This window comes from Falco rusticolus, chromosome 4 (genome assembly GCF_015220075.1).
Source record: "Falco rusticolus isolate bFalRus1 chromosome 4, bFalRus1.pri, whole genome shotgun sequence".
Classification (NCBI taxonomy): Eukaryota; Metazoa; Chordata; class Aves; order Falconiformes; family Falconidae; genus Falco; species Falco rusticolus.
The window spans coordinates 56,675,184-56,739,028 of record NC_051190.1 but is presented as its reverse complement, the minus strand read 5'-3'; the positions used below and the strand labels follow the sequence as shown (position 1 = coordinate 56,739,028).

General features: G+C 39.9%; 1 protein-coding gene across 5 annotated transcripts; it reads right to left on the bottom strand.

The window, feature by feature from the left end:
* Positions 1–12,312: 12,312 nt before the first annotated feature.
* On the bottom strand, positions 12,313–59,018 carry LOC119147506 (sodium channel protein type 5 subunit alpha-like). Of its 5 annotated transcripts, XM_037386630.1 has the most exons (29): positions 58,874–59,018; positions 58,002–58,081; positions 50,169–50,452; positions 49,045–49,163; positions 47,317–47,424; positions 45,611–45,739; positions 44,762–44,853; positions 43,595–43,816; positions 41,114–41,171; positions 40,313–40,454; positions 39,620–39,817; positions 38,131–38,310; positions 37,146–37,547; positions 36,288–36,417; positions 34,085–34,323; positions 33,541–33,741; positions 32,401–32,754; positions 30,265–30,702; positions 29,177–29,323; positions 27,960–28,080; positions 25,275–25,429; positions 24,415–24,588; positions 24,062–24,169; positions 22,091–22,369; positions 21,425–21,478; positions 19,459–19,596; positions 18,761–18,865; positions 18,097–18,367; positions 12,313–16,706 (listed from the first exon to the last, which is right to left on the bottom strand). In XM_037386630.1, exons 3-29 carry the CDS (start codon positions 50,421–50,423, stop codon positions 15,511–15,513), a joined length of 6,015 nt encoding a protein of 2,004 aa, XP_037242527.1. In that variant the 5' UTR covers positions 50,424–50,452; positions 58,002–58,081; positions 58,874–59,018; the 3' UTR covers positions 12,313–15,510. The 5 variants fall into 5 exon arrangements, with proteins under 5 accessions (XP_037242527.1, XP_037242526.1, XP_037242529.1 ...); XM_037386629.1 differs by lacking the exon at positions 58,002–58,081; XM_037386632.1 differs by lacking the exon at positions 58,002–58,081 and having other exon boundaries at positions 36,288–36,414.
* Positions 59,019–63,845: the final 4,827 nt, after the last annotated feature.

The following is a 63,845-nucleotide window of genomic DNA, read 5'->3' as shown; positions in this document are numbered from 1 at the left end:
AGGTTTTTCCCTGCTGGTGTTCAGTGGAGTGCTTTTGATTTCCACAGACCCCAGCTTTCTATAAAGCCTTTTACTACCTGGGTTAAGTGCTGCGAGAAGCTCCTTTAGCAGGAGGTGTCATGAGGTTGTTGCACACAACTCAATTTAGCCAATACTTCCCTCTACCGGGAAAGAAAAATAATGTGATTTGTTGTAATTCCCTTTGGAAGGAAATGAGATACCAGGACAAGAACAGTTTTCCTATCTAAGGATAAAAGGAGATTCAGGGCATGCGGGATGAAGAAAGGGCCTCTCATTCAGACCACCAACACACTGCTCATTTATTAACCAGGCAACAGGGGTTTGGCCATCCCGTACTGACCCCCCTTCAGTAAGGATCCCCCACCACAAGCTCCCTTCTGGCTTCCCAGCCCCACAGTGAGCGAATGGAGCAAACCTGCAGTGCTGGACCCCTCCACATTCCCACCTCTGTGGCATGGAAAGCAGAAGGTCAGCTCATGGTTTGCACCAGCACTGAACCCACTGCTGGGACGCATCAGAGATGGTGCTAAAACCTCATCACGTAACATTGTCTGTGATCTGGGCTTGTCCTTCATCTGCAGTAAGAGCCCTGATGTCTTCTCATCCCCCACTTCAATTTCAATAAGCAAAGAGACCCTGACATAAACCCAGCTGCTGTGTCAGGATACATCTGTATCAGTCTTCAGCTTCCATCTTTTAATTAAGTGTATCATCCTCATGGAGCATCTTTCATCAAGCATCCATGGGGAAATCCTGTAACGCCTGGCTAAATTGCTACATTTGTTCAATCAGACTCAAAAGATATAATCCTAAAGTGAGCTAATCTAATTTAATGGGGGGAAAAAAAATTACAGGCAGGCAGTGTCTCTGTCAACGAATGTGTCCAAGTGTGAAGAAAGCATTCAGTGCTCTGATAGACACATCAATTTTACTTTAATGATGTGAGCTGTTACTTTGTTTCCCTGAAATGGCTCCCCCCACCCCAAATTAAGCCACTTTTATGTCACACCAGAAGACAGCTGCATTTTAATTTAGAAGAGGATGAAGGTTATGCTGTGCTGGGCTGAATTATGTCCCATTACCACACTCTTGCCGCTTGTGAACAGCACAAATATTTGGTGATTTGGCAGTTCAGAGAGCAGAGCAACACTGCTTTGCTAAAGTGGGGAAAGTGTTTACACAGGGTTTAGCAATTAGCACTGTCAGGAAGGCAGAGCCTGGGTTTCTCGCAAAGCTTCTGTTCCTCCCATGTTCCCTGTGTCGTAATGAATCGTAGGCTGGATGAATTTCTTATACCCAGAAGGTTGAGAAAAACTTCACCTCGCATTAACTTTCCTTTGCTAACTTCTTCCAAAAAATTACCCAGCCCCCCTCGCTTCCCAGGTTAGGTAAAGGCTCCTACAAAGGAATGGTCATACATTGAGCCTTTGCAAAGTGACTGAGAAATATATTCATATTCCCTTCTTTTTGGGTCAAAAGCACCAACTTATGACACCAAAGTTGCTTTATCCCTGCAGCCTCTCTAGCAGAGGACACTGCCATCTCTTTAGCAGCTTTGAGGAATGGCAAGGCTTAGCACATGGAGGGAACCAAGAGAGCTCCTAGGCTCAGCTGGAATTTGGACGCCCCAGGGAAACGTTTCAGTGGGTGGTGAAATCTAAATGTTGCCAAGCTCTGTGAGAGTTTTGGCTGTGGTTTCCATATGGAAGGGCTTCAAAGCAGACCAAAGAAAGGTTAACCATCTCTAGAAAAAATTTCCCCGTAGAATCTAAAGCATCTGGAAATGTTTTAGCCTTATAGACACTGCAAGATCAACCATACCTGATACAAAATCACATTTGCCACATGTTTTCCTTTCCTTGCACAGGCATTTTAAGCAAATCCTTGCCTTGCTTCTGCTTCCAGAGCCACCCCTTGCACATTATACAGAGGATCTCCAAGGTATCTTTCCAGGCTGAAACTAGTACTGGCTTGTCTTTTGCATTTCATTGTGTTAAAGACATCCAAAAAGAAAAAAATCTCCAACAGACTCAGAGAAAGTTGGTTAGTTGGTTTTGCTCCAACACTACCTGCACGCCTGCAGCTGGAAGCATGCCTTCAGGTGCACCTGAAGGCATGAGCAAAGAGAAGAGCAGAGAAGATCATCCACACAAGGACTGGAGGGAAATTCAAAGTGATGAAGTAATTTTCTGCATTTAGTACCCTGATCCCTCTTCTTTCTTCCACTGAAGTCCAACATGCTCTCCCTCCTCCATTTTAGACTAATTAAGGTCAAGCTTCCTTCCAGTACATTTACTTAATATTTTACATGAATCATGAACCATGAACCATTTCCCTTTGAATCTTTTAATTAATTCTAACGCCTATTAGTTTGTATTTAGACACTGCCACTTCAGTTTCTGTGAAGTGCTTGGGGTAGGAAGACCCAGTGTAGCCAGGCAAAGACGACCACAATGTCTTTCAGCACAGGAATAATCGTGTGGACCTCCTCTGGACTGCTCTAGACCTATTGATGTTTGCATGTGTCAGGTCTCAGGCAAATTGTGGTTACAAGTGGTTAAGTGGCTTGGAATTTCTGATAAAAGCTTGACAAATCTGGGAGAAATTAAACTGAGTTATCATCCTGCTCCTTCTTTCCTTGTAGGGTTTCCTGTAAGGTTTCTGCATCATCTTTACCCCTCTGTGTCCTCACTGATCTTTTCACCCTTGTACTTACTAAGCTGCCAGTCCCGGGGGTGTAGGCTGCAGGGGTTTGACTGCCCATGTTGTTTTGCTTGCAAAAGTCTCCAGCCCACCAGACGATTTCTTTCTGGTCACTTTTCCCTAGCATACCTGCTTCTCCATCCATTTCCAACCCAAGTCTACTGCAACAGCACAGAGATCTGATAACAGAGTCTTGCCTTCTGTAAAGAGGAAGGTTTGACTGAATTCAGGAACTCTCATTAGCATTTTTCAGCATCTTCAAGCTGAGCAGCTTAAGGAGCCCCGGGTGGACATGGGGCCTGCCCTCTAAAGCTCTTTCCAACTGAAACTCTTATCCTGAAACTGTAGCTACACAGGCAACTTGTCTGAGCCCTGTTGCCTTCAGGGATTGTTCGCATGAGTGCTGACACTCATCCTCCTGGCGGGATGAAGGCAATAGGAAGATGGGTGGCCAGCAAAAGCCTGCATGGAAGGTTATAAGTAGAAAAGGATTCAATGACAAAGAGGTGCTCACAAACTGGTGGGTTGTTGGAGTGACTCATTCCTTACTTGGGGAATCCAAAAGCCACCCACAAATCCAAAGGAGACACTTATGTGCAGATCTCCACCATCCCCAACCAGAAATAATTACCAAATACATCCACCAGCCACCTCTTTTGCCCAAGTGAAGAGTCAAGCAACTAGCCTCCCCCCCCCCCCGGGCTTTCTCCTCTTCTTTGCCTGTTTGCAAGCACAGTTTGCAAACTTCTCATCCCTCTCCTTCCCATTCCTACTTCGAAATTAAAACTTCCACCAGGTCCCACCACCAATTTCCACCTCATCTTCCTTTCCCCAGCAAGCAGTTTTTAGACCAAACTAGACCTGAGACAAAGTTAGAGCCTGTACAAGAGGCCCCTCCAGCATAAACCACCTGGAAATCTAATGTAATAAGCCAGCCTGCCACTCACAATGATAAAGGGCAGGAGGAGGACAGCATTCAACCGGGATTTGACTGCTAATGCAGCAGCCCAGATTACCTGCCGGGATAAACTACAGCAAAGTCCCCGGGTCTTCCAAGCAACCAAACGTTTGCTCTGTTAAAAAATCAAGGAATTCTTTGAATCCTTCTGGTTTGCCTCTGGAGAGGATTTTAAACAAAGCTATAATTGCTCAAGGCTCTCAGCTTTTCATACTTCATCCTTAATGCAATACCCTACCTCTGAACAAATGGAGCCTTTAAGAACTGTACTGCCCTTGACTGGAAACCTACCATTAAAGGTCATCAATGCACACATGGAACAACTACATTTTGCTTTCCAAGGTGACCCCCTCCTAGTGCAGGGTCAGACCCTTGCTGGATATTGAATGCTCTCCTCAGCATCAAGCAAAGTCCAATTTTTTTTCCCCCTCCACAGGGTCTGAGTGCTCTCTGAGAGGGTGTTTTTTGTTTTTAACTTTTATTTATTATTTCATCTGGGATAGGACTGGGGTTTCTGCCATATATTTCGAAAGGAATCGCTGTCCTCAACACAAAACACAGCCACCTAGAGACAATACCCCAAAATCCTAACAATTTACTTTGGTGACCGAAAGAGCTGCATGTGTTCAGGAGTGGCCTGTCTTGTGGGCACCTGGGAGCCTGACAGAAAGGACAGATGCTGGAGAAGCACTTCCCACCGCCTGCCACTTTTTGTATTTTGCTTTTTCTAACACATTTTCACTTCTTGGCTTTTTCTGTACTCTTGTTCAAAAGAGAAGGACAAAACACAAAAGCTGGTTTAAACAGATGGTTTGAAGTAAAGGAAAAGTTGAAGCGTAAATATATGTAAGAGGCAGGTACCCACTTCTGAACCGAGTGACAGTTTGCCCCATTTTTTCTTACAAGTGGGGTCACTATTTTACTATTTTTGTAAAATACGCTGACACCAGTAACTCGCTCATATCAGTCCCTCCCCAGGAACATCCCACCACTCTACAGCCTCACTTCACACCTCAAGTTTATTATCCAACACAAAGACAAGTGCAGCTATGAAACCCAGCTTGTACAATAGATAAGCAAACAAAAGCAGTTATTTCTTAAAAAAAAAACCAGCACACACAAACACCCAACAAAAAAACCCACCAAGCAAGATGAACTCTTCAAGTCCACACGCTTGGAAAACTTGGCTACAACAATATGCCTAGTAAGGGCTTGTCTGAGAAATGCAGCACAAATATGCCTCAGCCCTGTTATCTCATTAGATACAGGAGACCAGTTTAGGGCTTTAACACACTAAAAGAAACTGAGACTGAAACAAAGGAGGCTACTCACTAGACTAAGCAGACTTGGGCTCACTGCAGAGTCTTAGATTTCTCCCCAAACTGACTTTCCAGTAAACCCATCAGAGGTTGGTGCTTTACAGCTATGAGGTCTGTGCATTTTTTTCCAGTCTAGTGTGAGTTATAGTGGGATTCGTGTGCTTCCATTAAGGTGTCTGAAAGTTAGACCCAAGTCCAAGTCTAAATAAGTCATATCATGTCTCCCTGCCAAAGGATCAGTGGAAAGATATATGTGATTACCCATCCCTAGGCGGACAAGATCAATCAGCCTCTGGAGATGCCTTTCTCCCCTGCATTGACTGTGTCATGAGCCTAAAGTTGATGTTGTCCTGTATTACTGATAAATTATCTTGCGTTTACCTCACCACGTAAACCAAATACATAAATATGCAGGTCTTCTACAGGGCTCTTCCTGCCTGAGCTGACTTGTGAGCAGTAAGACACAGAAGCGCCCAGTCCCAGTCCTCCCACTTGCTTTCTATACCTTGAAGCAAGCAAGTCAGCCAGAAATCTCAGCATTATTTTTATTGAATTGGGGTTTATTTTGGGTGAATATATACACACACATATATATATGGGACTTTGGTGGTTTGTTTAAGGTTTTTATTTTTGGTTGGTTGTTTTCCCCCCACGTCCCTTCACTTCAACAAACCTATAACACCAACCAGTTCTCCTGGAAGCGTGAAGATCTTGCCATAAACATAACCAGAAGACCCCACCTATAAAATAGCCACTACCTGAAAAGTGCCTACTTCCTAAAATTTTTCTGACATTTTTCTCTATGTAAGAGCCGCCATACTTCAGCTTTTTCTCAGCTTGAGAGAAAGATGGAAACTGTATTGTCCTGAGTAAAGAGAAGTGCCTGCAGGTGCACTCTAGAAAGAGACCATGGGATCAAGGGTAGTGCCCAGTAAACTGCTCTGTAATGAGTTTATTTTTCTGAAGAGGTGTTGTTTGGAGGAGATGTTGAGATTGATGTCAGCTAATAGGCTGCTAAGGCTTGTGGAAATAAATGAAAAACCGATTTTTAAAGAAGTTTGCAGAATTTAAGTAGTAGAGGGTACAATGGTATTTCCTGAAAGGCTAGGTAATACACATAAGATTGGCTCAAAGCAGTTTAATCAAAATGGGAAAAAAATTCTGGATCATTTCCAATTTAAAATTTTCATATTAGTTTGTCTCATGACTGACCCAAACCCACAAAACCAAACCCCCATAACTTTGGTTTAGTTCATGATGATTTTAGCAGACAAGGTCCTCAGCTGTTATAAATGGGCTCAACACCATCAATCAAATTATTCCATCTGAGGCCCTTACACAGGAATTGCTTGAAGAAATGAGAAGTGTGTAAAAATTTCCCAGACAAATTAAAAATGAATTAACAGCTGAAATTAACTTACTTCTGGGTGATGGTGGGAATCACTACAATTTTTCTTGCTGCTGTGCTGTGGCCTCAATGGAAGAGGGAGCCAGTTGCCATACGAACTTGAAAATTTGCCAGCTGTTTTTTTCCCTGAAAAAAAAGTCACTCAAAAATACATCCAGAAACTTCAGGGAAGAACAGGGAGGCGGGGGAGGGAAATAGTTCTTTAAAGAAAGTATTCAAATTGAGTAACTTCTTTGTCCTGTAGATAAATAAGGTAGGATAAGTTAAAATTTTATTTTGTACCTGCTACACATAACATAGATGGAAATAGGTGCTACATGTTTAAGTCCATGTGGTTTAGATCAAGCATCCTGCTCCCTGCCTGGAGAATCTGACAAATGCTCTTGCAGAAGATTGGCCTGTGTATAAACCCAAGTGCATGATGCAGTATGGTCAAATCTAGTTGTTGTGGTTTAACCCCAGCTGTTGACTAGGTACCACACAACCACTCATTTACTCCCTCTCCCCTCACCTAGAGGGATGGGAAGGAGAATCAAAAAGGAATACAAAACTTGAGGGTTGAGATAAGAACAATTTAATAGGTAGAGCAAAAGCCATGCAAGCAAAGCAAGACAAGGAATCAATTCACTACTTCCCACGGGCAGGCAGGTGTTCAGCCATCTCCAGGAAAGCAGGGCTCCATCACGCATCACCACAATGCCAAGTGTGTGGTCCCCCCCCCCGCCCCCTTCTTCTTCCCTCAGCTTATATATACTCAGCATGATGTCATACAGTATGGAATATTACTTTGACTAGTTTGGGTCAGTTTACCTAGCTGTGTCACCTCCCAGTTTTCCATCCAGTCCTCTTGCTGGCAGGGACCAAGAAACTGAAGAATCCTTGACTTAGTATAAATATTAGCAACAACTAAAAACATCAGTATCAACATTGCTCTCATACCAAACCCAAAACACATCACTTCACTAGCTACTAGGAAGAAGATTAACTCTAGGCCAGCTGATACTGGTAAGAAGAGCCATGTGAAGGGAATAGAGACATCCTCAGCCCCACCAGCCTCCCCTGGCTTCTCACCATCAGGGGGGGCAGCAGTGCTTGCTGATGCATTTTGCAGCAGGGCCCAAAAGATCTCTTTTTGGTGGTCATAGTTTCAGTCATCTCAATTTGTAGCATGGCCACATCTTGTCCTGCACAGGGCTTTTTCATGGGATTTCGTTTTACTTGTGTAGCCATCTTTAGCTCAGGAGAAAGCCACGTGTTTTTCAGGAGCCTAATAGCAGTCACTCTTGCTCATAACTGCCAAACACAGTTGTGTGAAAGAGAGTTTTGGCATCCTCCACTTTAATTAAATATATTGATCCTAAAAATCAATGTCAACAAGCACAGCATGCAATATGTGATACCTGATCCAGTGAAACATTAACAGTCAATGGGTTATAACATCTATAGGGAACAACAGACCCCACATCACTGTGCTCTGTTAATACCAGAGTGGGAGCACAGCTGGGGTTGAACAAGCACACTTTGGTGAGGTTGCCCTGCAGTCAGGGGTATCAATGGAAACACTGTCATGGCATTACACATGTCTTAGCACCATTTCCTGAATCCAACCATCCAACAAGGCCACTTCTTTACCATTCCAGAGATATCTGTGGCACAGGATTGCTCCTGTGCCGAGACCTGCGATGCAGCATCACATCAGGCACCCAGTTCTCATTTCACAGAATCAAGCTGTGATTCACACTGTGAGGAGAAATTTGGAAATATGACTTGAACCTCATAGAGATAAAATATCTGCCAAAAACATGAGCCTGAGGTGTGAACTGCATCATGCACACTTGAGGTGAACAGAGGCCTGGCTGCCCCAGGGGCTCTCACAGCCAGCAGTGGGCTCAGCCTTGGAGAAGTACCAAACCAGAACAAGGGAACAGATCTAGCTGGTATCTTCCCCATTTTTTTGAGGGGTAGGGGTGGCAATGTAGAAGCTGCCTGAGAAGATGTTTGGGAATCACCAGCAGATTTGATCTAAAACTTAACTATGCAAACGCTCCCTACATCAGGAAAGATGTTTCCTTTCAAGATTAACTGTTGATTTGAGGGGAGAAAATATGAAGCAAACCAAACATTTGCAGGTTACTAATACTATTAAGAGATACACTGAACAATTGACTGAAATTTCTCCTTTAAATATTAAAACATATGCTCTTTTGAGAAGCAAGCCCAGCTGCTTCTCCTCACCATACTGCCAGACACCCATTTTCTGGGCTGGCTCAGACTCAACCTGGTCCCTCATAGCACAGGGTCACCTCTTCCCACCAGGGAGCTGGACACCAGAATAAAACATCAAGGCACTCCCTAGCTTACCAGGGCAGGTGGGTCACCTCCTTGAGAACCTCCCACCCACAGAAGCTCACACCTTAACCAGAGTCATCCAGTCCAAATCTACCTCCAGTTGCTAAGCCTCAAACCACTACCACTGCTGCTGCTTCTCGTCCTCCCCAAAAAGCACCCAGCTCTCCCCTACCTTACCTTAACAGAGACAAGACACCTTTCTCCCAGACATTCACCTCTACCCTCAGCTATCTTCTCCTTTCTTTTTTTTTTTTTCTTCCCTCCACCCTCCATCTTTTATAGCTTGCAGCTGGCTCCTGATGGCTGCATGGATTAACTCTTTCCTAGCCACGTGTCATAAAGCTCCTGACAGTTGGTTCCTGCTCTTCAGCTCCCAGAAGAGGGAAAATTGGCTGCATATTCTCAGGGCTGTAACAGCCATGACAGGCAGTAGCTATTGTATTGATGGGTCAGGTAAAGGAAGACACTGAAAAGAGCCAAAAAATTATTTGATTGATGAGAAAAATGCTTGTGCGAGAGGCTTTAAGAGGTCATTCCGCTCACATTAAAATAATAAATAGAGAGGTGATAGTGAAGAAATGCCTTCACCGAATGAAAATAACAGGTACTAAAGAATGTTTTAATGTAGCATTAAAGGTATATCAAGAACTAGTAGTTTGGAGCTGAAGTCAAGCTAATTTAAATGAAAAAGTAAGCTTGTGCTTTAAGTGTAAGGCTAATGAACTGTGAAACAAATTGCCAGGTGGGCAGACATTCTCTGTGATGTCTTCAGGTCAAGAGCTGTAACCCCAGCTGTAACCCATTTAGTCAAATGCAGCCCAACGCTCACCTGCAGGATATTTGTCAGCGTTTAAACCTGTGCTTCCAGTGCCTTTCAGTGGCAACATGACATAACCATAACATATCAACCTATGTTAAGGTCACTCAATTTGTGCTTATGCTATCCAAAAGCAGACCCTCTGGATCTACTTTTTATATCAGCTTGCACAAGCCTTAGTTCAGCACCTGTCCAACAAGCTTCTGCACCTATTTGCCTGCAATTGTATTCACATTTGTCCTGTACACGACTTGTGAACATACTAGCCTCTGCTGCTATATCCTCCTGCAAAAGTTATTTTGCACTTGTTGCAGGAAAATCTCTTTCCACCTTCTGGTGTTGCTGTGCCAACACATATAAGGTCTCAGTTAGGGGCCATCATCTCAATTGACTGGATGGGATAAGCCAACACAATTTGGATGATTTGGTCTTGTTCTGCTGGAGCAACTTGTGCTTTGAGAGCACTAGGGTACAGATGACAAATTTTCTAGGTGCATTTTCCAGCTTTTCTCTGTGCCAGAGGCCTGGCCCATAGCCACGGGATCATGTAAAGTTCCCATTGGGAAAACTCACCACAGGGAAACTGCATGCCTTTAGTACACTGAGAGGAAGGGTGGCTGATGAAGGTTGTATTAAAAATAAGCATTGCTCAATACTCTGGTTTAACCCTCACTGACATTTATTCCCCTCTCCAGAACAGTCACAGCTCTCCTCCTGATTTTCATTTTGTGGGATTAAATAAACTAGGATTCCAGGCTTCTTTATAAAGCCTTTCTAATCCCCTGTCTATTGTAGAAGCCCTTTAATTCTTATTTGATTTGTATGATTCTTGAGCATCATTTACCAGCACATGCATGGGTGCAGATGCAACCTCACCCATGCCTTCCCGCTGTATTATTGCATCCTGCACTCCATGGACTGTGTCTCAGCTGATGGATCTTCACTTGCATTTGTCCATCTCATGATTGCACCACACTATGCATCACAAACATTCTGTTTCTGTAATTTATCCAGCTCTTCATAGTGCTCTGTTGTTTCCCTCACCTGGTAGCAAATGTTCCCATTTGGCCCCCAGTAGAGGACTTTATGCTCTGTCCTATTACATTATTGTTTATCAGAATACCAGTGGATAAGATTTACCACATTCTTCTTTCTTAGTAAATAGATTTCAAACCTATTTCATTCAATTTTTCACTTTGCTTCAAGTCTTTCATTATTTCCCCTTTAAAATGTGTCCCACGGCCCTGCAACACGCTCAGTTCAGATTAGCAAGTCTCTGATTGCTTGAGTTGCTTGTTACATCTTTTTCAAATTAAGTATTACATTTGGGTTGGATTTTGTGGATTTTTTTTCACTCCTGCTACCTGTCCTGATTTGACAGATTCTCTCAAAATCCTTACTGACAAATCTGCAGTTTCATGTGCCCATTCTCAATGGTTAAAGCCAAAAAGGCTTTAATTCCCTTCTAGGTTCTTCCATGGTTGCACTCACATTTCCATTCAAACACTTCTTGTTAGCCAAGGAAAATACAATCCCATATTGAACAGCATCTTCACTGAAAATAAAGGAGACTGTTTACCTAACCTTTATCATACATGTATAGATAACCTTTAACCCTAAAGCTGTCCAAAACCTCATCCGTGCCCCATTTTAAGCCCATTCCACATCTTATTTATTTGTTATTATTCTTTCTTGTATATATGAGTTATTTATTTCAGCTTCCCATTCATGATCTGATTCTCTTTTACACTGGAAATTCTTACTCATTTAACTTTCTGACCTTTAAAATGTGACTTTCTTTTAGCATAATTCTTCCTCCCACGCCCTCTAAGCTCCCTGCTTGCTGATAATACTCCTTTATAAGCCAGTTATTTATCTCTTTAGGTTTCAATCTCTATAGTTGAGATAGAGGCTACAACTGTGGTTTGTTTTTTGTTTGTTTTTTTTTCACTTCGAACATGTCATTTTGAGCTAAAACCACTAGGAGGAAGCATTCAACAAGTTTCACCGTCCTGTTGTAGATCCCGGTCTTAATTGTATTCAATTCAGAGAGTTTTGGGTAGGAGCCAAGGGGTCACAGATCCCCTTGAAAGTGCCAAGGCACATAATCTCTTGAAGAACTGTGGAACTATTCACCTTGGGGTTGGACTGGGTCCTCTGCTCCTGCTGCAAAGCAACTTCATGACTCCATCCTCTAAAGAATAGAAGCCACTTCTAATTTTCAGGGTAATTTTTTCCCTTTTTTGTTTGTCTTTCTTTTAAACACAGTGCTCCCTCTCCCATATTTTCCCATGTGCCTTATTTACTAAGATTTATGATTTATCCTCTCAACTGTTATTTCTAGGCTGAACAAACGAAACTTGAATCTTCTTTCGTAACATAGATTGTTACATATATTTCCATAACATAGATTGTTATATATCTTTCCATAACATAGATTGTTATACACTAGTTATACTGTTTCTCTGCACTTGATCCAGTTTTAGTTCACAAATGTTGAACTGCAAAGGGATGGGAGGAAAAAAATTCTCTTTTATTTCAAGTGCAAGAAGTTTCATGCCATGCGGTATCATTGATTTGCCCCAAACCTGAGAAATACTGAAACAAATCAGCCACATTGTCCCATGATTAATGACAGTCTCTAATGGTAAAGTCAGTCTAGCTTGGCTACAGATCCTCAATTTTGCTGAAGAATGTAGCTTTTTTTTGTTTAGTTCCCAGTAGTCCTTTCTTTAAAAAAAAAAAAACAAACTCTTTTGACTGGGGTACAAATATTCATGGTCTTTCCATTACTTTACTTTGATTACCTGTGAAAAATGTGTGTGCTTTAGGTAGTGAAGTCAAGCCCACTACAGAGAGTTACAGTCGTTCTGGTATTCTCATGCCCTTCATTGGCGTATTTGTTGTCCTACATCACTATCAAAGGAACAGACAGAACCATCATGTTATTGAGCTGGTGTTTCTCATGGACTGTCAAAGGGAAAAGCTCTCAGACCTCATGTTTTCATTGCCTCTGTTAATAACCTTTTTAAAAATTTTAAAAAAAGCAGCTAAAAGGGAGCAAGCATGTGAAAAAGTCTTCAGTATGACCAAAAAGGACAGCAATCCAACTGGAATCAAGACAGTATGCCATATGGCCATCACAAGAAACCGGGATTTTAGTATGGACATCACTAGGATCCAAAATTGAGAGAGTTCAGAGGAGAAGCAGAAGGATTAAAGAACATGGCAAGAGACTTGCCTTCCTCAAAACGATATCACCTTTACTCAGAAGTGTTTCTGCAGAAAGGTAAAATTCACCCTAGAGGGGTACTTGTCATTTCTTGCACTAATAAACAATTTGCTTAGGGTACCAAAAGATCTTTTGCATCCGATTTCCTACACTGGTGGAGCTGTGACTCAGCTCCAGCGTGGCCTTCCCAGACAGCTGGAATTCAGTGAGGCTTGTATGCAGCTGACTGTCCAGAAACTAGTCTTACTATCAAAAATGCCCCTTCCTGGCATACACACCGGCCAAGACAAGTTGCACTACCTTTGGGTACCGATGTGTTTAAATGCATAAACTCATGAGTGGATGCGATGTCAGGACTGTTCTGTGCACACCCAAATCGATGGTAATGGTGTATGTGGCTCATTCCTGCTTTCTCCGTGGACCCCACATGCCATGGGAAGCAGATATTGAACAGGCTGGAGCTGGGAAACACCATCTCACAAGTACCATGTGGTCCGCTCCTGAACTGTGGTGGGTCACAAACTGGGCAAGTGGCTTAACAATCATTTTAGACAACTAAACCCATTTAATTTTTAAAATTATTTTGTAATTGTTAATTTTATTTTTTTTATTATGAAGGGATAGAGGCCCCTGGGTTCCAATGGCACAGAGCTGTTGACTTCTCTGGTATAATGCAGATTCACTGTACCTACCTTAAAATCTGAGGGACTATTAGTCAAAACTAAAGATGTTATGATGCCAGGAATGGCTAGGAGAAGCTAAGGGAATACTATGGAGAAAATAAAAAAGTACTATAAATATTATTTATTTGCAATCAGTGTTCAGAGAGTATTAACTGAAAACAGTCTCATTGTTAGGTGTAATTTACCATTCATAGTAAAAGAGAATTTCTGTCCAAAATGCTCACAATCTGAAGAGGTGATAAAGACAGGAGAAGAAGAAAGTGACACAAGACAGGACATATAATTGCCACCGTAGAGAAGGGGTGTTGAAGAGAGTAGGCAACTTGCTGCAGGTTGCAAGCAAAGTGTACACCAGGTCCCACTCAGTCGCAAAACCCAGTGTCCTTTCTGGCTGAAATCAGTGTGGAGGGAAAAGCTCACCCAAGCCTTGCCAGAACCTGCCAAATCCAAGAGCGAGTACACAGCCACAACCTTGCAACTAAGAAAAATAAAAAGCATCTTATGCTAGCTTGTGTGTAATGTGTTTGAAGTTTAAATGAGAAATTAAAATGTCAAGGTTAATTTATGACTATGCCTAGTGCATGACAAAGGATAACACAACAGCCATTGGACAGTGAAGTGCATCAGCTGGAAGTATCTCCAAAGTACATGCACAAAAGACAAAAGACGGTGCAGTTTGGGCATGTGGTTTTTTGAGAAGCCCAAGCTACTAAGGACATGAAGATAAAGAACTTTACAAGGAAAATGCAGTGAGGATCACGACAGACCATGTGCACACACAGTTTCAAGAGAATTAGAATTTATGATTACATCCTTAGTCTTATGTTAACCCCACAGCGAAATGCTTCAACACAGATTTCCTAATTGTCTACATTAGTCGTATTTTGATTTCTTTTCTTTGCAAGCAAGAGAAAACTGGTCCTCCCATCAGAGAAGTACAAGCATAAGGGGGAAAGGCTCCTACCACCAATGGGACACATCTACCTTATGTCAAGGCTTCACTCCATGGCCACGGATGATGCTCACCACCATGACCAAAGGCAGTCCAGATGGGGCCCATGGGGTGCTCCCCAGCCTGGGTTTGTGATGTCTAAGGGAGTGGTTGAAGTGATGGCGACAGTTTCCCCCCACTAGAAATGCTTAATTTTGTCCCTCTTCTCTACCACACTGGCAGCATGAACTCGAGCATGAAATTTGAGCATTCTGTAAAGTTTGAGGAAAGTATGTAACAAGCACAATTTGTTACGGAGTGACTGATAGACACACAGCACGGCTGCCTTCACCTTGCTGCCAGAGGAAACAGGTTAAAAAAACATAATCCTCACAGACAAAATACAAAGCAAGGTTTTACTCAGCTGAGTACAACTTCTGTAATACGAAGAGTTGTATTTATTTCATTAAGCTGCAGTATCACAACTACAATAGCATACATGCCATGACCTATTCTGTAAATCGATCATACTGAAAGAAGTCCACTACACTGTGGCATATCTGTGGATCATGCAGTGGCTATGTTTGTGGTGCATCAGTCCCCAAACATTAAAAACAAAATAAAAATCAGCAGCCATTTGTTTAACAGTTTTATATTAAGAGTATCAAGTAGGAATGGACTAAGGGTAAATTTTAGCTCCTTTCCCTTCAGCAATGTAACACGACATCCCTTTTTCTGTTCTCCAGGAGATCTGGTGGTGCTTGGGTTTTTCTTTGCTTCTTGCACGGGGGGTGATGTCAGCAGACATTACCCATCAGTGCTGCAAATATGCCGCAGCACTCAGGTACTGTGGGACCTGCTTTGCAGTGGGGTGCCCTTGATCAAACAGATCCAAAACCTTTCTCTGCTCATGTAAATATTAGACAAAGCTGTACATAGAGCCAAAGGCTACAATTTAGCAGCTACCAGAGTTACCTGATCACGATCAACAGACTGTTTAATAGGGAGGCTGCCGCAGCTGACATGTATTTACAATATCAGCTTCTGTGAACATTTAAAAATATTCTTAACAACATTGTCACTGATGAACTACTTAATGTTTGGAGATTGTTGATTACCTGTAATTTCTCCATTCTCAACCATGAGATTGCCACTACTGGCTCTTGTGACACTGTCATATGATGGAGGAAAGGATGCTGAGGACATTTCAGACTTGTCAGGACTCCTACCATAGTTTTCACCCATCATAGATGCAATAAGTCCTTCTTTTTCTGGAGCAGCACTTCCAAGAGTGTCAGTACTGCAAGTTCTGTGATGATACAGGTAAGAAGCTTGCTTTATGGAGCGCAGGAGCAAATGACTCCTGTAGGCACGCTGGATGACAGTGGCAGATGCTTCCTCTTGTCTGTGTCTGAGTGTAGTAGAGATCGGCTCGTAGGATTTTTTTGACGGATTGGCAGCCATGAACTTCTCCTCCATTTGCACTTTTAGAGTATCCAGCTCCCCAGAATCTCCTAACACTCTTTTGGTAAAAGCAAACAAAATATCCAAGCAGTGGATCCTGTCTCCACTGACCATAGGCAGGTCCATTGCTATGAGTTCAACTTTGTTTGGTTTTGGTACACGTAAAGGTTCAGCCAGAGCATCTGCAAAGTCTGAAAGGGCAGAGAAAGTTATAAACTGAGTTGCCTCAGGATCAAACTTCTCCCAGATTTCATAAAAGATGTCAAAGTCATCTTCCCCTAAGGGCTCTGCACTTTCTTCAGTAGCAGCATTGAAGTTCTCCAGAATAACAGCTATATACATATTTACAACTATGAGAAATGATATAATGATATAACTTACAAAATAAATAATACCTATGGCAGGTTTACCACATTCACCTATAGTACCGTGTACGTCTGGATCACAGAACGGTGGCCCAGTGTTTAAAATAGGACTGAGAAGACCATCCCAGCCAGCTGATGTGGTGATTTGGAAGAGACAGAGCATGCTATTAGGAAAGGTTTGGAAGTTGAAAATATCATCAATGCCATCTTCCATCTTCACATAGGCAAAGTTAGCCATGCCAAAAATGGCATAAATGAACATGACCAGAAAAAGCAAGAGGCCAATGTTGAACAAAGCAGGTAGGGACATCATTAAGGCAAAAAGCAGGGTACGAATTCCTTTGGCAGCCCGGATGAGTCTCAGTATTCGCCCAATCCGAGCCAAGCGAATGACCCTGAAGAGTGTAGGCGGTAAGAAATGTTCAAGTGCTTTACCAATGCCAGAAAGCAGTAAGGCTAAAATGGAAAGGATAACAAGTGGTTAGAATATCACATTTCTGCTTAACTAGTAAGTAGGATGAAATGATAATAGCTGTACAGTTGAAAAATATCTCATAAATGTGTGCTAAGACCCTAGAAGAACAACCTTTAATAGATGTTAGAGTTGAAAAAAATAGCTGTAGAAATCAGCAGTTATGAACTGCGTTCCTCAGCCCCCAGAAGACAGCACCGCTGCACTGAGGATGGCAAGCACCTTTCCATGCGCAACTTGAAATATCCCCACCAGCTGACACTCGTTGACTGATGGTTTTCTTTGACACTGGTTGCATGACTGCTTCAGCAGGTGTAGGTTATGTGTTTACTTTCTAAATTTGACTTCAAATACTGACATCACAAAGCCAAACTAAGAATACAAGATACAATAACAATGTCTTAGTCAACATTTAGGTAATATAGTCAAGATACATCTGAGCAAACCCAATGAAAACAGAAGTTGTGCATGCCACCCTACAATGGCTTTATAGTTCATTCAGAGGCATAGCTAAACATGGATGTTATTTTATCTTTAGCTTACATGAAAAAAATGACAGACCTAGTAGCACTCAAAAAGCTTTGGCTTTTCTAGGTTTAGGTGTTTTGGATACATTTTTTTGGACTTTCATTCCAGGAATTTAATTTCTCAAGGAAGAACTATATTCTTACTGGAATCTTACCCAAAACATAATACTAAAGAAATACAATATTTTTCTTCCCCTAAATGCCATCTGCTATTTTGGCGGTACTGGCCCTAGGAATAGTTAAATTGGCAGAAAGTTTAAATTGGCAGAAAAGCTCTTTACTCCATTCTTCAATCGCAACCCCTCCAAATAAAAGCTAATATACCTGTGTTCTTTTCTATCCTGTTACACAGTGTGAACCGTTATTTTCAGCCAGCTATGCCTCAGTTTCCAGAAACTGAATTCTGTAGTCTGTAATCTAATTCCAGACTTCATATTCTCTATATATTTCAATTTTCTGTTACAAACACAGGTGACAAAACCCAGCAGTTTTTATCTGATCGAAGATTTCTTAGTTGGCACTAAACCTGTAACAATGGAAACTGTCACAAAAAGTGGTGCTGGTATGATGGGTTATTCATTCTGCCTTTCAGACTAGGAAAAAACAATCTGAAGAACCATTATGAAAGGTTTCACATAAGGCAACTGCCTTTTATTTTCTTATGCTTTTATTAAAAGAATATACTTATTTCATATTAATATACTCACGATGGGCTTTTTAGTACTTTTTCCTCAAGGCTTTACAGTATTATGAGTTCCATTTCAACATCCATTTGCAGTTGATACATTTTAGCTATTTTTTTTTCTGAAAAGAATAATAATTGGTTTGTCAAACCAATTGTACTTACCAATAAGTGACATTATCACAACAACTAAATCAAATATGTTCCAGGCATTTGAGAAATAGTACTGCCTCAGAGCCACCAGTTTCAGCACACATTCTGCAGTAAAGATGGCAACAAAGAGTATATTTATTTTGTTAAGGATCTGAGTCTTCGTTTCACTTTGTTCATAGGTTTCCACCATCATGGTGATCATGTTAAGGCAGATGAGAATCATGACGACAACATCAAAGGCTTGGCGTGTTACAATGTCAAAAAGGAACCCTTGGTATCTGTTCTAGAGGGAAAAATTACATCTGGCATTAGTTGGGAGTATTCATCCATATGTATTTCCAACAGTCCCAATTTTTGAGTTACAAAGTCAGTCAGCTATAGTAAACTCAGAGAAATTTAAGAAAGGCAGAATATAAAAATGACACTTAAAATCCCTTCCTGCTCTGAAGTTTAATCAGTTCCAAGGTGAATATAAAACCCAATAACATTTATGCAGATAACTTAATAAATATTTAAGCTGCAAAAACTTTCAGTGCAACTTTGGGGTATGGAATTGACTTTAGACCACTGAGTATCAATGTAAAGACAATACAAATAATTTATAGGCAATATATATATACATGTGCTTTTCAGTGAATTTTGCAAAGCATTTTCATTTTGAAGAATTCAGTCTTACCAGTGGTCTTGGAATGGGTTTTTGAGGTTTCTTGGATCCCAACTTTTTCATTGCATTGTAATATTTTTTCTGTTCTTCCGTCATAAAGATATCTTCCCCACCTAAGTATACAAAGAAATTTCACTATTATTTGGTGGGAAAGCTGCGCTATTGTAGTTACAAAGTCTAAAATGCTGGAAACTAACATTTCTTCCTTTGTCACATCTTGCTGGTACTAGCCCTTTTCATAATGTGTAACCGTATCCAAAAAATCACAGTGGCACAAACCTTCCATTCACAGAGAAGTCCTGGGGTGAAACCTAGCTAGCTCAGAAAGCACGAAGACAAAAGACTTACTGAAAACCTGGACAGTCCTGGATTCCCACATCCAGGTCTTTTTGAATATCCAAAATACACCAGACCACTTTCTAAATAGTGAGTCTCCAGTCCTGTTCAGTTCTCAAAAGGGAGCAAAATTTTAAGGGGCTGCTGGGAACATGTCATCGCCTTCAAAACGCTGGGAAAGAGCTAGGTGTTCAGGTCACAGGGGAAAAGAAAGGAGAAAGAAACTACTCACCCTGGGTGTTACTTCTGCTAACTTAATTACTGATGTTCTTGTAAATGCCAAGGGAAGTTTCAGACTATGCATAGCAAGGACCTCCACAGAGAGGATTGCTGTATATATAGTAGGTGCCTGGGAGCACAACCAATATACTTATCTTTTTCTTTTGTTGGTTGAAGTTGTCAATAATAACACCAACAAAGAGATTCAGGGTAAAGAAAGATCCAAAGATGATGAAGATCACAAAATAGAGATACATAAATAGATTGTGCTCCATTTGCGGCTGCTCATTTTTCTACAGGAATGAGAAGCAACATAAACAATGACCATTAACAACGTGGACCCAATTCAGAATAATCTTCATATTGCAGATCCTCTCACAAATTGAATCCAGGAGGAAATAAGATTTACAGTTCTATTGCTAATTCAGACAAAATTGGTATAGGTTAAAATTACCAATACTGCATAACACAAAATATTATATGTACACAATGCTTTTGGAAAGGGAATGAAATGGTGGAAGAAAGTAACGTTCATACTGTGACTACTAGATGCAACAGAATCCTAGGACCTCACAGTGACATTACTGCTCAGATGCTGACTCCTATCCCTTTTGAAATTAAACCTGAACCTTACAAAATTATACACCAAGCACACCACCTGAGAGATAACCAGCCAGAAAATATGGCTCAAAATAATAGGACTACAAAGTGTTTGTATTATGAAAACTTGTAAATTGTATTATTTTTACAATGTTTGTTTGTGTAGTTTCTGGCTAAATAATTGCAGAACAGAATAATTTAATTCGTGCTGATATTGAATATATTTGGACTGAAAAACCTGTAGAGAGAAACTTAGTCTGTAACGGTGAATGAGGTTTATTTTTACTTTAAATTTCTTTTTTTTTTCTTCCCCCACAAAAGCTGATTGTTGTGGGTTTTTTCTTTTCAAACCTCACTTAAAATCCTACCATTTGCAATTTATTGAGCCCTTACTAACGTCAATAGAAACAGTAACTGAAGTGGACATTCTTGACATGATTTTCACAAGTATTTCAGAAGCATCAGTTCAGCTCCTTCCAATAAGAATAGGAGCCGTAAATTGCTCAGCACTTGAAAAATCAAGAAAATTATTTAGAAGTCTAATTCCAAGCTCTTGTCATTAAAAATCTTGGCCTAGATATGTTTTTTTCATCTTAGCAAAAAACTTCTTCTATGGCTATTATGGATGAAAATAAAACCAGAACGAGAAAAATAGTTTTTCAAGTTGAAAGAAAAAAGCCCCATTGAAACACAAAAAAAGCTCCATTTTCATATGTGGTTACTTTTTAAATTATTTGATACTTTTGGACTCATGATTAAATTAAGATAGCCTCTTCATTTCAAAACTCATTTCCTCCAAAGACATACCACTTTGTTCTGTATAACATTGGATGATACTTCTGATAAGACAGCAAACACTACTGACAATATAAAGAGTAGGCAAAGTAGTGCTAGCCATGCCTGACAAAAGTATTTTAAATGGTTGCTTAGCCACAATAGCTTAATTCTTGATGAAGTTTGGTTTTGTGTTTTGAAGTGGACTTGAAACTATGTTTCTATAATGCATTCAGGTTTACTCCAGGCTTGAGTTTCATAAAAGATGATATGTGAAGGCAGGCACCACCATGTGAGTGGGAACTCTCAACTCCCCTGCTAATGGACATCCAGTTATTTGTAGAGTCCACTCAGTGTAAAGAGGCGCTCTGCTGAACAATATAGATATGCCGGGTAAGCTGAAACACTCCCTAGATGCCTCTGAGCACATGGACTAAATTTCCATTAACCACAGAGGGCACTTGGAGGTGAACCCACATGGAGACCTTACACTATAGGTAACTGCATTTACGTGGGTGGATCTGGAGTTGAACCCCTCTCCATTACAACAGGATACTTTGACTTTAGAATACTATGAGTATGCTTATAGTATACATACACAGATGAAATGCTCACATCAGCTGATAAAAATAATTACTGGAAAGATCTAGCACAGACAAACAGCAGACATAAAAGTGCAAAAATCATAACACTTTTGCAGAATGTAGTAGCACTAACGAAAAATATGGTTTGAATATAGCAACTGACCTCTCGTGAATCTACTGCAGCATACATGATCTCCATCCACCCTTTGAATGTTGCCTAGAATGAGAGGTTATGGAAAACGTGTTCAACTTTCAGGGTAAAAGTCTTCACATAATTTGCAACATCCAAATGACACTGACTGCAGTAAGAGCCTTTGGTATGGTCACACACACAAAGCACCAAGCTCTGACTTTAGGAAAACTTGTCCCTGTTGTCTGTGTGGCATTCTCAGCCTTATCAGGATGCGAAAGCTTGCTAGGGTGGGACAGAACATGCCCTAGGGTGCTGACAGAGCAAATCTTCTTTAGCATGGTCTACTAAAGGCCTTACAATCCCCCTGACAGAAGAAATCTGCATTTTGGCAGATTAGGTCAGTATTTGCCTCAGATTTCCTTCTGAGATTGACTCCAGCTCTCAGGCTCATGAACCTGCTGGAGGCTGAAAAAGCACTTGTTCACCAGATGCTGACTTTAACACCTGGAAAATCACAGTGGGGTCTAACTTGTGCCCCTTTTTCCATTTGTGGGCACAAACAGCACTGCTGTTTGAACAGCCAGCTACAAAGGAAAGGCAAGCTGCTTTCCATCACCCACGAAGATGAGTTAGGAGCTCGCAGGAGGTTGAGCCCGTCTGACGTGGTGCCGGCTAGTGAAGGCAAGCCACACTTACCACCTGAAGAAGAGCCAGGTAGCCAGAACCAACGTTATCAAAGTTGACTTTGACATTGACCCAGAATATTTTTCCTGTGTTGTTATTCATTTTACAGTCTGTTATGTCATTGATTGAAGTATTTAATTCTGAATATTCTTCTGTCAGATTGACACATTTCCCAAACTTCCCAGCAAACAGGTTCACTCCCATGATGCTAAAGATAAGCCAGAAGATGAGGCAGACAAGCAGAACATTCATGATGGAAGGGATGGCTCCCACGAGAGCATTAACCACCACCTTGGATGAAATGGGAGAGGAAAAATACACTTAAACAAAGATGGGTGCAAGTATCTCCTCAGTGCATTAAGCAGTCACTTTGTCACCTCAGCAAACAGAAACCTGTTTTCCATGTAAACACAAATCACAGCTGGCAGGGATACCTTGAGCAACAATTCAAAGGCCCACGGTATCACTTCAGCTTTTCAAAGAACAGTTGATACTTTTTGGGCTGCTGTGAGCCACAACCACATGAGCATAGTACAATGTGATTCCATCCTCTTTTGATGGCATTCCCTTGAGTTTGGAGTGGGGGATGTTTTCTTTGTTTCAAACTTTTATAAAATAAAATTTCTGAAGTATTTATCCATAAGCACCAGTGCAGAGCGCTGTATATTAAGACCACAGAAAGTAGTTTTTAAAAGAACCAGTAACAACTCTCCGCTAGTATTTTGCGAGATCTGTTATGTTCAGTGGATTGTGGTTGTTTAACCATGAGGTAGGTACTTCTTTTGTGCTAGATGCTGTACAATCACAGAAAATGTCTACCTAGGATTTAAGTGCATACTGGGAACCAACAGATCAACTCATAAAATGGGGCAGTGTAAGGAAATGATGAGAATAGATCTCCGAGTCTCACAGTGAAGGCAGTGAACTCAGCCATCAGGTAGCAAAGAAGAACTTGATGGACCAGAAGAAAAATTAAAAAAACTTTTTGGAAGGTTTTTGGAGACTGTGTCACACACATTCTGCATAGCAAGAGAGAAAGTATGATAGGACTTGTTCCAAAATTAACTCCAGACACAGAGATTTGGATACATTCTGTTTATTGATTTAATGCAATTTCTCTCTGCCTTCATGGTGACAAGAGTACAGCCAGAGAGCTTTCAGTCTTGCTTCCAGAAGATATCCAAAAGCAATCTACATCTCAGTGCCACTAAGACTGCATGCCCATGCAAGCGTGTGTTAGTGATGCCATATGTATTTCTATCGCCTGTTTTTGCATGCCGGAGTATATTCTGTAGACCAGACTTTTGTTCAAATACCACTGTGGGTATCGCACTGTTCCACAATGCAGGGTACAGATGTGCTTTGCATATGGCTGAGGGAATCTTCCTCTGCATTTCCATAATGGTAGATCTGTAATTAAATGTAAATAACGCTCAGCAGCTTCACATTGTTCTAGCTGCTCCTTTGGTGGGAAAAGGCAGCAAATATTCTACAGTCACTCCTGCCTTTTGAAAGAGTAAGTCTATTGGGAACAATAATTTGAGTGAAGTATCTCTTAACAATGTAAAGTTTTTGTAAATCAATCCAGTAAAAAGCATGCAGAAGGCAGGCGATTCTTTCCTCTGAATTAGCTTGCTATGAGACTGCAAAAAGGAGAATTGTGCTCACAGTTCTTATTGTCTATTTTATTTTTGGCTATCTCAGTAATACAGGAACACTAGAATGACTGAGCAGCAATGAAACAAATGCCTGCTTAGTCTGGTTCTAGTTTCAATGGTACTTAGGATTGATCACTTGAGGAAAGTATATAAGGAGCAGCCAAGAACAGAGGAGCACAGCAAAGGTGCCTTTTAAAAATTCATTTTATAGGTCCTAAACTGAACTTGGGATAGACATGGGAGCTGCATAAAGACACAGTTATGAGTTATGAACTTGTTATGAGCCTATTAGTACTGACAGGCTGTAATTTATATTCACTCTTACCCTCATTCCCTCAAATCGTGACAATGCTCTTAAGGGTCTCAGAGCTCGGAGAGTCCTGAGAGATTTTATGGGGTCAAATGAACTGCCCAAGAGGTTTACTAAAGAGACCTGAATGGGAAGATAAAAGAAAGTATTAGCAAAGTCCTGAACATCCATTTCCTTTAATCCTGCTTAAAAAAAACCCAAACCTACATCTCCCCATATTTTCAGTGCCCATAGTGCAATATCCTGAAACCATCATTAAACAAGGTAAGAGTACTACTGTCCTAACTTTGCATCCAGAAAATAATGTGCAACTCTGCTACTACATCCTGTGTCACGACCCGCGTAGGAACACCAAAGGCAGAACTTACGCCTACGATGAGGAAGTCCAGCCAGCACCAGGCATTGGTGAAATACTTCTTAAAGCCATAAGCCACCCATTTCAGGAGCATCTCCAGGACAAAGATGAAAGTGAACATTTTGTCAAGAAATGCCAACATAATTTTAATGCTTCTTCTCTCGTTTATATAAATGTCTTCGAAGGTCTGAAATCATAATATACAGATAAATGGCAAAAATCAGAGATGAGCTTTATAAAATGAAAGTCCAGATCTTTAAGACCCCTTTGTCATTCATTATGTTTTCACACAGATCTGAATGCAATCTTCTACTCAAATCTGTGTCAGCTGATAAACATGTAATTCTCCCTGTCCCTTCTCTTTCTTTTTCTCTCTATAGTACAGCCCTGTGAAAACACACACATCATGCACACTGGAATCCTAGGAGGAAAGTATATATTTTTAGAAATTTTTTTCAAGAAGATTATACATTGAAGAGAACTAAGTACTATTTTTTCCAAGCATTAAGAGTCATTTATTTGTTGCAATGATATAAAAGTTCCTTTATATTTCATATCTGTGAAATAACATCCTGAGAAAAATCCAGTATATAGCCAGAACAGGACAGCTTCTGAGATTTATGTGTTTTTAGCTTTGGTCATGATCTCTTGTAAGTTTTAATAATATGAATAATAGATCTGCAATAATTATAATAATGAATAAATGACTGCTATGTGAAGCTGCTTCTGTTTTTCTTCTGAGTTAAAAGATATTTGCTGTGTCTTCTGAAAAAAAAAAACCAAAAACCAAAAACAAAAACCAAAACAACTTATCTGTGTGCAAATTAAAGCTAAAAGTGCTTCTAAAGGAATACATGAAACTGCTACACTAACCAGGGCTCCACTGCTCAGAAGAATCATGAATATGATAAAGGATTCAAACCAGGAGTGTTCAACAATCTGGTAGCAGGTACTTCTCAGATTCCACCATGTTTCTCCTCCAAACTTTATGGCACTGCCCACATAACAACGAAAGTATCGAACACAACCTGAAAGTGAGAGACAGCGATGAATGCATGGAAGGAACGTGCATGCAGGTGAAGGGTTGCTTAAGAAACAGCTGGGGGCAGGGAAAAGTCAACGGTCACATTGACTGCATCATTGTTGGTTGTTTTTCATGTTTTGCCATGAGAAAATAGGAAACATAATTTTGTTTGCCTTAACTCATATATATATATATATATGTATACATATAAAATAGGTGGAGCCCCTTTGGACAGCTTTCCATTGTTTCAAGATATTTCTGAGGCAGTGGACACTCTCACTGAGCTCCTGTTTGTGCACACAAAAATTCGGGGCCAGGGGAAGCATGTCACAAAAGCCTTTCTCAGTTTCTGCACGCTGCTTGCAAAGCAGTGACGGGATACCCCAGAACAACGAGGCTTGGAGACAGAGAAGGTAAACAGTTGTCTTCAATATTGCAGCATTATACCTTACCTTGCAAGGTCAATTCATTTAATTATTTGCTTCTGGATGTGTGGAGTGGCTGATTATATATGATATAACCTGAAAGAATATGTCATATTCTAGCTGACACATTGGTTCCATAAAGGGAGACCCTCCTTTCAGGCTCACCACATTATTTCTTGTAACAGACAACGATGCCAGAGCCACCTCATGTTTCCCAACCACCTCGTTACAAAATCCTGGGTTTGATTAATTATTATTTTTGCCAAGAATTAACTCACTTTGGCTACCATTTTCCTTGGTATGGGGTCTATGCTAATTCCTGTTTTCATTATGACACAAAAAAGTGTAAGTTAGAAGGTTTCTGTCATTTCCAAGCAGGGAAAAAAATATGAATGTGTCATATATATATACTGATATCTTATACACATATTAGTATCATATATACATAACTCTATATAGTATCATATATATATATATATATATAAATATTCTATCATATATGTGGAAAATTCTGATCATTTTTCTTTCAGTAATCCCAGTTTCCCCAGTAACGTGGATCTGGGACTCAAGATGAGGCAGTAATGGCATTCGCATAAGACAGGGACTATCTGTGTTATTTTTATTATTATTTTTTTTGCTTTGCCGTGCCTTCAGTCGATCTCTCTAACGGTTTGGCCACAGCAGGCACACTCCAGCCTAGGACTACAGACCACAAAACCAGAAATGTCACATTTCTTTTCTGTAGTAGAGAAAGAAAAAGGAAAAAAAAATACATACATATATATATTTCTTTTTTTCTAACAGCTGTAATGGCAAAAAATGCCATTGATAAAGTAGTTTAGAAAAGAAAATGTAGCTCAGAAATCTGACATCTGTACTATTAATTCAACATTTGCCTACTTGTCTGGAGACATCAGAGAGATGGTGGATCTCGTTCAGGACTTATTGTGTTTAACGATAGCAAAACATATATTGTTACTCCACAGAGAATACTTTGCATTCAGGTACAACACCTTTCTAGCTTGAAATAATTTCTGCATGCTTCTCTGTTTTTCATTCAGTTATAAAACTGTGCATTAGAGGTTTTATTGACCCAAGGTGGGGGGGGGGGGGGGGGGCAGGGGGGAGGAAAAAACCCCACAAACAGGGAGGGGGGGTGGGGAAAGGCCCCGGCTCCGTAGAACAGGGCAATTAAGAGACAGGAGTAATTACAGCCAGATTTGATTTATCCGTGTTCTCATTAGATAAGATCTCCAGGAGTGCCTGAATGGGAAGGCAGTGATGAGAGAAAGGCTCTGCCTTTGGGACTGGAGGAGGAGGAAGGTGGAGGAGGAAAGCTGAGAGTGCAGCAATTATCACTGGCCTTCAGTAGTGATGGTTATTTGGGGGAAAGTGTCAAGAGCTATTTCTTTGCATCTTATGAGAATGACACGTTGTTACAGGTGTGAGGGTAGGAAGAATTCGTAAAAGCACTGAACACATCCCCTAACAACTTGTAAAGATAGATGTTGTATGAGGATTTGAAAAGGGATTCCCAGATTATCACCCTACAGAAATTCAGCTTCATCCTAGCAGCTTCTCTCTGCTTACTTCACTCCTTAGTTTTTTTACAGAGATCATTCATGAAATGCTATTCGGCAAATAAACATTTAACCTGTTGCAAAGCATTAATAAATCTGATGTGCCAAGTGCCTTGTTCCTGTGGCCGTTGTCAGGTGAGACCTGACACAGCCCCTTCTCTTATGTTAAACACCTAAAAGTGACTTGGACTCTTTCCAACAGAGTGAAATTCGTCTCACTTCACTATAATAGCCTCATTTTTGGGGATTGGGTCTATGCCACTGCCTGGGTCCCAGTCTTGGAATTAGCTTTAAGAGGAAGGGGCGTTATTTTTCAGCATATTAGAAATTAGCTTTAAGAGGAAGGGGGGTTATTTTTTCAGCTGTCACATCTCTCTGTTAACTAGAGAGGGACAATGACTTGGACTGTTTACCCAATTTCCAGATAACTGAAGTTAACTGAAAATAATCTGCCCCTATTAGCTGAGCATCACTAGAGAAAAAAGTTAGATTTTGACCCTCCATAGTGGTGAAACTATGAGAGCCTTACCTTCTGGAAAACATTTTTCCGGAGTCTTGCTGTCTTCAGCAAACTCTGGAATCTGCCTCAAAAGATCTTCAGGATTTGTCAGATCCACTGTGCTGCCTTCAGAAGAGCTGACACTGTCAAACTACCGAACAAAATAAGATCAGGTATTGATTCTTTCTACATTCAGCTCCAAATAAATTAATCTATGAACAAGTAAAACTCAAAATTAAAACTTGGCTATGTACTAATACTGCAAGTAGTGTTGGTAAGGGAACAAACTTTGTGATTTTAGAAGTATATGAGCTTAGAAGTACCAATAGATCCATCCAAACAGGGGCCAAAGCTATCCGATTACGATATCTATCTATGCAAACCAGATGTAACTGCCTAATAAGCCGGTAAACTGGAGAGGTTTTGAATTCCTTATAAATATATGTATATATATGTAGTCCTCAAAGCAGGATAAACCATGAATTGGATTAAACACATGAAATCATAGAAGGATGCATTCAAACAGGAGAACCAGATAATATGTCTACTATTGTGTGAGGAACCGAACACCAGTGATTGCATTTATGGAGTAGAAATTAGAATTATATCATATATTCTCCACTTACAAAGCTTTTTGCTATCCAATTACACCATATATAATGTATGGTGAGCAAGCAGTTTGTTACAAATTACTTACCCTATGCTCGTTCGAGCATATTGCTATTTGTTACTTTCTTCAAAGCATCCTTTATTCAAATTTATTCCAAAAATATTTTTAAATAGCAAGTACTGTCTTTAATGTCATAGTGAGAAACTCATTTAAAGTATTACATTTCTTGAAACTAAGATACTTAGGACACAGGCAGACTTGCTGGAATTTCCCACTTGGAAGCATCTCTCTCTTTTAACGCCTTTTTTTCCCCCCCTTCTTCCTCCTCTCTTTTTTTTTTTGTGGACTCAGATTTCAACAAACAGAAAGTAGCAGAGAGAATTTTATAAATTATTTATTTGAATCAAATGATTTTGTAGTTTTTCTATTTCTAAACACTCTTTCCTATACATACATTTTTCTTGAAAATCAATACCTAGAAACCTAGCGCGGCTTTGATTTCACTCACAGCATTCTGGCTCCATCATTAACCAGGCAGAGCTGCTGCTGCCACTGAACTCCAGCAAATCCTTGAACAGGAACGCATCCATGCTTGACCACTACTGGAAAGTCAATGCCATAGAAAAAAAAAAGTTACCTCTTTTTGTTCCAGTGTTGACGGTTCAACCTTCCTATCCTTTCCTAGGTAAAGCACACTGAACTCTTCAGAGGAAAATCCTGATCCTTTACTCCAGCTGCCTGAATTCTTCCCTCTTTCTCCCCTTTGCCTCAGGTGATTTTCATCCTGAAAATAATCCATGCATTAGAAGGGGTTTCTTTTCCCTTTTTAGGGGGCAGACAAGTTGGAAGGGAAAGGCAGATAAGACATGCATTTCATTTGAAGTGGGAGTGTCCAGACAGAAGTCATAAGATGTGATAATTTTGAGTGTCTGGTTTTACCTAAGGATAGAGAAAAAGAAGCTTTCCCCAACAGGCACATAGCAAACCAAGGAATAGTTGACAAAGTCAAAAGTTAAGTGAGAATTTTTGCACAAGAATTAAGATGGAAACTTAAGGTGGGAAATCTTGAGACCAGGACATCAATCTCCTAGGGTTCAAATAAAACAGAAAAATTCAGAGAATGTAAAGAAGTAGGATAATATATGTTATCACATAAGAAACATGACCTTAATAGGGCCACTCCATACTTAATCTTTCTAGCTTCTTCTCATTATTACATACTACACACAGCAAGGGCCAATGTAAAGAATGGGCCAGAGCTATACATCTGTGTCATTAGTCCATGATAATGTTCTTTATGCAGAACATACATTTTTGGTCTGTTATGTAAATAATGCCAAAAGTTGGCATTATCGACATAAATTTTTACATAAAAATTCCAAGTTCACCAAGGACTGCCACAATTATCTATGGACAATCTATGGACTATGTAATTACTTGTGTGTAACATACCATGTCAGTTAGGATTTCCTGCAGTGAGCCCAACAATTTTTGGTCTTTCTTTTAAGACCATGAAAGAGTCTTGATTTTGAAAGGCTCCAAGTGATAACTTACCCTTGCTCTAAACATTCATACTTTTGGTTCTAGTTCAAAATTTGGCAGCTCTCTAGAAACATATCAACATATGCCGCCCTGTTCTGCTAGAGACAGTCTTCTATCATGCATGCATCCCTCAATATATAGATATGATTCTACTGTTCCAACACAAAGAAAGAAATTAATTACCTGTTTGCTGTATTCTGTGTCTGTAAATGTGCTCAGTTTATCATCATCTTCAAAACCCTCACTCGTATCCTCTGCCTCAGCAATAGGGACACAAACAAATACATCGGGACTGGTAACAAAATCTTCAAGACCTGAGCATTTGTCCCCATATTTCTCAACCCATTCATTATTGTAATTCTCTTTACAATTTTTCTTTTCTTCACACTTAAACCCAAGTGGCTTCTGTGCAGGCAGTTTGATTTTCTTCCTGTGCACTCTCTTTACACGCATCAGCTTTCCACAGCAGGTGTCCCGTGTCACGCTCTTCATAAACTGAAATCCTTTGTGGATCCGAGCAAAGGCAATCCGAAGATTGTTCATCTCTCTGTCATCCTCTGCTGTCTGGAGACAATCAGTACTGAAGGAATTCAGCAGTAGTGCAATGAAAAGGTTGAGAACCTGAAAGTTATTGGAATAACAATAGAAGTAAAAGTCAGGAAAGCAACCTTCAGGAATCTGAATTCTAACTTTGGAGAGCAGAGACACTCTCAACGTTCAGTCTTACCGAGCAAACCGAAACAAGGTAATAATGAAAGGACTATGACTGACAACACAGCGCTCAATAAAGTGAATGTCTCCCTCAGAAAATTCAACCTGCCCCCAAAGGGTTACCTACAACAGTAGCTAAACCAGATCTGTGCATGCCAAATGCATTATTTGGCCAAAATAATTTCCTATTGTTTATAATAGTAACCAAGATCATGGTTATGGCTTGTCCGTGTAATAATGTCTCTTCCTACTTCCAAATGGAATTAAATCAGGCCTTTGCAGATCTACTTCCAAAATCCTGTGTGATCAGATTCAGGCCCAGCAATTCCATCAAAGCTGCAATACTGTCACAAAAATCAAAGTCAAGAGAAGTTCAAAGAGAAGTTTCCTCCCTGCTTTTGAGTACATTTAAACAGAAGAATTTATAAACCTCGCTTTCTTCCCCCCCCCTTTTTTTTTTGTTTTTGTTGTTTGTTTTTTTTTTTAAGGGAAGATTTAATTTTTTTCCTAGTGCTTCAGTTTGGGATCCAGGTGTCTTAATTTTTATTGTGTCAGAACTGGGCAGATAGCACCCCCGAGTCATCCAGGGACCACAGGCAGTGGAGAGCATTAGTCCTCTGGAGGCCAATTCATCCCATCTGTCTTAGGTATTGACCTTAGACTGGAATAGATCTCACTCTCAGATACCTATTTCCTTTGCTAATAAAGCCTAGACAAGGAGCATAGGCTAAACACTTAATTGTTTGACAGTTAACGTTCTATGATATGAGTACCACTCACAACATTTCATGCTGAAATCAATCATTGTGGTGTAGAACAGATGGGACTTTAAACCCGGGGGGTTGGGATTCAGCCACAGAACAGATATTTCCCATAAAGGGCTGCCTAAAATTAATTCTCTTCAGCAGTTTCTCAAGTTACAGGAAGATTGGTATATGAATGATACTAAGAATGGCATGAGAAACAAAGCTAGTAAAGAAAAAAAGAAATTTTACTATTTGGGCATTAAGAAATCACAGAACAGGACCAGGAAGGCAATCAGTCCCTTCCACCCCAGCACGGGTGTGCGAGGCTGTGTAGGGTACACCACAGCAGCATCTAGCACTTGGGTGTAAATGTCCTTAGAGGTGATTAAAGAAAATCCTGATTTCAGTGGTAGGAGTGTAGATTATGCCATTTGCTGATGAAGAATTCAATACTTGCACGAGATCTTAACAAAAAAAAAAAATTTAAAAACATTGATTTCCACAGGCACTTAAGCACTTAGCTCCATTAATTCCAGCAGGTAAGCCATAAGCCTTACTGATTATTTATATCCAAATCCCTAGATGTGAAGAAACATAGTTTCCTGTATCATATTTACTGCAAAGATATTCCTTGTCACATTGCCACATGAAAAGGTCAAGTGATGCTGTGTGAAAAGCACACAAAATGAAAAAATATGGACAGCAGCTCAAAGGGAGAGGCAGAAGAGGCTTTTGCTGACTGTAACACACACAGGTAACTTTTCCACCTGTGTTTAGGGAAACTACCTTCTGTTGACAAAATGGCAATTAAGTAGATTCTACCATGGACAGGACAAAGAGTAGAAAACACTGGAAAACTCACCACTAAATTTCCTATCACCATGACCAGCAGAAAAACAAGCAGGCACAGTGGCTGTTCAGCAACCACCATGCAGTCCCACATGGTCTCGATCCATTCTCCACACAGAATTCGGAAAATGACGAGGAATGAGTGGAAAAAGTCCATCATGTGCCAGCGTGGCTTGCCATCTTTGTGTATTTTAAGGCTGTTCTCCCCATAGCTTCTCCCAAAAAGTTGCACCCCTACTATAGCAAAAATGAAAACGATGATTGCCAGGACGAGGGTCAGGTTACTCAGTGCTCCCAGGGAGTTACCAATTATTTTAATTAGAGTGTTTAAAGTTGGCCAGGACTTTGCCAGTTTGAAGACCCTCAGCTGTGTAGCAACATAAAACATAGTGTTAGACATCAGTAGAGATAACCCATCTTTGCACCATTCAGATCCTGCAAAAAACATTTTACAGATATTCTGAACTATTCCAGCAATGTAATATTTGTGCCACAGTGACCCTAATACTTTTTAAAGAATATTTGTAGGTAATAATTCTCTTTTTTTCGACTGGTCAGCATTGCAAACCTAAATTAACCACCTCATCAAGAACCAGGGCAGCTTAAGGTCCTGGTAAGCGTTTGGTCCCCACAGGTGGGTATCTGTACAACGCACTTGATGTAGATTATGGTATGTAACTTACATGTAACGCAAAGGACCAAAGCTGGGAGATCAGCTGCTATATTACTATAAAAGGAGTCTATCTTTTAGTAAAGAAAGCTAAATCAGTCCACAGTATACTATATGAATACCTAAATGTCATTTCATGTCTTCTAAGTATTGGGTTTTTTCTGTATTTGCACTCTGACACTTTTTCTCCTGTTTCCTGTGTTACTTTTTAATCTTTGGCACCAGCTTCATAACATGTCTACTCTGGAATATTTTTTCCTCTGAATATTTCTTAGTACATTCAAAAGAAATATATATGCCATTAAACTCCATATGTAGTCACAAGGAATTTAAGAGTGTATTTCCTATTCCTAGTGCCAAGATGAGGGGAAAAAATATATTAAAAAAAAAAAAATCCTGCATCCCAACCGCAAACAATAGAAGTATTCTCTATTATATTCACAACATGAAGTTTTATACAACTGAGTAAGCATAAGCCATTACCAGCCTGAAGGATCGTAAAACTGACAGGGTTCCTCCTTTTCGCCTTTCTTTCTTGCCTCTGTGTTTGGGTAAACTCAGTTCAATTAAACTCAGTGTGACAATTATACTGTCAAAAATATTCCAGGGCTGCTGAAAATAATGATAGGGATCTAGAGCGATGATTTTTAAGATCATTTCTGCAGTGAAGATTCCTGTAAAAACCTGTGACAAAGAAACAGTAGTATCAGCCTAATAGTAGCCATGGATTTATCTTATCTTTAGATCATGTTCCCACAAATAAAACTCAGGGACAGGTCAACAAACCCCATTTTTATGAACTTTTAATGCACTTTCAATTAAAATGAGAGGATTGGTTTCTGCCTTCTCAGGAATGTGTTAGAAGCCTATCAATAAAATCTGGGACTTGTCCATATTCAGGATTTAGAGCTTACAAGTGCAGAGTATACTAATCTTTAAGTTTTACAGTTGTTATTTATGTCTCAAGTGAAAACATCCATCAATCAATTCTTGGTATAAAATGTCACATAGCTGAGAATTTGCTTACCAAGTTGCCTACATTAAGCATCGATTTAAAATTATCTGACATATTGTTGTGCTCCAGCGCCATGAACAAAGTGTTCATCACAATGCAAACAGTGATAGTGAGATCAATAAAAGGATCCTTTATGAAAGCAGCCACTTTTTTCTTGATTCTCAACCAAAGCGGACAACAGTCCCAAATTAGATACTTTAAAGCAAAATCATTCAGGCATGGTGGACATCTCCGCTGAGATTCTTCAAGTTCTAAATGCAAAAGAAAATCCCACTATAATTAGACGGTTATCACTGAGCAAGAAGGTGAAATAACAACTTCAGGTATTCAAAAGACCAAAGAAAATGGAAACATCTCACACAAAGCCCCAAGGCTTCCCTGCACTTTCTACCATTCACAGAGTCCCTACATCAGCTAATAGACACAAAGACAAAATTCAGAGAAAACTGGATTCAAAACACATTCATGTGAATTTACTTCAAAAGCCTTTGCATCAGGTTTTATTTCCCCTAGACTCAGCCATGTACTACAGTCACCTAACTAAATGCAGATATTTATAATAGAGGCCACGCCGCAGCTTCTCACGCTCTTGTAGGCCAATATAACATCTAAGGTGCTTTTCACCTTATCCTTATGGAGATGTCTGGGACACTGGCTGCATCACACCCAACATCTTTGTTGTCTCCTGTGAGTCTCAAGAGAGCCTAGAGGGTCATTGACAGCCACGGGAATTCTGATTGTAGGTGAGGCAAATCCAATTTCAGGTGCCTGAAATGTGGCCCTAGGAAAGGCCATGCCTATCGTTTCCCAGCTGCTGCAAGTTGCCACACCTCTCCGTGTTCTGTAAGTAAAACATGGGATAGAAGCTGTTCTGGCTTTTTGTCATTTACATTCTTTTGGTCAAATATAAATTTCATAGCTTCTCGTTCTTCAACATTGGTATTAATGAGTCCTCCAAGATACTCTTGACCCTGCTGAAATCCTGTGCAAATTAATTGACAAACTGGACCTTACTTACAGCTAAATACAAGCACAGTAGGAATCATTAGTAATCTAGTTTTCAGGACCTGAGATATTTTCAGAGATAAATGAGCTGGATTTGGCTCACATCCTTTTCATAGTTGGACCTGTTCTTATTTCTTCCCATTGTTTAGTTTTCATTTCTCCTCCTCCAGGCTCAAGCCTCAGATTCCAACCTACACTACTTATTCCAGTGGGATCACCTCTGCTCAACTCCACTCCAGGTTTAGCTCTTGTCTTCGGTTCTTTTAGATCAAATAGCTTCTTCTTTACGTATCCAGCCTGGATCCAGCAGAACTGGTGCTCAGGTCCCAGCAAATACCCCTTCTGTTCCCCGTTCCGATGCCTGTTCTCAGGTTAATCCACAGCCACTTACAGCTATGAGTCCTGTTCCATCCCAGTTCACAGCTGAAGATGTGCAACCAACTCAGGTCTTAGATGAATTACACCACAAAGTGAGGCTCCACTCGATGTGTTGCAATTGTGATCCACCCAAGAATTTTTATTATTTTTTTTAATATATATATTTAAGAAAAGGGACCTCCCTGCCACAATGGTACCCTGATGCTAAATCCCATACTTGTGGCCCAAGAACTGGTGGTAAAGCTCTTCAACAGGGACAAACTAAAACGAAACAGGCTTTCCTCATCCTGAACAACTTAGGCAGAAATTCTTCAGCAAGATCTGCAACAAAACTATCAGTTATCAAAATAACTGTCAGCAATAAAACACCCTCTAAAAAAAATTCACATGGAAAGGTAAATTAAAGGAATAAAATAGTGAGGTTAAGTACTCGGAGACTAGGAATTGTCACAACTGGCTTTGCTTGTGTGATCTTGTTGCTGGATTCTGCATGCCTATGCCTCTGCCAGTGACATATCTCAAGCCACAGGGTCAGGATGAGAAAACAGCATCCCAGTCCTGCACCTCAGCTGCTAGAGAGATGCCTTCCACCAGCTCCCTACAAAACAAGATCTTACAATAGGCAAAGGATGCATTCCAGTGCCTAAAGACCATGTGATAAGACTTTTCTTTTTTTTTTTTTTTTTTTTTTTTAAAAAGAGCCACATTAACAATGAAATCCTAGCTACACACCTACAAACCTCTGTTAACTTTTAAGAAATGTATTAACATTTTGGTCTTTCATAGTAGCATTACCTCAGGACTGAAATAAGCATAATGAGGAACCACTTACCCTCCAAGACACTGGTAATGATGCTGACTGCACTTGCTGCCCTTTGTCTCTGAAGTGCCTCGTTAAAGTACTCCACTGACAGATGAGGAGGCAAATGCATCATGCCGCTCTCATCATTTACAGCTGGCTGCTTAAAGAAGTAAACATGATTAGGGAGATACCACGGGAATAAAATGAAGTAGGATGTGATGATGGGTAACTGCGAAAGTTAATAGGAACAATGACACGCAGCCAAATAAATGTACCTTTTTACAAGATGTAATAGATGCTGAGAATGAGGGTCCTACTCTTCAGCAATAATGTTGCGGTAAATGGATCCTGCAAGCGCATAACGGCAACAGGGCAAGCACAAACCTTGGAAATAAGTGTGCGAGGGGAAATAAGCCTAGGAAATATTCCAGAGACTAATGGAAAAGGGGAGAGGTGAGGGATAAACTGGCAGAAAAGCATCTCTACCCATTTGGGGAACTTACAGACAAAGGCTCTGCCTGATGCTAAAGGTGCTGCGAAGGAGAAAGAAATGGCAGGTACTGTTCAAAATATCCTCCTTGGACCAGGGTGTGGGATAAAAAGGCTCTCTGGTAATTTCTAATTCCAGCACTAGGAACCTTCCAAACTATGCTAGTAAAACTCGTGAAAAGCAGAAAAATAGGGTTTATAACAGGAATGCTGAAGTCTAGCTTTCAGGAACTCATCAGAGTATTAAAAAACACTCCCTAGTGACAACTTATGAACTCCCCACCTCACTATACTTCATTTCACACCACTGTTTGCCACTACACTGAAACTCTTAAGAAGAACCTGCCACTTACAGAGAAACCATGAAGAAGTATGTATTTAAAAAGATATCTTCCTTACCAGATCCCCCTTTCCTGGGTCTTCCATTACAGGCGGTAGCATTACTCCTTCAGAAGACACGGGCTCTAGACTGTGCACCCTGCTGCTCCCTCCTCCCATCACCGCAATCACCCCATTGCAGTCCTCCGTGTTAGCCCACTTGCTGCTCTGCAGGCAGCTGGGGGTAGCGGGGTGCGAGCCGTGGCTCAGTTGACTTTGCACGCTGGAGCGTCTTCCCATCTGCGTGACTGGCAGTGACCGACACTGGGCTTCGTGTTCCCCAGCACTGTGGGTTTCCTCATCACCCAAATCCATTCTGGAATCAACTTCTAAAGCAGGTATTTGGAAATTGAACACGCTCCCATGGCTAGGTCTGCATTTCGCCTGATTTGCGTTGGGACTGTACACCAGGTCACGGAAAGACTAAAATCCCAGGAAAAGGAATAAAGAGAGATTGGTATAATATGGTAGAGAAAATTTTAGGAAGCAATGACTGTTTGTGGAGTTTTGTAACATCTCCTATCAAACACCTCAAGTCCAAAACTCTTACTTGATTTAGATTTTTCAGGAAGGTTTACACCTAGATTTTAAAAGGCAGATAATAAAATCCTAGCAGCTGTAGCAGCTGGTTTTGTGCTAAGCTTTATATATATTCATATATATATATATATGTATTATATATATATTTATATTTTAAGTAAGACATTTTTAACAGAGAATCAGGCGTAAATAGTTAAATCTGATAGTAATTCACTTTTTTCTATTTCTCAGTGTCACAGAAAATGTAGTTTAACTGTTATAACTTTCCTTCCATCCTTCGTTTATAATATTTCCTTTTCAAATTAATTTTTACATATAATTCTTCCTCATCCTAAAAGGTTGTTTATTTTAAAGACTTGAGAGTGATCAGTGTTTGTAATAGGATTTGGTGTGTGCTTTCAAGCAAATTCTTTTAGTATTAAAATTGGAAAAGCTGTAAGGATTTCAGATTCAGATAATAGATTACCAACTTTCGTTGACTGTCTGTGGGCTGTGACTTGGGGACTTCTTCTTCTTCATCGTCTTCTATCCCCAAGGACTTATTTCTCTTTTTCCTGTTGCTTCTTTCTTTCATTTCTTTGGTAGACAGAGAAGAGGCTCCAAAGGAGCTAACCGACAGGATATCAATTCCTTTAATAGCCAATGACTGAAATTAAAACAAAAGCATGGACTCTGTTTTTGCTGGTACTTTGAATATAAGCAGAAAGAAAACACTTCTGTGCTCTGTGTTATTTCCTCTTAACAATTTCTGTTTCACAAGACTCATTAAAAATCTTCCAATGTGTGATAACACTAAAAGAAAGAGGAGAGAATTTCCCCAACATATGGAGCACTGAACAATTTTCTATTTGCAGTATGTTACATGATCGCATGTATTGGGCCTGCCAGGGGAAAAATAATCACATTATAACTCCTTTTCCTCCAAACGGCAGATTTGCTTACTATAAAAATACTCAGTTTGAAAATAATGCTGTAGGATATATCTTTTTCCCCAAATAAATGCTCAAACAGTATTAAAATTCTCTTTTTTTCATTGGGCATCCTTGGGAATGTATTTACACTGTGGCTGACTTTCCTTCCTGTACTGATTTTAGGACCATGTTTTCAAAACACAGGAGTATTTTGTTCCAGAAGCTTCTAAGCCATTTAAATTAACAAGAGACTTTTAGCTGAACTACAATATGTTTTGGCTCAGATGTTAATGCAGTTGATCACCCGAATTACTGCATATTACTCTGGTCAGCAGCCTGCAATGATAAAATAGAAGAAAAAATAATAATAATTAAAAAAACCAACTACATTCTCTTTTGGAAGCTGCTAGCTGATGGAATTTTACATTTTCCAGATTTTAAAACATTATTTTTCTTACAGTAACAGAAGCCTTTAATGCTCATTATCCACAACAAAAGTCATTGTTTCACAGGAACAATACACAACCAAACAAGGAATTGGTGCTGTAGCTCTAGGAATCACTGGGAATCAAGTTGTCACTTTCTCCTGTTCCTGTGAGTGACTACTACGATTACTCTACAACTAACTGAAAGGAGGTTGTAGGCAGGTGTGGGTTGGTCTCTTCTCCCAGAAAAGAAGTGACAGGACAAGAGGAAACAGCCTCAGGTTATGGCAGGGGAGGTCTGCATTAGATATTTGGAAAAGTGTCTTCACTGAAAGGGTGGTCAAGCATTGGCACAGGCTGCCCAGGGAGGTGATGGAACAACCATCCATGGAGGTGTTTAAAAGCCACATAGATGCGGTGTTTAGCAACATGTTTAGTGATGGACTTGGCAGTCCTGGGTTAATGGTTTGACTTGATCTCAAAGGTCTTTTCCAACCTAAATGCTTCTGTGATTCTATGATTCTCCTATATATAGCTGCACACAAGGAGTGATGGTCTTTCTTATGTGACAGGCGACAGAACACTGAGACTAATGCTTTCAAGAAAATAATTTACATACCTCCTGCTCTTTCTGTAATAATTCCATGGCTTCCCGAAATTTCCTTTCCTTTGCCTCCGTTTCAGCAATGGTGGCCTTGTTCTGGTCTTCATATGCCATTGTTACTACAGCCAAAATCAAGTTGACTAGATAAAATGAGCCCAGAAAGATGACCAGCATGAAGAAGAATATATACACCTTCCCAGAAGCTCTGAGGGTCTGTAAGCAACACACCCCACAGATAAAAGTCACCATAATAAATACCAAATAGGCTTTCAATGTGTCTCTGAAATTCTTTAGAAGCATTCAGCTTCCCAGACACAATGCTTTAGGAAGCTTAAAGGGAAATGTACCTTCCTTCACCCTTCTTCCCTGTCTTTCTCCCTCTTCCTATACTATCATCTGTGAATCACTGATCGTATATCCCATGAGGATGACTGATTAGGCATCGTTATATTTTTGAAGTACAATACAGGACCCTTTTCATATTTTTTTTTAAGTCCCTAAACCAGCAGAGTGGCAGGTCTGTTGCACTTCAGCATCCCTTTCCTAGGAGTCATCCTAGGAAATGTGGGATGGGGGAAGGGAGGATGCAGGCTTGCTGAATTGCAGCTATTGCTTTAATTTGAGGTTTCTTGTCCTCTCTACATTTTTTCTGCTTCAGCTATTGCTCTCCCTAGAAGGCCAGTTCTGAACGATGCAGAAAGCTGGTACCTGCTGGTACAGACGCTCCCAGTAGTCCTGGGTCATCAGGCGGAACAAGGAAAGAAAAGCCCAGCCAAACGTATCAAAACTAGTGAAACCGTAATCAGGATTTGGCCCAATTTTCAAGCATGTATAGTTTGGAGGGCAGGTCCTAGAAGTAATAATAAAAAGTGGAGCTCTTTTAACTGTGCAAATTTCAAGGAAAACTTCAGCTTATGTGAGAGTTCTGATTATGCAGCTCTGAATTTCATTAGATTCCAAACCAGTTTTCTACTCCAGGTAGTATTTGCTACAGAAAGTGGGATAAAAAAAGCAGCACCCACAACCCAACAGCAAAGGAAGAAGACAGGCTGGAGCAGACCACCTACCCAGGACAAGTCCCTCATCACCAGTCCTCATCCCCTGCCCCAAGCAGCCACATCTCCCTCCTTGCCCAAATCCACCCTCCAAAATCCATCTTTTGTTTTTCCAGTTTAACATGCGTGAACCTTCACAGAGGACCATGTTTGTCCTGTGCTGTACCTGAGATCTTTTATGTTTTCAGTTCTCTCCTGTACCTCTGGGGAAGAGAAAGACAGCTCTTCTGGAAAGGCTCAGAGGAATTTAGATGTGAATAAGCCAGCTGCAGGTTCATGCTTCATTCCCTACAAGTATTGAACTATCTGACCATTTACTATATTTTGTTGTGTTCCTGTTTCTGTACTCAAGGAAAGCTTGGAATTTCTGCTTTTGTCTCGTACAACCGAGCAAATTTAAAAGCACTGACGCAGAGAAAACTTCCAAAGAAGAAATATTCTTAAGTGCACTTACCCAGCACCAGAACCACATAGCAAAATATCTGAGGTGCCCTCTTTCTTAGCAAAGTATGCTATAAAAAAGGGGGAGGAAAAAATTAAAACAAAGCACTTTCTAGCTTGAATCCTCTATCGTTTAATATGAGTAGCAATGAGTAATCAGTGACCTGTAAGTGTACGTGCACACACACAGACAGGTTTCCCATGCTCACAGTAGCTGCACCAGTTTGCAAGACACCCTGTCCTCTTCTGTAAACATGCATGTGTGTATGCACATGTTTGAGACTGAAGGCACTCCTTAAAACAGAATTTTTAAAAACACTATCACTTTGGCCATATCTGTATAAAGGAAATGAAGAGCTGGAGGGCACAGGCTCAAGCACAGTCCCTACAGGTTTGGTAATCTCTAGCACAAACTTTAGCACAGTTTTGGCCTGTAGCAATTAACCCTCTCCAGGACAGCTTACAAATATCTTTTAGGGTAGCATAGACCAGCTCTGTTTCCAATGAGCAACAAAAAACCCACCCTGTTTTGAGGAGGGAGATCGAGTATTTGGCTGTGTGGTTATACACCGTGGTGTGGCACTGCTCTGCTGAGCCAAATGGCAGGTCCTAACCCTGCTTAGCTGAGAAATACAGGTTTCTCCACTAGGATGCTGGAGCTGTGCCCTTTTTGACCTCTTCCCCTAATTCTCTTGGCATTAGTTACTTCGATGCCAAAGACGGAAAGTAACAGCTTTAGTGCTAATGCCTAATTAGCCCCATGAAGATTTGGGTTTATTATTTCAAAGGAGGTTTCATGTCTTCCTGGTGCTTCTCAAACCTCAGCTGTGCTCATCAGGTGTGTCAGCACGATTCAGAGCCAACGGGAATCTTTAGTATCAGCTGTATCATGCCACATAAATACACCAGAAAGGAATGAGTCACTATCTGGGCTACTTTCCACCCAAATTTTGTTCAGCTCTGCTACTGCCAGCTGACAAAAAGTCTTTGCAAGAAGGTTCAGTGACTGAGATTTAGAGAGTCATAATAACATATAGTTCTCCATGTTGGAGGTGGGAACTTCCCACAAAATCAGGACCAAAGCAGCCCATAAAAAGGTATACCAAAAGATCATTTAATAGGAAAGTGGAATTACAGTGCTACAAGTCCTAAATCCTGTAGGAAACTCATCTAGCTTTCATTAAACCTGTCTGGACCCTCCTATTCCTTCTACCGTCATTGCAAATCACCCTGCACACAAGATGTATGGCATAAGATGCGAACAAGAGAAAGCTTGTGAAGCAACATAGACTTTCAGTTTCTTGAGCCCTGCTTTCTCCAGGCCATTGCCTTTATACAGCTGTAATTTTCTTCATTTAAAAAAAAAAAAGAAGTAGATTTTTGTTTCCTGTTTCTTCAGCACAGAAAATTATTATTTTTAGCCAAAGTTTATGACATCCATGGTCTCTTGTGTAGTGTTCTAGTCACTGCCTGGTTTCCCTTGAAGTTTGCTTTCAATTATGATTTTTACAACTTTCTATATACGTAAATGACTTTGTTCTTATGTGTGGGGTTTTCTGTAGGTACAGGAGTTTCTTGCAAAACTTTTTTCTTCAAAAATATTTTATACAAAGACTTTCTTCCCCTGTAACATGAAGTTAATGAAGGAATCCTGTCTGCACAAATCTTCCACGCAGAGTGTATACGAACAGCAACCCTGTGTGGCATTTTTACGGATTTCAGCACTTCCCCTTGGAGAATGCTTTTCTCCCTGCATAACCACTGCTGTGTCGGAGCTCACTGCTGGGGATTGTCTTCAGCGATGAAGCTTGGGGTTTTTTTCTGGCGCAGACATTTGAGTGTATTTTTTCATGTATATTGATGCTTCTCCTTTAGCACAAGGCTTTTCCTTCCTGAATTGCACCTTATAATTGCTGTTTCTCTGAGAATGCTTTGGTGCATTTTCAGATCTCTGCTCTATGCTTCCATCACCAGCCTCAGTCAAGATATATACATGAAAGATGTATATTGTATATATCTTATATAAGACATAAAATAAGATACACATGATATGAAGAAGAAAGTAACTTTGACTTCTAAACAAATTCCTTTGTTTCAAGCCAGAGAGCAGTTCACTGGGCAGCAAAGTGAAGATGTTTGGAAGAGTAATTCACTGGGCAGTAAAACGAAGATGTAAGGACTCTTCAGCATGTAGTAAAAGGTGAACTTGGGGAATTACGCAGAGAATGAGCTAATGTGGATTTCAGTTACTGTCATATCATTCTGGGAAACAGAGCTGGATGTTACTGGAAAATTTGGGAGTGCTATTTCCTATAGTGAAGGGGTGCATTCCTGGATGTCTGTAAGCTGCTCTGGCAATCTGAAGGCTATTATCAGGTAGTAACTCCTCAAAATATTAATCATCAAAACATCAATATCATTTACAGCAGTGGTTATACATGCAGGCATAGGTGTCTATACTATCACCTAAAAATGAATTAAGGTGAAAAATTACCTGTATCGTTAGAAAATGCTTCATAGGATTCCCATGTTTTGTTAAGGAGATATGGTATTATATTGTGCTCTGTAGAGTTTGTAACACACTTATTTCTTAGATTGCCCTTAAAAAGCTGGAGGCCTATGAGGGCAAAGACACTCAGGCAGAAAACAGTCAGGATCATCACATTGGCAAGTTTCTTAACAGACTGGATAAGTGCCCCTACAATGATCTTGAGTCCTAGGGAGACAATATACAAAGGGAAAACGGGATGAAAAACTGAGATTCATATATCATACTTGATTAGATTAAACAATGTGTAATAATCAAAGTGCCACAAGTACTGGATAATATGTGGCAAATACACTTATGATGCTGAGATTCATATATCATACTCGATTACTGTTAAACAATCTGTAATAACCGAAGTGCCAACATTCCTGAATAACATGTGGCAAATACACTCGTGATGCATGTATAGTTTGTATGAGAGAGCGATTAATATGAGCAAAATATTATTTTTCCTCATTTGATTGACCCTACAATTTCCAGATGTTCCTTTAATCCTTGTGAATTATGTAAGCAAGGATCAGGAACCAGAGATAGTCTAGATTTTCTTATCCAATAAAAAGTAATATGCATAATTCAAATTAAATTTTCAACACTGGTAATCTGTGAATAAACTGGAAACAATTACAAATACTATCAAAAAGGCCAGAAAGAGGGAGGCAACCCATTGGTTCTTAATTTATATTTCATCATAAGAAATAATCCACTGACTTTATAACTAAGGGAAAAGTGAAAAGGAAACTGTTTTCTCAGAGGTGATTGAAGATGATTAATAGTTAGGTCCATTCAGTCACCAGAGATGTTTACGTTGAACCATAACACATAGACCAGCTATAAGAAAATTTTGTAGAACTGACATTTTAAAGTGTTAACAAAATCTTTATAAGCATAATGAAAATAAATTAAATACAAGATTGTTTCTAACACTTGATTTATTCTGGCTTGGCCAATTGAACTGAGACACTCTTTGTGTCCACACAGATTGCTGTATCTGCAATCAGTGAAAGACACAGAAAAATAAAAAGGAAAAAAAGAAAAGGCAAAAGCCAACATTTTGATCAGAGCAAAGAGTCAGTTGTGAGTAGCAGAAAATATTCAGCAAATAGGATTTCTTACCTGGGACTACTGAAATGGTTTTTAAAGCTCTCAGAACCCTGAAAGTCCGAAGGACTGACATGCTCCCCAACTTACTAAACGCTCCCACGTACCTGTAAAGTCAGAGCATGATACGTCAAGTGGTTGAACAGTGTAAACAGGGCAATTATTTTACAGTGGTCATTTTTAATTGTCTGAGCATATTGTAAGTATTAATGAACTACATATCAAGGATTTGTCTGAAGACTTAAAAAATAGAAACACATTTCTTGATTATTAGAGTTTCCTTATGAGGTAGCTCTTGGCTTGTGCACAGCTGCTTTGGTGTCAGCATCTTAAAATATCATGCATTTAAAATATAAACAAAGACTCAAAATTATGCATTTCAGGCTGAAATATTGGCTGAACTGGTCCAATCTCCCTTCTGTAGCTGCTCTTAACCAGCATAAAAGCTTTCTAATTACTGCAGACTGAAGCTCAAACTGTCATTTTTTTGAGAAAAAGATCCCAAATTTAATCCACTGTCCTGGTGCCTCTACACATCGCTTTATTTCCAGACTCACACTTTCATTCACGGGATCAGTATGCCCATGCTTGACAGCCCGGCTATTCCTTTTCACTGCTTGCAATGCATCCGTTCCCATGCACTCACCGCTGACTACATCTTGCCCTGCACAACTCCATTCCCTTCTGGGAAGACTAAACCACTGTTACACAGTGAGTAACAAAAGAAGGAGTCAATGCCCTAGGTCATTTCAGATGCGGTTAGGACCCACAGGTTGTACTGCAGACAGCTTTTTGCACCACAGCAAGAACTTCAAATACAGAGCGCGAGCGCAGGTAATCCATATTTTATATGTTCCCACTTACGCCATAACGATAACACTGAAATCCAACCAGTTCCAGGGATCTCGAAGGAAAGTGAATTCATTTAGACAGAACCCTCTGGCCAATATTTTTATCAATGATTCAAAAGTGTAAATGCCAGTGAAAGTAAATCTAAGGAAGGGAGAAAAGTGCCAGAGAGGAAAACAGCAGTATTAGCAATTAACAGATGAGACACAGGCAGACTATTTACTGTCTGGGCCAGCAAACCAAGCCAATGCTGCAGAGAAGCACCGGGCAGACTGCTGGTGGTTTCCACGTGTTCCATCAGTACCTGACTCACATGGAGTTTGAGACAGTAGTTGACAGCAGTCTGGACCCAGCTATTAACATGCATGCCAGTGACGTGGGTTTTTGGCCTTCAGCAATTCTTTTTCAAACTCTTTCATGTACATCCCTGTAATTTAAGAAACACAGACCTCCTAGCTACTTGCTAAAACAAAGATCAAAACTAGTATCTTCCTCTGGTTTCAAGTGGCCAAGTGAACGTGTGACGTGTTGTGTATTACTTTGGGCACGCAGCATCCATTTCTGTGCAGGATGTTTAAAACACTTAGAGAAATACAAGAGTACGGGATTTTCAATTTAATATGGCAATTATTCTTATTAATGGAAAATTATCAGTAAAAGCTCTTCTGGACTTACTGAGTGCACTTATCATTTCAACAAGGCAGCGATCTCCCTACAGAATTCAAAAGGCATTCATTTGGTAGTCAGCAAATGCAGTGAGAATTTATATGGATGTAGTGCTTCCCTTTTCGTTTGGAAAGAAGTGTTCTGAAGTTACTGTTGCAATGCACTTCAATAGTAGTCTTGATGCCAATGGCAGACACAACTCTTATCTAACCTTTAATGCTCTCATAGGTAGGGAAGTATCTGAGCATCTTCTGGAGGCGTGTATATTAATACCATGCACAAGTCTTGTTCCTGCTTGCATGAGGATTTGCCATTCCCAGCTGTTTCACTGTCATGTAACATGAGATAGCCAGAAACAATTTTAGACCTGTATTTAAAAATAAGTATTTTGGAATCTTTTCCTTTGCATTAGGTGTTAGAATTATCAGAGCTCGTATTCGAACATATTTGTGCCAAACTGAAAAAGTGAGAGCTGAAATATTCCTTTTTAAAAAAATAAAACCATGGGATTATCCGGCTTAAGTGTGACTACAAAGGCATGGATTTATTGTGATATAACATTGCAAGTGTTAGCAGCGCTGAAGATAAGAGCTTTACGTTCTAACAGCATCCTGCAGGCCAGGAGCTTCTGACAGAATGTTTTATTAGAGCAAAACTCAGCATTTCAGTATTATTAAAAAGAATTTTCAAAGACAGCAACTCTTGATGTGCTTCATCAGCATCAGTAAGAATGGGAAATGTGTCTGGAAAAAGAGCAAATAATTACTGAGTAACTTCAGAAAGTGGGATAGCAAACTGGAGCAGTAGGACAGACAGGAAGGTAGTACAACAGCCAAACTACTTAATCTGCACTTACTGTCTCCTATAACACCACAGTTATTGTAGAGATTGAGTTTAAAGACAAAAATACTCCCCCAAAGCAAATAAAAATGAAGTCCCAACACAAGCAACTTTCCCTCTAAAACTCCCATAAACTATTTTGAGTAAAGGTAGCAAGTCTCAATAATTTAATATAACTACAGAATGAAAAAACATGCATACCCACAGATACTTACTCAATATACTTGTTCCATGAAGGAGATTGAGAAGCCTTAGAGGACTCAGTCACAGCCATGAATGCACAATTAGTTATAATAGTGCACATGATAAACAAAGTGAATAATGTAAGTCACAGGAGTGAAGGCAAAGAATATGACATTGATTCAGAAATGTAACTAAATATTCTATCAGCCATAGACGTAGTAACTGGTTTTGATCTTAAAGCACATGTAAGAACAGCATGCACATGTGTTCGCTGATTTTGAGTCACAGCAGATGACAACACACTACCATTGTTATTCATGCCATCTGGACTTCTGTACGGGCTAGAGATCTGCTGCTCTAAGCATTGCAAACTTGGTAAAAGCATCCTCAACCACTCAAAGAGCTGGAGGAAGGATGCATTTTTAGTTGCACTTTGTAGCATAAAAGTTTAAAACTTGCCCAAGGTCACACAGGTGAAGCCTGGACTTGACTCTAAATGGGCAGAACTGTGCTCTGCTGAAGGAACGGCGTGAAGTCTGCAAGGATTCTTGCAGGTGTCTCCAAGGTCTCTAGATGCCCATGTTTAGCCAACTCTTGGGGCTGCCCAGCTGCTCTCTGGGACCTGTTGACTATAGGGTGTGAGCAGGAACCTGGCACCTAGCTCATACGTAGACACCTAAGCTTAAGTGCCCGGATCTGGAGCAGAATCTCATGCCTTGGGCCATACCACACGTTCTGGCAATCCATAAGGTAGATGTGCATGGGAAAGACATCTAACCTTTCCATCATCCATCCTCTCCATCACCATAAAAAATTTCCTGGCTTTAGCTCTAGGCATGGTCAAACTCTCACAAACCCAGCAGCTGGACCACTAGTGTTGAAATGCCAACACCAGACAACCTGCTGTCCAGGGAAAGCCCCAGATGAGGGGTACCACTCCCAGGGATGTCTGTACCCTGCTACAATGGCAACTTTGGAACCATTGCAGATAACCCAGCACCACACAACCAGGAGATGGCTGGAACCCTAAAATCCACACAGGGGATAGAGCAGACACTACTTTGGGCCTGATTCAGCCCTGAGCAACAGCATTACTGTTCTGGCCTCGTTCCCCAGTGCCAAACTGGAGCAATACACCAGTGATTCCCATCCACTAATATTGAGATATGAGGGGGGATTTACATTGCCTTTCTATTCCAAAGGCACTCCCGGCAACAGCATGCTTGGAAATTTTCACTTTCATATACCGAAGATATATATATTTTTAATCTAGTTCCTTAAAGAAGCAAGTTTGCATAATTTTTCTTTCTACATATTTTCATATGTGTGCCTGCCTACCTCAGCCTTTTTTTCTTTAAACTTGGCCAATGGTTGATCGGCTTTGGCACATGAGCTGAATTTAATTCCTATAGTTTGGGTAAACAGCAGATGAGAAAGAGAACAGTGATCTTATTAGTCTTTTCACCAAGAAAGGTTTCAGCATGAGATACTTGTTTGTGAGACATCACTAAACCAACATCAGAGATCATTCTCGAAACACAAACCTGTAGAATATCAGGCTTCAATACAACACAAATCTATTTATTTCTAAAAGTAGCACAAGAGCACCTAGACAATAATAATTTCTAAGGTAATTCATAACTACAAGTAATCTGGAGTAAGGGAAAGGTTAGATTCATTCAATGCTCTAAAATACAAAAGCACAGGATTACTTAGGGTTTTGTAATCAAAAAGAGTTAATGAAGCCAACAAAAGGATATGAATGTACTAAAATTTTAATCGCTGCTCTTCGGATTGGATGGAAAGGACTGAGGATCCATAAGGCACGTGTAGCAGTAAATCTGAAGATTGTTTTCTGTTTGTTTAGCACCATGAAAGTCTTTAAAAATAAGAAAGAAACATGAAGTAAGTTTTTCAGGAAGTCGAACACAGATCATGTTTTTGTACTATATCCTGTTGTATCAGTGATGAGCAAGAGCTTGATTTGAACTTTAGTAATTTCTTTAAACGGGAAGACTTTTTTGCAATACTTTGCTATCCTTTCATCATAACCTGATGAAAGAGTTAATGCCCATTAACTGTCAACCTGCAAAAGAAGTCCTCAGCATGAACTTCTTTTGTAAACCTTAGGACTTGCAAACAGTTGTGCATACAACTAATCTTGCTTATGGCTGCTCTCTTAAAATAAATTGTGCCTCTCATTGAGCCAAGGCATACAGAGGTGGAGCGAAGAATTGCAGCCTTTATCATTATTTGCTGCTGTTGATAGTCATCCTGTAGCTCTAAGACTGTACAATTTAGTTCAAAGTATTAGCCGTTTCTCATGCAATAAGCATAAATTCCAGGGATTTGTTCCCATTTCTCTGTTCTTTATTGAAAATCATATTCTTCAATACTTTATGACTAGAATATGGAGCTTGACTAAGTAGGTTTTAAGGATTCATCAGCAAATGTTTTAAAATAATTTTTACACTTAGGTGATAATTTTTTGCACATCTAAGTGGAGCATAAGCATTGAGATGGAGAGGACCACATTGCTTCAAACTATGGAATTTAAGAAAGTCTACAATTTTACTCTCATTTCTTGTAGATCTGACTCAAAACTGCTTTCTCTTCCTTTATCCAGTTTCTTCTGCTTCCATTCTGATTCAAATGTTAATAAGTTCATTTAATTTAATTCCTATAATTCAAAATTAAGCTTTCTTTAAGAAGATTACAGCATGTCATTCAGCTGTGCCAACTGCAAGCATTATTATAACCTAGAAAAGGATGATAGTTTTTCCAAAGGGATATAAGCAAAATTGTTTGATGGATCATCCACATAAACTCTTCTTAGGAACACAATAAAACAAATTAAAATCCAAGCATCTTGGTTGGTTCTAACCTTACGATCTTTGTAGTATGGGTCAAGATCCTCCAGTGGTTCCCCAATGAGCTCTGAAGGAGGACTCCCATAAAGAGCTGGTAACTTCTGGAAAGCTTTTAGGTCAAGTTGAGGGCGTGGTTTCTCCTCAGGTTTCTGGTCTATAGTAACTCTTCGACTATTCCTCTTGGCAGCGATTCTCTTTTTGATAGCAGCCAAGGATTCGTTAGTGAACTTACGGAAGTTGTTCGTACCAGGTAGTAAGAACTCAGCCATTTTTCATTCTTCTCTTCCTGTCACTAATTCTGTCCAAATAATAGAAATAAGTAGAAAGGAAGCACAGTAGCTCCATAACAGGTAAGTTATGAACATTAAACCCATTGCCCATGCATGGCTAATAACACAAACTCTCTGAACCATCAGCTTCTAAAAAGAAAAAAAAAAAAAGATAGGGTCAATACCTTTTTCAGTGAGATGCCTGTTCAGAATTTTTCTAAAATTATGGGTATCTGATAGATTTTGGGCAGATCTTTATATACTTAAAAGTCTCCTTAGATCACCTCATTTAACATACCTGTTACCTTAAATGCTCTTGAGCTGTTGTTCAGATAAAAACTAAGGTACTAGTTTAACCCAGTGTTTGGAAATGGGACAGTAAAGCCCATCAAACCAGAACAATATCAAATGTGTGGAAGCTGTGTCTGCAATAGAAGGACCAAGTATTAAATTAACTAATGAAGATGTAGCTGCTCAGATGGTTAACCCACCCTGGTGGTGTCAGCACAGGAACAAGCAGCATCCAGGCGTCAGGAGGTTTGTGACCCATAGAGTCTTTACTGACCGACATGTTGGACAGAAATGCTTGATCTGACAACTGTCAAGCACAAAGTTTATGTTTTATGCCCAATTTTCCGAAGAACAAAAGTGACATCATACTAGCAAAATACTTTGCATTATTTAATAGAGAATTTTGGTCAGGTCTTGGATACGATCCATTCAACTAAATGCTACCTGAGTCCATACTTTGGCAGTGCAGTGAATTCATCCTTCTTTCAATCTTCTACTTTAGCACTGTGAAAGGCTTCAAAGCAAGCCCATGAAATGCATGTACGTTGACAGTGAAAAAAATGAGAACGATACACAGAATAAGATGATCCAGACCTGCACCCTTGTGCTAAACTCACTCAAAAGCTCTATAAGGAGATTTCTCTAAAATATTGTCTTTGGTTATGACCTCTAGGAAGACACTGATCATTCATCACAGATTCACAGAGCTACTGAGCCAGTGCAGTCCCACCTGCAAACTGTGAAATGATCCCATCTGTTCGAGGACTTTACCCAGGATGGATCACTGCTGGGTCTGCATGGAAGAAGATCACATTAGAGGCACTCATCTAGGTCTTTCCACCCAGAAAATTTCACCACCACTTCAGTGTGTCCTTCAAAGCTGACTTCATAACTAGCAGTCAGTAATTAATCTTGGAAAGTTTAAGCTGTCCTCGCTGAACAACTGCCAAGTGACCTGTTCTTGCATTTTTCCTTTCCAGGTACAATATGCAACATCCCAGGAAAACACAAAGTCTGAATCAAGAGGCTTTGTTTTGCTGAAAATAGTTTTACCACTTGTGTGCTGACTCCCTGTATCTTCCCCTGCCATGCAACACCATTTCATTTCTCCCCAGAAAACATGATTTCAGCTTTTCCTCACTTTCCTGAACTGTAGGAAACCATCGTTGTAAGAACAACTGGAGGCCAGTGACAAACTAACTGCAGTGAAATCTTTTCATTTTTGCAGTCTGCCTGCCCCTCTCCCATTAAATAAGCACACAAAATTATAAATCTGAAAATTAACCTTTGCTTCCAGCACGAAATAGCAACATTTCTGGAAGAGAAATAGGACATTCAGTCAAGAATACTCATTATTTTATGCTTTTCAAGATCAAGCTAAGAGTCTGGAAGCTGTACATAGTATCGTAGCAAACATGAAAACTATAACATTACTCGCAAGTTTTCAGGTCTTCAGCTAGCCAGAGTGGCGTTTGTTTTGTTGATGCTCAGGGTAATTTAGATGTTGTGGTATCAGTAATGAGAGCTGTGAATGATGCATGAAATGACACAATTTCTGTGCAATGCACGGAGGGAATACAATAATTACTTTATTCTACTTTGTGCCAAATCATCCAGACATACCCATCCCTCCACACAGCACTTCCATAAAAGTCTACCTGGTCTCAAAATTTCACCATTAAAATTCTGGGTTTGTTGCAAATTTCTTTGTGGTTTTTTCTTATCTTACATTAAATCATCTTTCAAATCCCAGAAAAGAAACTTTGGTTACACTATTCTTCCTGAAGACTATTAGAAGGCTGATCAACACCTAGGAAGATAAGATGTTGCCAGCTAAAGCAAAGGATGGGGAAATGGAAGGCAGCATGAGGGCACGGAGAATCTGCGTGTTGCCGGCAGAGCTGGAGACCAGGCAGGAGAATCTTTCCTGGTGGTTTTATAAATTTCTCCACAGGTGAACAAACATTAAGAAATACATTAAGAAAAACATTAAGGAAATGAAGTCTTGTGCTTGCTGTCTCACAAGTCAGTAGCAAAATTTCCATTGACAGCAGCTGCAAGCCATGGAGCACAGGGCTAAACTACAGTTTCCATTCACTGGCATTTCTGAGCTACTCAGCCTAGTCCTGAATAAGATCTAATTATTATTAAAAATGGAGTAATGCAGAAAAAATATTCCTGATTTATTCAAGCATCTTAAAAATATTCCTAAAATAATTTCTGTTACTTATAGTCTCAGGGAAGATAACATACAAAGTACAGCTGAGATGTATTTAGGTTTTTATATGACCGAGGATAGACTTAGCAATTTGACTAAAAGAAGTAAAAAGTGTTAATGCAAAGTCCTTTTTGCCCTTGATGTCACAGATGCAGCAAAGTACCATTCTAGCCTTTTCTTAAGACTTGAAATACCTACAAAATAGTGTGACATTTAATGTCTCTTTAAAATGAAAAGTTTTCCTTTGACTGAAGAGCAGAGAATGCTTAATGAAATCAACATGACTGAAAAATAATAATAATAAAACAAAAAAAAAGTTATGATTTGTTCTTTTAGCTGTCAAAGGTATTTCCTATGAATTATTTCTCAAAACCCAAAATGTCTAGCTAGATAGCTTTCTGAAGTGAGGCTGATTTCTTCCAAACGTGTTTTCCTCCTTAGGAATATTCATTTTGACAAACTAGGAAACAAGCTTATTGTCAAAGATGTCTTCTCTCCTTTTCTTGCTATTCTAATCATCCCAATTCAATCCTCACTCAATGAATAAAAGTTGTTCTCCATTATTTGATTTCCTGGGTTCATGATCTATTACGGAAAGAGGTGAAAACTAAAGTAATAGTTGACAATTCAACTGTTTAGTTTTTATTTGAAAAGTCAACTAAAGTAATAGTTGACAATTACTGTGATCAGCACCACCAAGGTAATTAGTAATCAGACTGGCCAGAATTACCTTATTACTTTTTTTTTTTTCTTTAGCTTGGACGATTGCAATTCTTGTCTGTCCCTTTGGTTCAAAAATGCTTTAATAATATGCACAGAAATTCTCTTTTAAGTAACTGGAAGAACAGTTACTTGAAGATGGTATTTGAAAAGCTTTGTCCTATTTGAACAACTAAATTTTTTTAGTTGTCTTCAGTGCAGTTGATTTTGTACACTTTTGCATCTTACACAGTGATAACATCCAGTGCCTGGAGAAGCAAAATTAGGGACTCAGGACTGATCCAGCTGTTTGTATCTCCAGTAACTCTTTCAGGAGCCAAGAACAGCAATATGGATCTTGGAAAGCCATGCCAACTGCACCACCCAAAGTTACTGTGGGTGTGTTGCATCTTTCTATAACTAAATTGCCAGCAGGTAAGACGAATTTTTCTAGCACTGAATAAGGAATGACTGAGTTAACAGCAGTTCAAAGCTTCTGTAGAACTGGTCTATTCTTTCCTTAAAAACTTTTCTATATTTTGAGGCAGATGATTTAATCAAACCAAAGTGACATTGTCTTAATGGTCTTTAAAACATGTATGATAATATCTTTTTTATATTAACAATGCAATTTTTTAATCATAGAATAATTCAGGTTGGAAGGGAACTCGGGACGTCTCTAGTTTAACCTGCTCCTCAAAATGGGTCGGGTCAGTCATAAGATCGGGGCTTTATCCAGGCAAATCTCCAAGGACAGAGACTGCACAACTTCTCTGAGCAATATGTTCCAATACTTGACTGTCTCAATCCATTTGGACGCCTTGTTCTTTCAGTTTATGCCCCTTGCCTCTTATCTTCCCACCAAGCACCACTATAACAGAAAAGAAATAAAAATATTGCATTAATTTGAAAAGCAAAAGACACACACACACACACTTGCCCTATGCCTCTATATAAGGAAAACAAATATTATTCCTACTTCAGCCCATTTAGTTTACCTGTTTAGAGCAGCCTACAAGAAACATCTCACAGGTTTGAGCACCACCATCCAGCGTAGCTCCATTCAGGTTGCCAAAAGAGACAATGATCGGCATGTTTGCCCATTAGTTTCCCACCTTTAGAACATTACACCTTACCTGAACTGAGATGTGGCACCATCCTTTGAATATTCCAGGTGCAACCCCAGAATTTTTTTACCTTCTCCAGACAACCTGGCCAAGAGCTCCAGTCCCTGAGTCTCCCAGCATGATGTCCGAATGAAAGATGGCAACAACTGATCTAGCTACCCTATACCTCCTTTTCAATCAACACCACAGAGGGCACAGACCAGCTAATGCTAAGGAAACATATAGATTAAGATGCATGAAGAGTTCTGCAAAATGCAACTGATTTTTTCCATTGCCTATAAAACTTAGCATGAGATGAATTCCACTCTTTTCATCTGGCTTTACAGTTTACAGTTCCCAGCACTGGGGAATGAAGGTAGCAAACAGTGTGGATATCCACAAAATGATTTAAAAAGACATGATAAAGCTTGTTAGCATTCATCCAGAAGCCCCTTTTGGTGGGATTCATCTCACCACACTGCGGACATCTGAGTTAGACAGCTCCATCTCCACCAGCACTCCAACTGCCTGCTGAGACACTCTTTCAGAATGAAACGAATCACATCTCAGGGTGCCAGCTGACTTCAGTTGATGACCTGAGATATCTCAAATGAGATGAGATAAAGTGAACTGTGCACCCATTTGACTTTCTCTTTTTGCTGCCCCAACTGATGGACAGGTGCTGAACTTCCAGAGATTAGTTATTCCATAGTCAGTGGTAGGACCGGGCAAACATCATTAGTAACCAACAGACCGTGAACACATAAAAATTCTAGGCTTGCCTTATATTACATTCCTTTCTTGATGGGTACTTACAGGACAAGACTTCTTAGCAATTAGTGAAGTGTTAAGTCACATTTTCTTTTCCATGGTAAGGGTGGACTAATTTTCAGCTACTTTGCTATCATAAATAATTTAAATCTGTGCAGAGATCACTTTCGGTAAGTGCTTGAGCAAGTCAATTGACAAGTTGTCATATGGCCAGTTGCAAGCACTGAGGAAGTTAAGATACTCTGTGGCACCACATGAATCTGAGAGAAAAGAGCTGAAAAGCTTTTAATGACCATAGGCTAGTGCATGGCTGTAGGAGTTAGGGTGAGTTAGGTATAATCAGCATAGTTATTAGCATAAGCCCATGAACTTTAACTGGTAGCTTTGATGTGCCCAGGGAAGAAGCCAAACCATGGAAAGCAAACTGCTGGTCGTCAAGAAGTGCAAAAGTGTTCAGAAGTGGCCAGAATAAGGTTGTGAAGGCCAACAGTAAACGGGACAATGACAGCACAGTTTGATGTGAGTACATCAGCGAGGCATCCCCTACCCATGCCCATAACGAAGGACAGTGGGGGCAGAAGACAATGAAAGACTGGTGGGAAACACCATGACTCAACACCAGGATGCCAGACCATCTCTCCAACCTCTGAGGAACCCAGGGTGTGGAGAAGACCCCAGGAAACCCCACAGCCCAGGACCATGCACGGCATGGCTGGAGCTGCAGTACAGGGAAGCAATGTGCTCACCAAACAGCACGTGCCTGTGACTGAAGTGTGCTGAGAGCCAGGTCCATTGATCCTCCACACTGTGGTCTTATATGGTGACAACTGCATAGAGACTAAGATAATAATGTCCTTCCCATGCTGTTACCGAGAAGATTGGCCGGTTTCTGGGCACAGATGACAGGGCATTAAAGCTCAGGTGTGCAGTTTTACAAAGCAGAGAAGAGACTCAGCCCTCTCCTAACCTGAATATTACGTGTGCTTAGAAAGCCCAAGTGAAATGGAACATATCTCAATTTTGAAGTGCCATACCATGAAATATCAGCTGGTCTGGGGACAGATTTAAGAAGCAGGGCTGGACAGCGTGAGTTTCTCATTCTTCAACCCCATGAAGAAAGGAAGAGGAGGAGGAAAAGGAGGAGGAAAGGAAATTCATTCATTTCACCGAGCTTGGCAGGCTGGGGCCTGCCAAAGGGACAGCCATGGAAGGAAGGAGCATGTGCTGCAGGTTACATTGAGCAGCCAGGAGAGGGGCAAGTTGTGATTTTTAACCACATATTTTCTATAATGCTGTACTGAACCGCCTGCGGAGTTTATGGATATTCAAGCTTTGCAGCAAACAGTGGGGATCTGAACTGTCTTCAGCCTGAAGGAATGAGAACGAAGCTCTCACTGTCTGCAGCCAGCCAGAGGCTAAGGGCACCTATGTAAGAGTTGCTGCAACTGTATTCGTGTGACATTAATAAATGGTAACTTGGTTTTTTTGCAATTCATATTTAGGGCTCTAAAGGCCATACTGCTGATATGTCAGATTTTTTTCTTGTCACATGCAAGCAGTGTTTCAAATGTGGTTAATGTGATTAATGGCTCTATAAACTTTTAGCTCATATTAATATGACTTGATTGCAACTAGCAAAAGCTATAGAAAGTCAGTGAAATACAGAGATCGGATTTTGGACTGATACCATTAACAGAAAATACTAAATGCACTAAAAGTATCACAGATTTGCTGTTTTGTAGTTCTGAAGATTGGTTTCATCATGTACATTTTGATACAGAAAGGTCTTTTAGCAGCTGAATATATGCTTTAGAGGACAAAACTTCAGATACAATATAAAAGAAATGTTTCTCCCCAAGATCATAACAGAAGTGGTCCATGAAATAAAATCTGGAAAAAAACACCCCTCCTGTTAATAAGAGTGAGAAAACTTTTCACATCAGTTTGCAAAACAAACCCCTCTTGAATATACAATTTAAATTTTGATTGCCAGAAGTTCAGGGATTCCACAAGTTGTACAAAATTTTCAAATTACATGGTCTTTTGTTTGCCACATTTTTCTACACAGAAACATTTTTCTAAATAAATTAAAATGTATCTAAACAGAAGCCAGTTCTGAACAACCCACTTGCACACCTCGTGTCATTATTAGGCTCCTCACTTTTCATGATTAACTTTATGATTTGCCCTTCTCATCCTACAGAAAGAAATCCAAATTTCAAAGAACTTTTCTCCATTGGTATGGAAAATAGCCTCAGGTTAAGTCAAATAATTAGAAAGAAAATCAAGATGTAGTACAACAAAAAATCAAAACTTATGAAAGATGACAAAGGAACAGTACTGGTACCATGGGATGAACCTCCAGAGCACCTGGTTCTCTGAGGTCTCTGTACTGGTTACGTCCACAAGTTTATCATCCCTATCAACCTAATAAAGCACTTTCCTATATCGTACAGCTCTATTCCACTTAAAATCATTTCTCAAGAGGCTTACCTGTTGTCTCTGTGGTGAACTGAACACACATAAACCACTCCGAGCAGATAAAAGCTTTTGCAGCTGCTTCAAATGCAAACCTGAAATGTTTAATATCTTCTGCTTCATCAAAGCAAACAGACCATTTCTGTGAGTTTTAAAAGACTGCCTTCTTTTCTATTGCGAATTCACCACCTAACAGCAAATTGTATGTTCTTCTGATTGCATAATTTGTTAATTTGCTTCCCCATCAAAATTCATGTATTAGTTTATCTGCTCCAGTTTATCTCGATAAAAGCATTCAGCAAACACAGCCCAGCATATTCCAGAATTAAAAAAAATTCAATTAAGCCTTTTTAAACAAAAACCACATTCATTTAAAATAAGATCCATTCTTCTTAAGTCTCAAAAAATAAATGTTAGTATCAGAACAATGTTACTAAGCATAAACCTATGTAAGAGAGACTAATGTTACAAAACCTAATGTTACTGAAATTTTTCTCTTTACTTTGAAATAAGTATTATAACTAAAGAATCTGAGATTTGTATATAAAATATATCTCTGCCACTTTTATGCATAGAAGAAAACCTTCCTTATATACCTACTCACTCTTCTATGTGTTATTTTTGACCCTAGTTAACTCATCTCAGCAAAATAACAAGTCAGAAACATAGGGGAAACCCCTGTGCAAGCATATTGCACAGGAGAGAATAAATACTCACTCCTCCCCACTTTCATTTTCTTTTACACACCACTCACCCAGAAAAAAAGTTTCTGCTCAGGTCCTTTAAAGTCTTTCAGGCAAATAAAAGGTCACTGAATCCTGCAGGAGACCCTACCACAAACCATCTTTTTTCTAAGAAGAGAAAGTGCAGCAAACCACAGGACTTACATTATTTTCCATCCTGCTCAAAGGAAGGTTCAAGGAGTCACTTCTTTCTATGCAAGACAAACATATCTCAGCCCAGTTATCCCCCAAGTAATAGTTGGAAAAAGCTCCTCGCTGCCTTTACCATCCCTATGTCCCCTTTCAGCAATCCCTCGCCACTCTGGCAATACTCTTCCTTCAGGAACTGTGTTATTTGTACATGGGGGGTGCGGAGGGAGGCGTCTATTTAGCCATCAGACTAACTGATGTGATTATACAAGGTCTCACGGGAAAGGCTGTAACCTCAGTAAGCAAAGCTGGGGAGGCTCCGAGCTGAGTATTTCTTTAAGGTATTGTTCCATCTCTGGATTTCTGAGTGTCTCACAGAAAATCGGGAGTGAAGCAGAGCAAAGTAGATGGGAAAGGTGGGGGAAATGTGTCTGTCAGCCTCACAGTGAGAGCTGTCTGTACAGTGACAGTATTTTTATAAAAGGCCTTTATATTTTATTTGAATATTTCCACTTCAGTGCTCTGCTTTAGTAAAGTCAGAAAATGTGCGATGCTGAATCTATAAACTAAACTGAAAGACTATGACTGAAGCTGGGTAGAAGGCAGGAAAACTGATGACTGTTACCTCTCTGGATCTGTGTGCGTATACTTGTACATATATGTGTGTATGTATATACGCACATATATATAAATTAAATGCCAGCACATCTTTATGATTCAGATTAATGATATACAGATGATGATATATGCAAGGAGCAGGTGAGGAACCTGGAAGAGTTCACTCACTGCTGGAACCTGCAACTGCTCCACGGCTGAAGCCGCTGTTGGGTAGGACAGGAGAGAGACTTTATCTTTGCAGCTATGCCTGCTCTGCTAGAAAAGAGGGACAGGGCTCATCCTCTGGCCCTGAAGCTAAAAGGCACAGTAAACTTCTGTCCGTAAAACTAAATTTTCTTATTCTTCAATAACAGGGAAGTAAAACAAAAGTCCTCCCCTCCGAGGAGGGACCTGTGCAACTTTGGAGGTTCCTGCCACTCCTGCAGGAGAACCAAGATTTCTCTTACTGACTGTACCCGTTTCTCCGTGTGGTTTTGTTTAGGGACAGAGCATGACCTCGCTTACAGTCTGATCCAAAGGCTCCTGAGTGCAGTATTTCTGAATTACCCAGCCGGCGGAAATTTCAAGGCAGAAGGAAGACATCTTCTTTGCATTAAGCATTGGCTGCACAACAGGAAAATTTAATCACCAGACACTGGAGAGAGAAGCTAAGGCTGACACATTCATTTCAAATAACACTTTGCTTTCAGGACATCTAATATTTCACCTAGGTAAAATGGGATGAATCAAAGGAAGGAAAGCCAAGTGACCCCTGGATGGAATATGAGATGGTACCTCTGCAGCATGAGAATGCGTTAAAGATACGAACACTGTCTAGACGCAGAAGATCTGGGTGCTGGATCCTTCCCTATGCTAAATACAGTCAGGATCAATATAACAATTGGTTACCCCATCTGTATTTCGTTCTTAGCAGTTTTGGATGAGGTAGAAGAGACACCTTCAAGAAAATAGTCTTGCAATATACTGAGACAAATGATGTTTTATTTTCTGTGGAATTTGGGTTGATTGATTGCCAATCTCCCTCTATCTTTAAAGTTACCTTCTTTCAAAGTATGTAGGACTGTAAGAAATTGGGGAAAGGAGTCATGATGGTACACCAGGTCTCTAGCTTTAATGCACTGGTGGAACATTGTCATCTTTTGGCAAAAGCTTTAGTTCACTGGGCTCTGAATTTAATGACAGTGTTGATGTAGGAAATTAAATTATGTCTTGGATGCTTTGGACAGGGCACTGCTCAGAAGGTTTCATGTCATGGGAAAAAGCACATCTGTAATGATCAGAAGGACTATTCACAAATGAAATTAGGAAGCCTCATGGCAGGTTAAAACAGAGAAGAGATTTATTAATCCATCTGACTTCACAATGGTCACCACTATCACACTTTAAACACTTTTAAATACATCACCTACAGTAAGTAGCATGGTCGGATCAGTCACACGAATCTCAGACTTCATGACACAAGCTCAGTTCATATTATCTCTTGTTCCCTGCAAGCTATCTGTCTTACATAGCTTTAAACCCATTAATTTTATGAAGTTTGAGCTGTCTGAAGCTTTGCTTACCTACCCGTGAAGATGGGTAAAGTTCGCCTCCTTTGTATAAACATCTGCACCTTGCATTCATGTGGAGGGAACAGACAAATAATAAATATAGATTTAAAAATATATCTACGCCTCCCAAAGAAATATATGGATGTCCAATAGGATTTTCAGTGCCTGAATGACATTGCGATCAATATGATGTAAGCTTCTAATCACTTTTAAGAATGCCACTATAAAGTGTCTCTAACATCACCTACATAGATAACTTTCATATCCATCTCCAGTGCTAATTTACTCGCATTTCACCCAAAGTTATAGACAAAAAGCAGACTTGACGCAGTGGCTAGTCTTGCCTTCGTCCCTATTTGCTTTTCTCCTCTGCTTTGGGGGAAAGATAGCCTGCAGTTTCTAGAGGCAAGAAGGAATTTCTGTCATCTAAGGGTGAACAAAGACAGTGGGTTGATTGGCACAGATGATGTGCAGCTGTAGCTGTTCCTGCAAGGTGGTTAAATAGCTCTGAGGAGTAGGGGAAGAGAGCCTGGATGGAGGAGGAAAAACCCTGATGTAGCAGACACAAGGAGCAATGTGGTCTGGCGGATCAGCATAGACAGTAGAACCTGACAAAGTGAAGCCTTGTTGCAACCTGCTAGCTTTGCCTGTGCTGCGATAGTCATCTATGGGTGGAATGGGAAAGCAGGAATGGCATCTCATGTCTATCTCTGACTTTCCCAGGTCATGGTACTAACCTTGAGATGGGCAAGTTACTTGTCAGCTTTGGCCCAGGCTGAATCAGAGATAAGCTTAGCTCTCAGTAATTATGAATATCCCAGGGTGTTTTCAAAGGGCACTTTCTCCTCCAGGTTGCATTCAAAATACATCCCTCGGTGGCGGTGGCGTACAGAGTTATCCAAGCCCTTTGATGACCCATGATGAAGAGATAACCAAATCAGCTGTAGCAGTCAATGAGTTTTACCCCGTGACTGCTTGGGAAAGGAGGTGCCTCACATCATCCATGCTGGGAAGGGTCACAGCTCCCTGCAGAGCCTGCAAAGGGCAGCAAATCCCTGGAGACTGCGGAAATGCCTAATTGCAATAGCTGAACAAAATGCATGTTTATTTAACAGTGAGAGAAGCAGTTATCTAGGCTCTGTTGACCACGCTGATGAAATCTCCCCTGAGTATAAACAGGAATCCAGACATGTCCCACCTCCTTTTAAATGTATGGGGAGAAAGTAGAGATTCCCTGCTGGACAGGGAAGGGTGAGGCACCTTTGGCATTGACTTTTGCTCCCCTGTCCGAAATTAAATCCTCATTTTGCCCACTGAACTCCCAGCAAGGCTCTTTAAGCCCCCTCTCCTCCATCAGTAGGAAAAGAGAAAGATCTCCAACCTCAGCAAATTCAAGTTGATGAGAGCATCTGGAGGGAAATAAACCTCAAAGTAAAAGATATTTTAAAAAGTAGAAATGTAAATGCTGCTGCGACAAAATTTCAGCCTTGCTAAATGAAGAAGACGAACCAAACACCATTACCCACTTGTAAAGAAAACATACAGAAATAGTCTTTAAAAAAATCAAGGTGTTTAGAAGGAAAATGTACAGAGGTATTTAAGAAGCCGAGCAATTTGCAAATGATACAGAAATGGCTTAATGGGAGTAGGCAAATATTTGATGTTAATGGATATTTGAACTTGAGAAAAATTAATACTTAAAGACAAGCGAAATGTATTCATGTGATGTATGTTTGCTATTAGAAAAGAAGAATATTCATTAAATGTAAAGTAGTTTAATCTACAATAAAGCTGAATAGTCAGCTTAAAGTGAGATTCAAATTGCCCTTCAGTTTCACCCCCCACAGTGTAGCAGTAACTTTAAGGTAGGGAATGGTTACTTAAAACTAGTACAAACCAATTTCATTTCTTAGTTCCTTTTAAAATAATCTCCAACTTATTTTTGTGTGTTTCCTGATGATGTTGTAATTGGTATGTGTGTTCTTACCTATCCATTATGGTAAATTATGCTGCTTCATAGCAATTTAAGAAATAATGAATGGAATGTAGATTGTGAAAAATTATATATCAGGTGTAGCAATCAGTCAGTATCTATCCAGGTTTTTATACCGATTTCATTGCTATAGTAACAGGGACACAATAGTGAATACAATGGCAGCTTTAATTGGGAGAAAGCTCATGAATTGCACAAGTGCAATCAATTTTTAATATGTCTGGGATCTCACACCACCACCAGATTTAGTAAAGATTATTTTCTGGTCCTTTCTGAAAAGTTCAGTACGATTTGGAAATCTTAACTGTGAATTCCTTTTGCATTTCACGATCGTCTTCTTTTAAGGATACAGTGTGGGTGTCCGTTTTGTGACTGCCCCCAGGTTTCGATTTCATAAAGACGCACCCCCCTGAACCATTTCAGCTGCACAATGTCAGGGAAAGGAGAGGAAAACCAAACAGAAAGCATTACTATCTAACGTGTAAAATAGACCTGAATTATTCATCTGGGAAAGGAAAAATGTCAGTGTTGTGATACCTTTTCTTCTCTGTTCCTAACAATATTTCAGCGTTAACACTCTTTGACAGATTTCAGATATGCAATGCAGAATTATATACTCATTAATCAAAAGAAACCTTACATACTCTGAGCAGTGTACCTATGACTAAAACAATAAATGATAGCTTTTCGATTGCGAGTACTGTGATTTCTAATGCCAACCAAAACAGACTGAAAAAAATTATGTTGTAACTTCTGTGACTATATTACTTCAGTATAACAATTTTGGTTAATTTGTATAAATATGAAAAATAAATGAAAAAAACTG

Excerpts from the sequence above, each read along its gene's own strand:
- LOC119147506 (XM_037386630.1), bottom strand. The coding sequence starts at position 50,423 with ATGGCTGAGTTCTTACTACCTGGTACGAACAACTTCCGTAAGTTCACT. Across the intron at positions 38,311-39,619 it reads TATTACAGAAAGAGCAGGAG|TCATTGGCTATTAAAGGAAT; the intron begins GTATGTAAATTA and ends TTTTAATTTCAG. Across the intron at positions 36,418-37,145 it reads ACCCAGGAAAGGGGGATCTG|CAGCCAGCTGTAAATGATGA; the intron begins GTAAGGAAGATA and ends TACTTCTTTAAG.